The following is a 51,107-nucleotide window of genomic DNA, read 5'->3' as shown; positions in this document are numbered from 1 at the left end:
GGAGTGATGTCCCTCAGTGGAGCAGACTTTTAAAAGTTCCGATTTTGTGCTCCGTGGTTCTATCACTTGCCAGAAGCGGCCGACTGAGGCCCCCTCCCCTGCCGTCTATCCTCCCGAATATCGCCTCGGATTCACTTCTCCGCACGTCCTACCTTCCAGAAAGTGGTCGCTTTTCTGTTCAGAGAGTTGTTGCTATTCTTTTCTTCGATCTCCTGTTGAGTTTGTAGGTGTTCAGAATGGTTTGATCCCTATCCAGCTGAATTCCTGGGACCAGACGAAATCCAGGTCTCCTACTCCTCCGCCATCTTGCTCCGCCCCCAGGCTCCCCAACACTTTTTATTTCTTGTCCTTTTGATTCTAGTCATTTTGACAGGTATAAGGTGATATCTCATTGTGGTTTGGATTTGAATTTCCCTGATGATGAGTGATGCTGAACACCTTTTCATGTGTCTGTTGGCCAACTGTATGTTTTCATTGGAAAAAATGTTCACATCCTCTACCCATTTTCAACCAATTTTTTAAATGTTGAGTTGTATAACTTCTTTATATATTTTGGATATTTACCCTTTATTGGATATATATCATTTGTGAATATTTTCTCTCATTCAGTAGGTTGCCTTTTCATTTTGTTGATGTTTTTCCTTCACTGTGCAAAAGTTTTTATTTTGGTGTAGTCCTAATAGTTTATTTTGCTTTTATTTCCCTTGCCCGAGGACTCAGATCAGAAAAATGTTCCTGAGGCTGATGTCAAAGAGATTACTGCCTGTCTTTTCTTCTAGGAATTTTACATTTTCAGGTCTCACCTTTAGATCTTTAATCCATTTTGAGTTTACTTTTGTATATAGTATAAGAAAGTGGTCCAGTTTCCTTCCTTTGCATGTCCAGTTTTCCCAGGACCATTTGTTGAGGAGACTGTCTTTTCTTCATTGTATATTCTTCCCTCCTTTGTCAGAGGTTAATTGACCATATAAGTGTGAGTTTATTTCTGGGCTCTCTATTCTGCTCCATTGATCTGTGTGTCTCTTTTTTTGCCAATACCATACTGTTTTGATTACTACAGATTTGTAATATATTTTGAAATCTCGGAGTATGATGCCTCTAGCTTTGTTGTTCTTTCTCAAGATTGCTTTGGCTATTTGGGGTCTTTGTGGTTCCCTATAAATTCTAGTATTATTTGTTCTAGTTCTGTGAAAAATGTTGTTAGTATTTTCATAGATTGATTTTTATCCTTCATTCTGTTGATGTGGTGTATCACATTGATTGATTGGCAAATATTGAATCATCCTTGCATTTCTAGAATAAATTCCACTTGGTTGTGGTGAGTGATCTTTTTAATGAATTGTTGAATGCAGTTTGCTAATATTTTGTTAAGGATTTTTGCATCTTTGTTCATCAGGGATACTGGCCTATAGTTCTCTTTTCTTTTCTTTTTTTTTTTTTTGTAGTCTTTGTCTTGTTTTGGTATCAGGGTAATGCTGGTCTCATAGAATGTATCTGGAAGCTTTCCTTCCTCTTTTAGTTTTTTGAAATAGTTTGAGAAGAACAGGTATTAACTCTTCTCTAAATGTTTGGTAGAGTTCACCTGTGAATCCAACTGGTCCTGGACTTTTGGTTGTTGGGAGTTTTTTGATTGTCAGTTCAGTTCCATTACTAGTAATTGGTCTGTTTGGATTCTCTATTTCTTCCTAATTCAATTTGGGAAGATTGTGTATGTTTCTAGGAATTTATCCATTTCTTGTAGGTTGTCCAATGTGTTAACATATAATTTTTCATAGCAGTCTCTTACAATCCTTTGCATTTCTGTGGTATTTGTTCTTTTTTTTTCTTGTTTTTTTTTTAATAATAATACATTTTTTTAAGATTTTATTTATTTATTTGAGAGAGAGAGAATGAGAGACAGAGAGCATGAGAGGGAGGAGGGTCAGAGGGAGAAGCAGACTCCCCGCCGAGCAGGGAGCCCGATGCGGGACTCGATCCTGTGACTCCAGGATCATGACCTGAGCCGAAGGCAGTCGCTTAACCAACTGAGCCACCCAGGCGCCCTGTGGTATTTGTTCTTATTTCTCCTCTTTCATTTCTGATTTTGTTTCCTCTCTCTTTTTCTCTTGATGAGTCTGGCTAAGAGTTTATTAATTTTGCTTATTTTTTCAAAGAACTAGCTCTTTGTTTCCTTGGTATTTTCTATGGTTTTTTGTTTGTTTGTTTGTTTCTATTTCATCTGATCTTTATTATTTCTTTCCTTCTACTAACCTTGGGATTTATTTGTTCTTTTTCTAGTTCTATTAGGTATAAGGTTAGATTATGTACTTGAGATTTTTCTTGTTTCCTAAGGTATTCTTATATCACTATAAATTTCCCTCTTAGAACTGCTTTTGCTGTGTCCCAAGGATTTTAGACTGTTGTGTTTTCATTTTCATTTGTTTCTATCTATTTTTTTATTTCTTCTTTGATTTCTTCATTGACTCATTGGTTGTTTAGTAGCATGTCAGCAGCATCATTTTTATATTTTATATTTTATATTTTTGTTTTCTCAGTGAGAAGGAAAGGCAGACATAGAATCCAAACTCTGAGTAACAGAGCCCTATGGAACAAAGGCAAACCAAAAGGTAAAAAGAAAAAAATTTTTTTAATTTAAAAAAAGTATACATTTTCCATTTTCAGTAACTAAATGTCTAAGTTCTCATGCTTTATTCTATGCTTTTAGTAACAAACCTACTTCCGTATTGCTTTATGTAGCTGTACTGTTGAGAAATATATCAGATTTAGTCAATTTCCAAAATGTGACAGGGAGAGAAAGATGATAATACCACAAAAAGGTGATTTGGTGATGAATCTGCAACCAGACCTGGGGCCCAAGTGCCACTGCAGCGTTCCTTCTGCCAAACTGATAACTTTCAGGGCTGGAAGTAGTTGTAGCCGTGAAACACTATGTAATTCACAAGTGATGTAGCTGTCCTTCCTCATGTCCCATGACCTTGAGGTAATCGTATGGACTCGAGAGTGTCACTTTACCTCTTCTGCCTGGTTTACTCATCTATAAAGTAAGATAAATAATAATAGCTTGACTGCCCTCCAAGGCCCATCTCAGCCTCATATGGTTTTGGACCTCCTTGCTCATTTTTGCCACCGCTTTCAGCTCAAATATCTTCTTTCAGGTTTAACGTTTTGGGCAGCTATCTGACCTGTAGAATCCACCATAAAATCTCCCTTGGAACCCTGTATTACCACCTTTTATGTCTGTCTCTTTATTAAAGGAAATCTTCAGCACCTTCATTTAATCAGAATTTTTATCTGTGAGCATTGACTTTCTCATCTGTAAAATGAGGATAGTATTAGTTCCTGTTTGATAATTTGTTCTAAGGATGAAGTAAGTTAATAGAGGCAAGATCTAAGAATAGTTCTTGACACACAAGAAGCACTCAATAGATGTCTAACTTCAGTATACTTCTTACACAGTTGCTTCGGAAATCTACAAAACACAGTTTCAAATTTATTTGGAGATAATAGTAGAAGAAATATAGGATGAATCTCAGTTAAGTATCATCTTTGTAACTAAGTCTAGGCCAGGGTTCAGCAAACTATGGCCCACAGGACAAATCCAGCCCACTGACTATTTGTAAATAAAGTTTTCTTGGAACACAGCCACATCTTTTCATTTCCATATTATCTACGGATGCTTTCGTAATACAACAGCAGATCTGAATAGTCACAACAGCAATTACGTACCTTAAGTATTTACTATCTGTCAGTTTATAGGAAAAAGTTCCTGACTCCTGATTCATTCACACATTTGCCATTTTTCTTGAAGTACTAGACAGGCTTCTGAAAAGTTACATTTGAATGGTGTTTTTGTAAAACACTACTATTTGCAATGTAATGTTATAAACACAAACATTTGTGTTATTTTTTTACTTTCTCAGGGAGAAAAACAGTCATCTCCGGGTCTTTGAGAAGAGGCAGAAAAAGAGGTAAAAGGAAATAAATAATATACTTTTAATAATTAAGTCTCTAAATTCTTATTTTATACTCTGTGTTTTGAGTGATCAATCAATTTTCTTAATTGGCTTTTAGAACAAGTAACAAATGTTAGGCTATTCATTGGCCTTGGTTAATTTCAACAATAAGACAAGATGGTATAACACCCACTCCATTGATTAGCCTAGTTGATCTGAGAGACCCCAGGCCTCCTTGGGTCTGTACAGGGCTTATTTGACTACACTGATAACTTTTGAGGAAGGAAATATAAAGAAAGAATATAAAGGTTATGACTCTCATGATATTTAGCTGACCCTTCTCTTGCCCACATAGAGAGCCACAGGTTGCCCATCAAGGGGGACCCTGGGTGGTAATACAAGACCTGTGTCCTAATTCCCAAACTTCCTTCGGATGTGTGACTTTGGATTATCATTTGTGGGTTTGTTTTTTTGGCCTCATTTTCCTTCTCTGTAAATGGGTGGGTGGCAGGTGAATTAGACTGAGTGACCTTCTAGGCCCACCCCAGCTCTAACAGAATAACTCTGGAAGGACTATGGCCACCCACCCTTCCCATTCCATAGAGAAGGCCCAGCATTTGTCTTTAATGAATCCCCCTCAGTGTTGGTCAGAAGGGCAGGAGCAGATGCTCCTGCTTCTGAAGTTCATTTTAAGACTTGCAAAGCCTGCTTCAGCAGAATCAGATCCCACTACCCCCACCCAAAGGATGTGCAGAGGTCCCCTCCCTGAGTAATTTGCAGTTCTAGCATGCTCTACCTTGAGTTTCCCTTTTAGCTGCAGAGAAAGCTCACATGAAGAAGTGCAACAAGCAGAGAGCAAGGAGAGAAGAGAGACACTGTCCCTGCTAGGTGCCCCATTGCAATCTTGCTTTCTGTCCCTGAGCTGATTCCTCAAGCAGGGAGACAAAACTAAAAGTTGAGGTTTTATCTCCAGCTACATAACTTCAAAGCAATAATGTGGCGGGAGGAAATCATTGCACAATGGGGAGTTGTGGTCAACAAACTTGGAGATTCAGACACCTCCACACAAAGCTTTTAATGTAGGGCTTTGAAGAATGACATTTTCTTTGTGCTTCTAATCTGCCATAGAAGAAAGACCTAGAAGGGTAATGAGTTCATGGGGAAAAGCCCTCCCATACATTTTAAATGATAAAAGAAAGATCTCAAGATGGATGAGATCAAAACAGTGCATAGTTGTAGAGAAAGATGGAATGAAAAAAATAATTCTTCTTTGCAGGTCCAAGAATTCCCAGAGATACACGTATGAATTTTTGCCTTCCGGAACTTCCCGTGACCTGTGGAGAGGCAAAGGGGATTTTATATAAGGAGAAAATGAAACAAGGTGGATTTCATGATCTTCTATGCTTTTCAACTGGAAAATACCCATGTGAATAATATATTATTCAGGGGGTAGACGCCTGTGTCAGGGGTCTCCCAAGACCATCCCTAGGTTTGGTGATTCACTAGGAGAACTCATAGGACTCAGCATATAGTGAACTCATGGTGATGATTTATTAGATTAAAAAGGGTACAAAGCAAAATCAAGGAAGGAAAAGACACACAGGACAAAGTCCAAAGGAAACCAGGTGCCAGTGTCCAAGAGTCTCTCCCGATAGAGTCACACAGGACGCACTTAATTCTCTAGCAATGAATTGTAGCAATACATGTGAAATGCCGTCTACCAGAGAGACTGCCCCCAGCCTTGGAGTCCAGGTTTTTATCAGGGGTTAGTCACGTAGGTGTCCTCTGCCTAGCACACGCCAAAATTTCAGACTCCCCGAAGGAGAGCAGGTGTTCGGCAGAAACCATTTATATTGTTTATGTAAACAGCTTAGGACAGTGAGACACTCTTTAAAGGTCTGGGAATCGTGAGACCCCTGCCCAAATGCAAGTTCCCCAATGCCAACCAAGAGCCAACCTTGCAAGCAGACCTTTCTAAAGATAGCAGCCCCTGCTCTGACCCATTAGCTCTTTTCTGTACAGCATCCCAGATAAGCTGGAGGAAAGATGGCATTTCCACACTTATAATTAATAAACATAACAGGACATCTCTCCTTTCCCCATGGAAAATGTCCACAGGATGCCCATCCAGCACCCAATGCAAGACCAAGTACTTCAATATCAGGGTGGAATATGTACACATTTGGGAAATCTGGCAATAACCTTCACAGCCCCATTCCCCTTAACATCTGTATGGCCTTACGCTAATGGGAGGGAGCCCAGGATTTAGAATTAGAAGACCCGGATTCAAGTTCCAGTGATACCACGAATGTCTTTTCCATCTAGACCAAATCGCTAGTCTCTTATCCTGAACTTCCTCCCAGACAAAATGGGCATAATAAAAAAACTTGCCTCACCATGCTATTATGAGGGGGGGAAATGAGATGGCAGATATAAAATACTTTGCAAATCATAACTGTTAAAGTACAGTACAAAAGTTCATCTGTCATAATTGATTCCCCCCACCCAAATATAGTTCTCTAGGCACCAACATGTATCAGTGTTTGCCCTGTGACCATATTGTAGATGTATAATTTAACTTTTCCCACTTGATGACATTTCCATAATCACTTTTCCCATAGAGTAGTTATGAGTCCAAAATATGAGAAATAATTTTTTTTGAGAGAGAGAGAGAGGAGGAAGAGGCAGAGGGAGAGGGAGAGAGAGAATCCCAAGCAGGCTCCATGCCCAGTGCGGAGCCCAATGCGGGGCTTGATCTCACCACCCTGAGATCCTGACCTGAGCTGAAATCAAGAGTCAGATGCTCAACTGACTGAGCCACCCAGGCGCCCCCAAAATATGAGAAATAATTGATTACCATCAGCTGGATGACCGACATCGTACAAGAGGAAGCAGGTGCAGCTGTGGTGACAGCTCCTACATGGCCACCCGTGTGGCTTCGTCTGTCCCCCCTGAAACTCAGCCTGGCTCTCAGAGAAGGGGAGGAAAAGAATCCTGCTCATTCATCTTCGGAGCCATTCAGCTTTTTCTCTTTTGAATATAGTGAAATACTTTTTAAAAATAAACATTGGTGCTAATTATTGTCCTCGTTAAACAAAAGTCAAAGACGGGTGCACACCGGACTGGAAGTCCTGTCCTGCCCCTGCCTTCTGGGCTGCCTGGGGGGCCGCTGAGAGCCATCTCGGTTTTCCTGCTGTAGATTCTGAGCCCAAGACAGGTGGCTCAGGTGCATGGCGAAGGCCACATTCTGGGGGTTCTCTGGTTGGTGGGGGGCACTCCCTGGCAACTCCTTGTTTTGGTCTCACAGGAACCTCAGAGAAGTGTATAAAGGGTAAGGATGGAAGATGGTTTACCTTCAGGGAATTCGAAGTTGAAGGAAACTACTCACGGTCCAAGAACTGGAAGATGAGTGTGAGATGTGGTGGATTCCCCCTGAAAGACCTGATTAAGGTATCCCAATGATAAGCAGCTTACATGCAGGGTTTAGTGTCACTGTTCACCAGCTCCAAGCATTAGCAGAATTTCTCAGTGTCCAGAAAACTGTCACGATGCCCTCGCCCAGGTCACAATGCATGTGTTACTAACATTGCACTCGGAAGCATTCTGGCTGCTTTATAGTACAGCTTAGTCCTCCAAATGCATGAACTCTCATCCTTTTGAAGGTCAGACAGGAAATTGTGGCTCTGATGGGGTCATGAATAATTGCCACTGTGTAATGTGGTCACAGGAAAGTAATTTAAATGAGAGGTGGGGGTCTTGGACTTTGGAGGCTGGAGGAAGGAGTCTGGACCCTTCCTTTAATCATGGAGGGATCGTGGGAGGGTTTGGGGTTACGGACTGACTGACACAGGTGACACACTGCTTTAGAAGTATTAATCTGATCAGAGAATGCAGGATGGGCTGGAGGGTGGAGTGCTGGCAGCCATGAAGACCTCACATGACCTTCACCGCCTCTGTGCCTGATCCACCCATGCGAGGCCCGCGAGGCCCAGCTCAAACAGCACCTTCTCACCACACCTGTTGCCTGTTGCTGCTCTAACAGCTCTTTACAACCTGGGTGGCTTAAAACCATACAAATCCATGATCTTAACAGGTCTGGAGGCTAGAAGTCTGAAATCAGTTTCACTGGGCTCAAGTCAAGGTGTCAGCAGGGCTGGTTCTTCCTGGAGCCTTCCAGGGAGAATTTGTTCCTTACCTTTTTCAGCTTCTGGAAGCTGCCTGCGTTCCTTGGCTTGAGGCCCTTCCTGGCATCACTCCTGGCATCACTCCAATGTGTTCTGTCATTACATCTCCTACTCCTCACTCTGACCCTCTTGCCTCCCTGGCAAAAGGATGCTTGTCATTACATTGGCCCCACAGAGATAATCAGAATGATCTCCCCATTGCAAGCTCCTTAATTTAATTACATCTGCAGAGTCATTTTTACCACTTAAGTTAACATATTCAGAAGTCTGGGGGTTGGGATCTGACCATCTTTGGGGGCCAGTATTCAGCCTACCATAGTCACCTGTCTCTGGATCCCAAAATACTCTATGAGAGCAGGGTTTACACTTTATCATCCTTATCCATCCTATAAGGCTCATCCTACTTGTCTCCCCAGAGGCCTAGACACCTTTGTGTGCCCAGGGCCACTGATGGGGCCTGCGCCCTGTCGTCGCTCCCCAGGTTATGTGGCAGTGGGTAGCTGTAGCTAAACACACAAGTTAGAGGGGCCCCGGGGAATGGAAAGGAAGCAGTGCGTATAGAAGGCATTGTGAAGGAAAAGCTGGCAAGGCTATGAGGAAAGCAAGAGAGGATGCAGTTTTTAAAGCTTACCTTAAAGCTGCGTCTGGGTAAGAGAGAGCAGTGTGTTACAGATCTGGAGAGGGACATTATTTTCCACGAAGACACCCTGAATTTGTGTTGACAATGGGACATATCTGGAGGGCAGTTGGAAATACCAAGCTCACAGAGTAGAAACAAGGACCCATCATAGCATTCATCTCATTTCTCTTTCAGAATAAATACCTACCAGACCCGCCAAGAAGAAGAAGAAGAAAGGTAATTATCACATGACTTTCTGCCAATGTCTCGCCCCCTTGGGATGGATAATAGCCGTGTGTCACCTGGCGAAGCAAACAACCCAAATCACATTCTCTCCCTTTCTTTTGTATCCTTCCTCTCCTTCACATGCACACACGCACATTCACACTGAGTCCTTCAAGGGATCCTTCTTTAAAGGGCCGTTCATTTCCTTTATGGAGATATCACCTTTGAGAATAGAGAGACTGGAAGGCTGATATGCCAGGGGTGAGACCATGCTGACCGGGAAGATCTTCTGCTTTATGGAGAGGCCACACCAGGGAGATGGTTTTGGAGCTGCGTGTCTGCGTGAAAGCATCAGGCCTCATCAGAGGGGCTTTGCAAACCTCAGTTCCATCTATGGAGGTGAATTCTCTTTCTTTCAAAGTCGCATGTGGAGTTCATGGACCAGTGGTTTCCATGGTGCATGGAGTCCAAGGAAGGAGATGAGATAGTCGGTGTCTTCCATGGCCTCTCCGAGAGCAGGTGTGAGAGAGAACCTGTGTGGTACACAAAGGAGATGGAAGAGCTTCCATTTTCCTAACCTCCAATAGTGGTGGCCTTGATCCATCTCTGCTGCACCCAAAAGTCACAGCCTTCACAAAGCTGGTTTCTGGGGCTACCCACTCCACTGCTTTATGCTAGTGACTCAGTCACGAGGGCCTGCCTCCACTGGGTTTTCTGGAGAAAGACACGTTATTTGCTCTGTTCATGAAGAGCAAACATCTCTGCCCAGTGCTAGGGAGTCAAGGGTAACTCAGTCCGGGTTAGTCAATTGAGTTGGCCATCTCCCATCCCTTCATCACAAATGCCATCTCTCAGTTCCCTCAGGGCTTACAACTCTTAAGGTGTGACTACCTCCGTTCTCAGAGCATCTCTCCAGAAGGTCTTTTCCTTCCCCAGCCCCTAGGCTTCTGTCCCTTGTGCCATCAAATGACAGGTGGTGCTATTGGCAGTTTCCCTGCTCATAAGATTCCTGTTAAACCCGATGGTGATAGCTAAGGTGTTCCAAGAGAGTAAGATAGAAAACTCCACGCCAATCATTTACTGGCTGCTAAGAAACCTCTTCTCCTGAGTGACAGCTGTGTTCATTTGTTTGCTCACTTCTGTATCCATTCAACAAACACCTGTGGAGCAAACACTAAGCACTAAGCATATGCTTGGCCAGTGGCTGTGCACAGGAGGCCAAAGCGCCAGACCCAAGGAACTGTTTCAGCTTCGTTGTCTAACGTGGGACAATAACTACTGCGGTGGGATGGGGGGGTTCTAGGCCACTCTGAGAGGCAGGCAGTGGCGTGGCTGTCTCCCAGGTCATTGTGCTTTGGATCACACTGAGTGGCTTATCTGTGGCCTCACTGCCTGGGTGGGAGGTAGAAGCTGAGTCAGCCTTTGTTCCAGACTGAAGGAGGCCGAGTCATTCCACAGATATCCAAGGTCAGTGCATGCTTTTGGGATTCAGGAGACAGTGGAGAGGTGCTTAGCTTCAGGAAGAAGAGGGACGGGACTGGGGACCTTAGATCCATTTTGTTTTCAGGTTAGGCCCTGGGTGAGCTGCAGAAGGCAGTGGGGTTCTCGGGGACACTTGCAAGGTGTCCAGGACTCTGGGCGCTGCGGTCGCTGGGGGCCGTGGATATTCAGCCCTCGGCCTGATTCCCTCACTGCAGCTCCAACTCTATTTGTGGAATCCAGGACCAGGCTCCCTGTGTGGCTTCACAAAGGGCTGCCTTGAGTCGGACAGCCAGAGAATGGAACTTGCATTGAGCCAAACTGTCAGTGACATAAAATTTCATGCTTTTTTATTCTCCAATTAGATATACAGACCCATAAATGCAGATATAAAGCAAAGGGAAGGCTGTGGCATGAATCCTTTACACAAAGAAGTCTGCTCAAATGCGTGGGTAATGAAAAATCATATTCAATATAGTCACTCAATCTTTCTCTCTTTTCAGCAGACAATACCAGAGCCTAGCAGCAATGACTTTTTTGACCCTTACGTAAGTACTAACTCCCCAACTGTGACCCCAGAATAATCCAGGCCTTGTCCCTCCATACATGACCTGTATCATTGCTGCGTTTCTCTGAAGTGTGCTCACACTCAGTTGGAGTATGTCACTGTGTGTGACGAGGAGAGAACCGCAGACGGACATATCACCCACACCAGGGAGATGATTTTGGAATTGGTGTTTCTGCATGAAAGCTCCCTTCCCATTTGTTCAGGGAAACTTTCCTGTTTCCTTATTTCCCCTTGAGAGTGAGTATGGGAGGCAGAGCGCTAGACCACTGAGGTCTTTAGAGCCAGGACTTAAAGTGGTAATAGCCGAGGCTGGCGTGCACATGACAGGTAAGGAACACACTTGAGAGAATAGCAGCATTCTGAAGAAGGTGATAGGAAGGAAAGGAAGATCACAAACATCTACTCCAAGATAGAGGCAGAGCTAAGACGGTTTGAAGCATCTGTGAGAAGGAACAGGCTGAGCCAAGCTGGCAAGTCCAGGGGTGGACCCTGTCACCAGTCCTGCAGAGAAATGTACACAGAGCAAGTGGGTGATGCAGGGAAGTATCTGCAGGGTCCTTTATGGAGGCCCTGGAGCTCATCTCAAGGGAACCATCAGGGGGCTGAGCTGGGTAAGACAGAAACTATCAACATACAGCAAATCACAGACATTTTTACTCAAACTGCTTGGCTAGTGCTTGATTATGTGCAGAGCCTTCTGATTCCACAGGCCCTGCTTGTTACAGCTACCTGCATTAAAGTCTGCCAGCATCACAGATGGCCCCTCCCTCTAAGCCAAATCACACTTTGATTGCTTTCATTGCAACAAGATGGATGTTTTGAGCTGAATCACCTTTTTGCACAACTCCAGGGGGGGCTCTCACTATTGAATGATGGGCAGCTGTACTGATAAGGGATGCTTATGGAGAAGGGATAGAAAAGGGTTGCCATGCCCTCTGTTCTTCTAGCAAATGCATTGCCCAGCATGATCTAGATGCATCCACATGACTTCGATTCCTCTGCTGGACGTGGGAGACCCTTGTGTAGTGGAGTAGCTCTCATCTCTGGGGTCTGCACAACTTTTCTGATACCTGGAATGGACATGGAGGGTTATTCCTCACAGTTCACAACCGAGCCCTCTGCGAAGATAAAAAGCAACTCTTCTAATAAAAATGTCCTCACACCTTTTCATAACCTTTCTGTGACAGATTTTGTAGGCTGATAATGACTCTACTCACAGCTCCCAGGCTTTGCTGGGAGAAATCCCGCTAGACCTTGGGCCTCCAACCTTGGCTGCACACGGCAATCAGCTGGAGGTCCCACCCAAAGAGGTTCAGATGTTAGTGTTCTAAGGTGCAGCCTGAGGGTCAAGATTTTCCAAAGCTCCTCTGGTGGTTTTAATGCACAGCCAAAGTTGTGGGCCATGGTATAGTGTTCATCCGAATCTCCCTGCCTTCTGATTCAGGGAGTGAGGGATGGGGCCTGAGAATTTACACTTCCAACAAGATTCAGTGGATGCTGCTCCTGCTCATCCCAAAACCACTGCTTTAGAATCCAGAGGTATCCACTAAGGACTGCACCTTAAAACCATCTGGGGAATGTTTAAAACATACTGCCTATGTCCCCCCCACCCTGGTGAAGCAAACAACCAAAATCATGTGCAATTAATTGAATCTCTGAGGATGGGGCCTTGGGCTTCAGAATTTTTTAAAGGTCCCTAGGTGATTCTACTGTATAGCAGGTTGAGAACCACTGCCAGGCAAAAGGACAAATTTCTTGCTAAAAAATTAAAGAGATATATGTTGAGTTTGTGGGCTCCTAGACTATGGACCTTCCAACACGGGATTGTCATGTTTATTCATTCTTTCTCGGGGCCTGCTTACAGTGCACTTTTTATAGGATGATAGTCTAGAAACCTCCACCCAGCAATGGTCAGCATCTATGAGTGTCATCTGTTATGACAAAAAAAGAAAAATATTTACACAGCCCATGCCAGGCCCAGGTGGGGATGTGTCCAGGGATGTCCCTTCCAGGCCATTCCTTAAGTTTTCCCTTTCAATAAAGGGAGTGCATGGGCAAGATACAAGAGCCTAGAATTTCCTCTTATGTGTGACTTTTGTGTCTCTTCTTCTTACATTGAATTTATAGATGAAAAGAATTTACAAATTGAGATATGTCCCAATTCACATCAGCTCACTGGGTGTAGGGATGATATTCTGACTGTTATGATTTAGAACCTAAAAAGCAGGCTGCTGTACTTTGGCTAATAAGTAAGGCATCTGCATCCTTGTGGCTGTAGACCTCACAGAAGCACTGAGAAGGAGATAGGAGTTTTGAAAAATGGGATCAGCAGGACTGGTGATGAACTGGATATCTGAAAAAAAAAAAAAAGCAGAGGGTTAGAAAAAATCCAAGAAAGTAGAATATCATGGAACAAAGCATAAAGAGTGTTTCTAGAAGGAAGAGGTGGAATGGTGCTCCCTGTCACCTCCCCACTTCCTCATTGCCACCAAGAGTCCCGACCATCCATCACTGGGTTGGCCAACCCCCAAATCTGTGCATTATTTCATACCTAGATTGTCACAAGAGGATGTAAATCTTTCTTCCAACCCATGGTATTAAGAGGATATTTTCATTTAGGTATAGAGCTGCCACCCATTGGATGAAATGTTTCCCCACCACGTAGTCTTCCTCAATTGGCTCTCTTGCTGCTCAGGTGGTCCTAGGAGAGGGGCCGGGTGCTCATCCTTCTGGGCATTTCTCCAGCCCAGGCACACAACCTTCTTACATAGAAATTGTAGTATGTAGGGATTCACATGTTATTGCCACATAGATTATCACACACAACAGGAAAAAAATGTGATTTCTTTTACCCATCAATGGGCTCATTCCTTGACCAAGATTTATTTTGGTCTATTAATTCTATTGTTTTTAACATGTGTTTGTTACTCCATAATACTTAGATACAAACACTATCAAATGTTTAACTTCACTAAAGGAAATTAAATATGGCTAAAGGTCCTACATATTGCGATTGGTGAAAAATCAAGCATCAACCAATTTTGTGGGTCCCTCCACCTTCCTTATATACAAAAACACTAGGTCTTGAATGTCCTCAGAAAATGAGGGTATGGCCTAGGCCTTCAGTTGTGGTGGTCACTGTTACCACAATCCCTGGCCATTTGGGGACAGCACCTCCACACCTTACATGCTGAGCTAAACCATGGGACATCTCCCCACAGGCTCCCAGAGCCAAAGAGCTCTGTCCTCCCTGGCATCCACCTGGTCATCTGTGTCTATGTCTTTCCAACCCAGAGGTACTGTCATAGGCCCAGGGGCCCTCCAGGCACGGAGTCCATAGTGCGGGAACTCCTCCCCAGGCCCTTCAAATCATGGGGAACTTATGGCCAAGAAAAGAGGATGCAGTGATATGTCAGAGTGTAATCTCTTATATTAAGTTCTCGGTAAATCACTCTTCAGTGAGTCAATGTAGATGATGCAATGTAGATAACTAGATAAGACACTGTATTATATTCCTGAGCCAAGTTTTGCCAGCAAAATAATGAATTTCTCAGATTATCTTTAATTCATCCCTTTTTGTGGTTGTTGCTAGACTTGTGTCAGAATCTCTATCTTCATAAAAAAACTTCAGTGGTCTAATAGCCACTTCCTCCCAAACTTTGCCACAGACCAGAATGTCTTCTTCCAAAATCTTCACTCAATATTTTGAGAAGAGAAATTTATAAGTGTCACCTGGGTACAAAGCAAAAGTCATGTGTTCTAGAGTCCCAGTGTGTCGACCTTCTCGGGTCTCACTGATTCCAGTGATGTCTGCATTATCTCCCCTTCTAGCCGGGAAACTCAAATATATGTGAGGTGTGCCGTCGACCTGGAAAGCTGTTCTGCTGTGATACTTGTCCAAAGTCCTTTCATGAGACATGCCACATCCACCATATAGATGCTAACAGGTTAGTGAGCCTGGTCCCCTTTTGCCATTCCCTCCTGTGGCACAACTCCTCCAACCGTGCGCACTCAGCCTGCAGAATTTGTCTCTGGTTGTATGTGTCTTGATGCAGAGGGAGCAGAGTCTTAAAGTATCAGGGCCCAGAAATATGATCCAGAGTTGTTTAATGGCTCTAGCAGCAATAGATTAATGGGAAGCAAAAACTCTTCAAGTTGTTGTTAGCTGTAGAAAGAGATGTCACCCCCATATCCCCCACTTGGTTCCCAGACCCAGGCACTTTGTTGGGGTGATGACACCATGCATTAGGTGCTGGTTTAAAGCATATACCACCTGCTATGGGAACATCAAAAAGTTGACAAATTGGGGACTGTGATGAGCCTTTGATGGCCACTGATGCTACATTTCCTTTGCCTTAAAATATATCTTTGGTCAGAGATGATGGTATGAGGGATAACATGGAGATTGATAAGGCATTCTGTAAGTGATAGTGTAGGCAGAATTGCTGTGACCAGGGAGGATGGATGATTTCCATCGGTATTGTGTCCATCCCTATGAAGACAGAGCATTGCCCCTTGGTAATGGGAGAGTCTAATGTAATCCACCTGCTCCCAGGTAGTTCCCAGGGAATAGTGTCATCTTAGGGATTCTGCATAAAGCTCTGCAGTTGAGCAAGCTGCAGAGGCAGAAGACAGGCCTGCTCTATTGCTGAGCCCATGTATAGTCCCCATCCTCGCACCACGGGTACTCAGGAATGGGCCCCTTGGGCAAGCACTGGAGTAGCCAAGGAAAAAGGCAAATGACATATCTAGGAAGGATCACTGTATCCACTTGATTATCGAGAGCCCTTCAGCACAGGGAACCTGGCAGAGAAGAATGGAGAATGAATCTAAAGGCAAATGGCAGATGTCTGACACTACTCTGTTCATAGATTTCCTTTCCAAGAAATTTCTGCAGCATAGATTCTAGGCCCAGGTAATGGCAGTGCCAGAGGAGAGGATATCTATAACTCTGTGCTTACTCAACAAAGTTGAGAAACAAGAAGTGGTTTCCTTTTACTATGGTCTGATGGCTCATTGAGGCCCAAGACTCCAGTGCTAAAGGTACCAATTGGAAATTTTAACAGGCAGGGCTCATTACTGAGTCCACAGTAGCTCAGATAAGAACTCTAAGTTTTGAGATGAATGAAAGACCATCACCCACCATGGCAGCTCACTCAACAAACTGTCAGTCCTGCTACCACTATTAATGGGAGGGGTGTCTGGCAACTGTGCCCAAATGGGGCTCTAGCGCAGAGGAGTGTTCAAGAGAGAAGTTGGATACAATGTGGAAACCACCAGTCATTCCTGAACAGAGGACTTTAATAGCTGTAGAAACGGTGACTGAATCACAGAGAACCTACCTTTGCTGACCTTATGCCCAACCTCTCAGGGACCCATGGAGTTGCATCTTCTGCAGGATAAAGGCTCTTCAACAAAGTTACCCACAAAGCCAACCATGTCACCAGGTATCTGAGGTCCTAAAGAGGCGGATGGTGCCTGAGGAACAGTTGGTGAGTTGAAATATAAACCTGAAGTGTCCTCCTTTCTGTTGACTTGAGAGAAGAAGCACAGTCTTGTAGGGGCTGGAGGGATGGTGCCCACGGGTGAACTGCTGTCCCCTGCTGTGCTTTGATCACATGACCTAACCCTAGGTCTGTATTCCAAAGAATTCCAAAAATCTGTATTCCAAAGAAAATTCCCATTCTGTGTTTGTTTCATAGGCCACAGGTTTGGGAGCTGTGCATTCTGTCTGAGCATATGTACAATTCATTCTCCCCAAGCTGCTTTTCACTTAAAATCTCCTCTGTCTTTTGCAGAAATGTGAATTTGTCCTCTTGAATGTCTACTGCTATTCAAAAAGCCTCTTTTTTGCTTCAAGACCACATTATGTAAGTAATGGCAACAAAGCCCAAAACTGGCATTGTCAAATTTGTGATATGGGTCCAGTGGGGTCACTTGTCATTATCTTCATCTTGTTGATGGATATCTGAGTCAGCTTACTCAGTCCTTGGCCACTTAAGCTGCTACCACAAAGTACTATGGACAGGGCAGCTCAAACAACAGATACTTATTTCTCCCAGCTGTGGAGGCTGAAAGCCTGAGATCAGGGTGCCAGTGGGATCCTGCAGACTGCCAACTTCTTTTTGTGTCCTCACATGGTGAAAAGAGAGGGAGAGAGCTCTCTGGGGTTGTTTTTATAAGGGCACTAGTCCCATTCATGAGGCTCATCCTCACAATCTAATCCTCTCCCAAAGGCCCGACCTCCTCATACCATCACATTGGGGGTTAGGATTGCAACATAGGAATTTGGGGGGAACACAAGCGCTTGGTCTGTAACAGTGGGTAGACTTGGAACAGTGCTCACAGTCTGCCCTTCCTCACTTTGTCAACAGGGTAGCGACGCGTCTCATGGCCCAAAGAAACCCATGTGGTTAAACAAAATCAAGAAAAAGCTGAATAAGAAACTGTACCTCCGAGTGGAAGGGTTCGTGAGGGACATGTGCCTCATCTTTCAGAACCACAGGACTTTTTACAAGGTGAGTGGTTCCCTCTGCATCCCTCTTTCTTTCCGTTAAGCCACTTTGCCATTCATCCTCATATCAGGTAAATGTTACAGTTGCCCTCATCTTGTGGCAAGCCTACCACAAGTGCAAATTCTGGAGGTATTCTAAAAGCCCTGTGGTCTAAGGTGGGGAAATAGTAACAAACCAGGTCTCTTTGCAGACATTACCTTAGGACCTCAGAGTTTACGCACTTCTAGATGCTCAGTGTTCACCCACAGAGAGCAGTGGACTGCAGACCTATTTCCTTCTACGAGAAATGGAAACGCATTTTTTTTCTGGAGCTGGGTAGCTCTGTGTGTGTCCCAGAAGTCTCCGCCTTTGCCCCGGGTTCCTATCCTTACTCAGCCGGAGGCGCCAGCTGAGAGACTGGATGCGCAGGCGTAGAGTATGCGCATGCGCAGTTTGCTGGTGCTGCTGCGCACCCGCCGTCTGGCGTCTAGGACCTCAGGAATGTTGGGACAGGGGCCTCCCTTTCACACCTGAACATCTCCCTATCTCCAGTGGTTCCCTACCATTGTAGTGTTGCAAGTTATAAGTGCTGTGTTTGAAAATCAAGCAACTAGTATTTTTTAAAAATTAACAATAAATTTCTGATGAAGAGTTAGACTATAATACAGTACTATTTTTACATCTCTGTCTTCCAGGTAAAGAGAAATTATCAAGCTATCAGGGACCATAAGACTCTTGACTGTATTAATTCTCACTTAACATTTGGGATAGTCCAAAATGAAGCTCTGGATTACATGAAACATGGAGAGCCTAAGCTCAGTTGCTATGGCCATTCTCATTTTTCTCTTTGCTTTTTCAGGACAACCAGAAATTCATCAAGTTTGGACTTCAGGTAGAGGCCATATTTAAGAATAGTTTCAGAAACACTTTTGCAATTCAGGAAACAAGCGAGAATAGTTGTCAGTTGGAGCACATTCTTTCATGAAGTAGCCCTTCCCCTCACCCCAACAGTCTTCAGCAGCTACAAGATAAGAGTCTGTGGTTCCTCCCACTGACAATTCTGCCTGTTGCTGTGCAAACAACTTTTTCAATGTTTTCGTTGTTGCCATTTTAGTTCATTTATTTTTCTAAATAAAATATAAAATTATCTTGTCAAGTTCTCTTATTGAATAATTTGAAGTGAAATTTACAGTAGAAAATATCAGGTCTTTCTATAAGGGATTGTATTATGTGCTTCCATTTATTTTAATCTTTTATTAGGTCCTTAAAGTTTTCTCCTCTTTTCCCCTCTCCACACAGGACTTACCTGTTTCTTTCTTTTCTTTTCTTTTCTTTTTAATGCTCGGGCAGTTAATATTTTTTCTTGCTATTGTGAATGTGAACTTTCTCCCCAACATATTTTATTACCAATTATTGACTCTTATAGAAAGCTATTGTTATTTATATATCATGGTCACTGATTACTTTCCTGAATACTGGATAGTATCCTTTTTGACCTCATACCCAGTGGCATCAGGAAGCTTGTAATGGATGCAGAGCATAGCCAGTTTTCAACTCACAGAATCATAACTGGTTCAGCAGATGGAAGTATTCTTCACTTGGGCACAAAAATCTCCGACAATTCTTGGTTCTGTTAGCAAATGGTTCTGCCGTGGCGCCCTGGTGACCTTGCACGTCTCCACATAGACCACACAGGCAAGACTTAACTGCAGCTGATTTGATCTAAGTCTTGGCAAACTGCCCTGTGATCTTTCCAGAACACAGAGCATGGGACACTTGTGAAGCACTCTGACAAGACCTTGTCCCAGTCACCACCTTATCTTCCAGGGGTTATCATGACACAATCTCTCCTCACATTGCAAGTTCCGATGAGGTGTGAGGCCTTCTGCCTCTTTCTCTGGGCCGTAGCTGCAGGCTTTGGAACTGCTCCATTTCAGCATGAATGTGTGCTGTATCGCATGCTGCATCAAATGCCATCCACATTCCCTCTTGTTCGGTGGCACCCCATGGGACAAAGGACATGGGGAGCTGGCACCTTTGCTCTTCCTGCTTTTGCTGTTTATGTGAGTAATAAACTGTCTGATCTAAAAAGGGCACATTATTTCTTTACCAGCCAAATCAGTCAGCCTTGCCTGACAGTTTCTCAGAACCAATACATTCTGGCTATCGTACCTGACAGAGTACCACATATTGGTAGCTGGTTCAGAGCATGCGCTACACCCTTCAGGGAAATACCTCAACCTCACGAATCATTGCCTCCAGCTGGTTCCAAAGGTAAGTCTTCAACACACCTCTATGCCATTCAATAATAAAATTTTGTTGTTGAAGAGGGCGCCTGGGTGCCTCAGTTGGTTAAGCGACTGCCTTCGGCTCAGGTCATGATCCTGGAGTCCCAGGATCGAGTCCCGCATCGGGCTCCCTGCTCGGCAGGGAGTCTGCTTCTCCCTCTGACCCTCCTCCTCTCAAGCTCTCTGTCTCTCATTCTCTCTCTCAAATAAATAAATAAAATCTTTAAAAAAAAAATTTTGTTGTTGAAATGGGTAATTTTGAAGATTAATTTATGTATGTAAAGTGTTTAAAATCATGTCAGAGACACATGAATGTATCGTGGTGGCTACACAAGTAGGGATTCTGTATTCGAAATGTTAATTCAAGGAAAGGGAAGCAATTCTAGTTGTCTACCTAGCTAGTTGATGGCTACTCAAACAGAGGCCATAAAAACCAAAATTGGTATGGTTCTTAGACCTTCCCAAAGAGACCTTTGTCTATATCCCGAGGTAATGATGCTCTGAAAAAAAAAGAAAGAAAATTCTCATCGCTGACCAAGCAAAGTATTTTATTCTTGGAGAGGTCTCCTATTGTGTCATCTATTTTTAATCCTTTACCTCCTGATAAAGTTATATTTTTTATTTAGATTTACCTTTTAAATGTTGACTCCTTTTTGTTTGTTTTGTTGAATGAGGGGGAATCAGCAACGTGGCTTTATTCTTTCGCTATTATCTAGAATGGGTTCTTTTCAGCCTACTGTTTTTATTTATGGCAGAAACAGTAGTGTTCTCCAAATATCACATATATCCTCTTAACTTTTCCAGCCACGCATTAAGCGTGGCTAAATGACTGAGACACTGACCAATGAACTATAGTCAGAAGTGGTATATATCATTTGCAAGCTGATTCGCAGAAGGGCGGTGAGAATTCTGTGTAACCTCTCCTGCCACGTTGATTACAGAGGTCTTGTTTTGAGATGACAGAGCCTAGAGATTGACCCCGCCTGGCACGTGTATTCACTACCACCCCAGGAGGGCTCCCAGATCCTTGAGTAAGCAAGACGTAGACTTTGTTGTCTAAGCCATTAAAACTCGAGGGTTGTGTATTGCCTATAAGAATAGCCTAGCTAGGGCGCCTGAGTGGCTCAGTCGTTAAGCGTCTGCCTTCGGCTCAGGTCATGATCCCAGGGTCCTGGGATTGAGTCCCATGTCAGGCTCCCCATTCAGCGAGGAACCTGCTTCTCCCTCTGTCTCCTGGCTTGTGCTCTCACTCTCTCTCTGTCAAATAAATAAATAAATAAAATTAAAAAAAAAAAAAAAAAAGAATAGCCTAGCAAGAACTGGCTAATGTATATTGGAAACAAGAGAGAAACACTTGTAGGAGTGGGTTTTGGGGATGTAGGACCCGGAAGGGTAGAATATAAGACTGGAGAATGGAGACTCCATTGATATGGAAGTCCTCTCCTCTGATCAGGGTGTAGAAGGCACTGGCAAGGGCATCTGGGGCTGGTCCTGTCTATGCCTGAACTGGCTCCTTGAAGCTTGGACAAAAGGATGGCATTTAGCAAATGAGGTGGAGATGCCCCCAAAGCCTTGGCATAGTACCAAAGAAGGGGTCAGAAGACTCAGAGAGGTAGGAATGTTCACATGGGTATATCACATGAAGACATGCCTGAAGACATGCCATATGGCTTGTCATCTAGATGAGCCCAGAGGACATTCCCTTTACAAAACCAGTGAGAAGAACATTCTCTGGGAGTGCTGGTATTTTTGATGACCTCACTTTTGCGTGTCCTCTGTAAACCGGAGTGGACACTGATCCACACCCAATCTCCCCATACCCCTCCTTGTAGTCATGGCCTGGAAGACCACAGAGATCATTCTTGCAAGCAAGAAACAACTTCTCTTGGGACACCTGGGTGGCTCAGTCTGTTAAATGTCTGACTCTTGATCTCAGGGTCTCAGGGTTGTGAGTTCAAGCCCTGACTTGGGCTTTCCTGCTGAGTGTAGAGCCTACTTAAAAAAAAAGGAAGGGCGCCTGGGTGGCTCAGTTGGTTAAGCGACTGCCTTCGGCTCAGGTCATGATCCTGGAGTCCCTGGATCGAGTCCCGCATCGGGCTCCCTGCTCGGCAGGGAGTCTACTTCTCCCTCTGACCCTCCCCCCTCTCATGTGCTCTCTCTCATTCTCTCTCTAATAAATAAATAAAATCTTTAAAAAAAAAAAGGAAGAAAGAAAGAAAAAGAAACTTCTCTTTTAGCAATTATGAATGTTCTGGTTGTATCTCATATAACAGACAGCCCTCTTTAATAAAAAAGATGAATCTGGACTCTTTAAAATTTATTATCCTATTTTTGAATCATCCAGCAAACAACTGGATTTAATGTTTTGTAGAAATGTTGTTAAAGATTCATTTGCATACCAAGAATTCTGATTTGCACATATCTCTCTTCTAACATGTATGCCCAGAGTAAAAGTGGTTCCAATATCCATGGGGTCTATGAGACATGAGAGGAGAACAGTAATTTGTACATTGAAAAGTGCTAAATCTTGACATTTCACACAACTCACAGTCAGGATTGAGACATGTTGATTATCATTTCTCTCTACCTTTCTAAAGAAAAGAAAGAGCTATAGGATTGAGTTCTAGAAATCAAGGATGATAATTCTAGTTGTTCTTTTAATTCGCTATTTGGCATTATGGAAAGAGAAGGAGCGGAGAACCTTAAATGTGTGTTCTTTGGTTTCCTCACATATAAAACAGAGCTATCAACATTTGTTTTGCCTTACACCTCATGATTGTGATGAAGTTAAAATAAGATTCTTTTTGCAAAGTCCTTTGATAAACCACTACATACTCAATGGCATTGAGAAAGGAGAAATTAGCTCAGTCTGAGATAGCAAAAATCTGCCCTGCCATTCATGAGGCTGGAATAACAGAAACGGAGAAAGCCAGCTGCAAGTTTAATGGGAAACATTCTCCTAAGAACTTGCCGCAGCTGTAAAATGTCCTAACAACCCTTCTTTGAATGACTAGTGCTTCCTCACTCAGTGAGGAACTTTGTTGTCAAAATCCGCACACTATCGGAAACTTGCTGCGTGAAATGATATTAGCAAGGATAAAACATCTCACCCTTGCTTGGACGGTCTAAGTTCTTTTGGTAAAGAGATGGAATCTTGATTTCCAATCCAGGGGGCACAGCTTCCAATATGGGATTTCCAAAGACAACATTCCACGTTTTCATAACTTTGTGATTTTCCAGCAATAGGACCCTGGGTCCACTTCACAATCCAGACCTGATCTTCACACAACTCCAGCTTGGTTTGAACCTATCAAATAACTGCATCCTATAAACTATACTTCAACTCCACCCTTTCCCAAACTGTATAATAACTCTATGTCTTCATTTGGTGCAATGTCCATGGTTCTCTTGTGTATGTTCCTCTCCCTTGTTGTAATGAGTCTATAAATCTGTTGGAATACAGGCTTGTTTGTCCCTGGGAATCTTAAACTGACTGAATCAGGATAACTTGCTAGAGGACGTCCATCAGAATCTAAATCTGACTTTGCCAGTGGTTGTCTGACTCCTTTTTTTTTTTTTCTCTTTGAGGGTAATTAGAAAGCAGGACTTTGGAGCTTTTCAGGATTTTTGACGAAATGATAACAATATTATTACCCAGGAGAGGAGTAATTAGCATTCTGTGCTCCATAAAAGATAAAGAGATGGAACAGAATAGGTGGGAAACACCATATAAATTCAAGACTTCAGTATTAAATAGCCATGAATAGCTAATCAAAAAGCTCTCATTTTATGAACATATTTCTACAACATCAAAATATGAGCACATCTATTCAGAAATCAACAGTGCTTATACTATTCAATATGAATTTATAATGATTCCTTATGTCTTTGCACACATAGTAAGAAAAGAAAATGCAGAGAATGGGATTTTAATATCACTGATTCATTTTCATGTGTTTGGTGCTCAGAATAAAATGCATCAGGAAAAAGTAGCTCTGGGTTCAGATTCCTAAAATCCTCAAACCCAAGACTTGTACACCATATCTGACACAATTTTTGGTGGTGAGCTAGAAGCTTCCTGGTTCTCTTTTCCGTTTGTTTTCAAATAGTTGTCACTGATGTTCTCTGAATAAATGAATGAATTTCCTTGTTAATTGCAGTGTGTGTGATCCACCAACATAGAATTCAAGGAAGAGAGGTTTATAAAGTTGGCCAGGAAAGGCATGCTGGCTGAAATAAGTTTCCTAAATTAGAGCCCAAACTTGTTAATAAGGCAATAAATCCATAATCTTTGGCATTATCTTTTCTACCAAACAAATCATATGCATCTCTACTGGACAAAAATCTGTAAGTTAACATGTAATCGGGACACGTAACCCTTTGCTTTATTGCCTTATTGCCAAGTGTGGATAATTTTTCTTCATCGCCTTATTGACCTTAATCTGCCACTCGGGGAGAATATTACAATACATTTGATTAACAACTTACAACTTAGAGAGGCTTGGACAATTAATAGGCTGGTAAGGTTAGAGGTAAACTGCGGAACTAATACACTGTTATAACTTTCTAGACTGGTAGAGAAGTTAACTGCAAAGGTGGTATTCCTTTATTCTTCTATAGAAAGTTAACCAGTTGTATATCTAATTTAGCAATCTTAGTTGGACATTCCTTTTTCCCAACTATATGATTCTCTGTTCCTTAAAGCTCCAGAGTCCCTTTGAATCCTACTGATAATTTCAGGTGGTAACCTTGAGGCTCCTGGTCTCCTCTGCAGCCCTCCCTTCCACGCACAGCTGCTCTCTCTACAGAGCAATCAGACCACTAGTGTGCAGCCAAGAAGCCAATAGAGAAGGAAATTCCTTAGGAAAACTATGAAAGACCAGGGAAGGTCATGAAACTCCCGGCACTCCAGTCTGTTCTTTGAATTCAACACAGCCCCTTGGTTAACACTGTTTTTAGCTGCCATGACCAGGAGCTGAGAAAATTGGGCAGTTGGGCCGTTTTGCTATATCTTGCTTTAGCTTTCCTAACACCTCTCTTTTCTACTTCTTATCCTTCCAACTAATCCCTACCCACTTCCTCTGCCTCTATTGCTTGCCCAGGGCAACACTGGAAGATGGATCCCAGAGAGTATGTGGATCAGAGCCCTCTCCCCTCCTCCCTGCTTGCCCCAGTCTCACTCAACCCCCTTGCCAGCCCAGAACCTGTTGGCATTTTTTCCATGAATAATAAATAGACTTCTAGTGCTCAAGACATTACACGTTGGTTAAATGGTGGGAACTCCCTAAAAAAATAAATTCAGTTTTATTACTTACAAAAAATATAGCAAACAATTAAAATGAATCTTTTGTTGGGAAAAAATGTGCATTTTGACGTTAAGTTATCTTATTTGTTATTACACCTAGTGCATATTTTCAAATCAGTTTTGTTCATAAAATCCATGGAAGAGAAACAGAACTGCTTGATAAAAGTTATAAATCCTGTAACAACTAACACTGGCAGATGTGTCTGATTGGTTTTCTTCCCCTTCTTCCTTCTGAAGGAAACACATCTGCTGAATTGAGATGTGAGCATCCAAGACAATGGTCGTGGCTCTGCCTTTAATTCTCCATATGATTTGGGAAAAGACTCTTAAACAGTTATGGGCTAGAGTTTTCTCATCTATAACAAGGATAAAAGTAATAGTTATTCTGCCTACTCCTTACTGATGTTTTCAAATTATGAGATAATATTTGCCAAATTATTTTTGGAAAAGTTTGTATATAAGCTAATGGCATGATGGAGAACACCTGTCAAAAAGACTTATTTGGACTTTTTGGGTCTTTCCAAGTTTCCAATAACAATATATGTATCAAAGCAATCAAAAATTACTTACCTTTTTTGGTGATCTACAGATGATAGAGGTTAGTTAAGGCAGAAATCAATACCTACATTGAAGACATCAGTATGAATAGGTGTGTGGGCTTTTTTCTGACACCAACTGTGTGGTGCCTTTTCCAATGATAAATAGGTCATTCCAACACCAAACAATTCTCCAGCTCTTCAATATCAACTCAGTGTTGAACAATTCAATTCAGTCCTGAACTAACTGCCCAGAGTTAGCCCAGACCACACGGGGCAAAGTCTCAGTCCCACACGACTGACCCCACTTCAGACACCAGCTACAAATGGGGTCTCCAAGCTACCCATGTTTCTGCCCAGCCAATTATAAACTTGGGGGTGCCCATGATGGCCCCTTAGGTCCAATAATTTGCTAGAATGACTCACAGAACTCAGGAAAGTGCTCTACTTATGATTACAGTTTTATTATAAAGAATACAACTCAAGAACAGCCAAATGGAAGAGATGGATAGGGCGAGGTATGGAGGTGGGGTGTGCCAGGATTTCCACACCTTCTCCAGCATGCAACCCTCCCAGCACATCAATGTATTTACAAAGTCAGGGGCTGCCAACCCCATTGTTCAGAGGTTTTTACCAAGGTTTCATTGTGTAAGCATGATTGGTTAAATCATGGGCCATTGGTGATTGAACTTAATCTCCCACCTCTTTTTTTCTCCACAGAGGTCGAGTTCTAACCCTCTAATTGTCATAGGGACACTCTTACCACTGGGGAAATTCCAAGGGTTTGGGGAGCTCTGTGCCAGGAACTAGGGACAAAGACAAATACCTATTTTTTTTTATTATACCACAATAGGCATGATCATGTGGAAGGAAAAACAAACAAACAACAGAAATAATGCTAGTTTGTTTCTACTCTAACCTTTATATATCAACACACATATTTAGTGACTAGGACCTTGTCTCCCACATTTCCCAAAATGGCACATGAGGTAAATACAGAGAATGTGTTCACAGCGTTGACAGGATCATTGGCTGTAGAGCGCACTCAAAGTACAACACGTCAGGAAGCGGGGGCTCTGAATTCGGACACATGATGGTCTGCAGCCCAAAGCTGGCCATCCTCACCCTTCTCCTCCAGCCCTCGTCCTTGTGCTGAGCTCAGAGCTGCTGGGGGCTCTTCCTCCTCACTGGATTCACTGCTGACTACTGCACAGAGAAACAAAACCCCTTAGGGATCTCAATGTGGGGCCAAGGAACCAGCAGGGAACCCCATCATAAGGAGACACCAGCAAAGCCCTGGCTGCTGGGTCAGCTGTAGGCAGGAATGTCCCTGCTCCAGATGGTCTTCTCACGGAATCCGGGGGCCTGCAGGTTAATGGTGCTCCCGTCACTCTCCCTGGATGCTTTGTAAGGATAGGTGACCCCAGTGGCCAGCTCTGATCGTCTTGCTCTCCATTTTCTGACCACTCCTTCTCTTCTTCCCCTTGCAGATGCCTCTTCCCATTTCCCTGCCTCTGTTTCTCTTTCTTGTGGCTCATACCTCCTCCTTCTGCTCTCAGCTCAGCACATTCTCTTTAGCACTCTCCATTTCTGCCTCCTCTAGCCTGACGCATCTTTGTCCCTTCATCTCCTCTTGCCATCTTGCTCTACACATCTCTTTAGTGCCCCCTTGCAGTACCTTTCCACTTCACCCCCAACTCTCTTCTGCTAGGCAAGAGCTCCTTCACTGAGCACCAGGGTCTCCCTCTCCTGCATGCATCCCGTCCTCCCTAGGCCGCCTCCTGACACCTTTGCTGAGACACACACACGGTGTCACCACATCAGACTCCTTCCACCAGCCTTCCTGATTATTTCAGGTGCTTGGACGTATGCTGTCCCTGCTGGCTGGCCTTCTTGGTTAACTTTGAGGTGACAAGATGCAATTGTCTTCTGTATATCCACCAGCCCCCCAGCACAAGATTGTACTAGAAGTTTGTACCTGGAAGAGCTCTGCCCCTGGAATATGTAATGATCCAGAAAGAACCCTCAGCTGTCTCCTCTCTCCCCACTCCACCTGAGAGGGTCCCCCCCACCTCCCTGCTGCCTCTCGCCTGCTCGCCTCCTGCCTCTCTCTGTGTCAGGACCTCGATGTCCTCTTTCCATCTCTCCAGGGTTTTCCTCTTTACCCTGAAATCTACCTTTTTGTTTTTCCTCTTTTCTCTTAACCTGCTACTCTCATTCACTCACTGGAAATTATCTTGGCTGAATTTTGTGTTTATTCTTGTGTCCTTTTCAAAGGTGGCTTAGTACATGTCTACATAAATACACTTCTTAGAACTGTTTTCATAGAACCGTCCATACAAATACATCAGTAATGTAATGTTTGCCAACATATGGGTCCAGCATTCAGGGTTCTAAAAATTTACTGTTAGCAGGGATGACCCCCTGCGGCAGAAGCTTCTGTGCGGTGACCTCCCCTTGATGCTAAATATCCCACCATGTCTCCTCTCTCCCACACTGACCTCCAGCAACATTCCATTCACTCCCACTGAACACTTTGTCTTCAGGGTTTTGTTTTGTCCTTCCCCTACTTCCTCTTTTATCAGCATTTGCTTTGTCCCCTGTTTCTCTCTCCATATTATCTTTGTCACTATCCCTGGTGTAAATTGTCCTCCTCTGTCTCTGTTTCTCTCAGGCTTGCCTGGACCCTCTGCCTGCCTCTAGGCTTCCAGTCCTTGTCTTGCACGTTGTCCTCATCTCAAAGGTTGCATCCCTCCATCACTCCGAGTCTCTCACTGGGCTTTGACCCATCCTCAGGGCCTCTTCCCCACCTCTACCTCTAGTGTCTTCTCCAGTGATCCCACTTACTGGCAAATCTGACCATCACGCACATTATTTCCATGTTCCTGTGACAACTTCTGGCAAGTAGGATAAAGCTATCTCCCTGCGAAACCTCTCTATGGGAGAATTTTGGATCTCATGTCCATTTAGGTAAAACTGTGCTTGCTCCTATAACTCCCATTGGACTGCCCAATCCATCCATCTGTCTATCCTTGTCCTCCAGTAAAGACTTCAGCTCCCCTTTCTCTCTTGCTTCCAGGTCAGGGATAGGGTGAAGCAGGTAAGAGGCCTAAGGAGCCTAATTTAAGGAGGCACCTACTCTTGGGTTCTCTTTAAATTTCATCCCCTAGGCCCTTCGGGACTCACCCCACATGCGGGCCTCCCTCACACCTTGGAAAGGAGCCAGAGGCTGGGCTCGGGTGTATGGCCTCTCCTCCCTTCACATAATGAGTTATCCAGGGAACTGGTCATTTAAAACCTGGGATTCAGTCATAGTTACCTTGTCCTTCGTCCAGCAGGCCACACACCTTCTCTGACTTCATTCTTAAAACTTCGGATTCATCGGGCACTAAAGAGAGAGAAAAGGAAAGGAGAGACCAGAGCCAGTGACTACTAAGGAGTAGTTCGTAGACACTGAGCTCTGACATTGGAGACAAAGGTTAGCTGCTCCTTGTGCAGAAATACTCCTCCTGCTCCAAGACTCCACCCAAAATGCAACCAAGCCCTGTTCTGCCTCTTTCCATCACCTTAGACCTCATTCCCTTTCTCTCTCCTGCCATTTTCCACCAGGATCCAACCTCCAGGCATTGCTGCTTCTATCCTAGGAAAATATTTCTGCATCCCGGATTCCATTGTCTTCCACGTCCTTGTGTTTCCATCTTTCTTCCCTCCAGCCACCCTCTCTGCTCAGGGTCTGCTGCCTCCACCTTCCTGCCCAGCTCTCTTCCTCTACATCTTCCCACCTTCCACATCAGGCTCCGTTCCTGTTCTCTCCGACTTTCTGATTTCCTCCACTCAACACACAGAAATGAAAAGATACACCTTTTAGTTATACCAGTGGCTCCTGGCCGTGGGAGGAGGGGGCGGGGAGTGAAATGGGGTTGCCTTTTGAGGTGATTGATACGTTTTGAAAGCAGATAGAGGTGATAGTTGCACCACATTGTGAATGCACCAAATGCCACTAAATTGTTTAAAGTGGTTAATTTTATGTTATGTGAATTTTACCTCCATTAAGACACACACAAACAGGTTCTGGGTTCAGAATGCCTGGGTTCACCCTTGCTCATCTGACCCCAGGCCAACTACACACACACTGTCTCCAGATTTCAGTTTCCTTACCTGCAAAATAAGCATAAAAGCAACGGCAGCTTGAGCACTAAACCTACAACTGCCCCCACAAATGTTCAACCAGTGAGATGTTAATAACGCAGCTATTTCTATTGTGTCTTTCAACCCTTTCTTCCCTTTCATTTCCCTCCTTCTCTCTCTCTCAAAGTACCCACATCCTCCCCTCCATCTCTCTACCACTTCCTCTTTTCTCTCTGTGTGTGACTGGTTTTCTCCTTGAATGTCTGGGCTCTTGAACAACATCCCCCACATTGAAATCAGTCCCTTCCGCCATTATCAAGGGTCTCCTCTTTGATATTGACCACAGGCCCAGAGTTCTTAGCCCTTAGCTGCTTCACACTGAAGGTCACCTCTGGAAACTCATAATTCACACTTAGGTTCTTACTCCAGCCTCCAGGTTATTGGGCAGAAAGTCTCTCTTTGCCACCTTTTGTCTTGGATTCAAACAGAGTCATGTCATTTTGGAATCAATACAAAGTCACACACATCCACCTGCCCCATGTCCTCCTGGATTCCCTCTCGAGCATCACAGTTGAACTTCCTGAGTTCTGACCTCTTTGTAACCAGGAAGCAAAGTTTGTTTTCTATCATAATTACCTTGTTCACAGCTTGGCCCAGTGTTGAGTGTCTTTTGTGTCTCTTCGCTATCACTTTTCTGGGGAAAATACTTGTCTTCAATTACTGAACAGAGAAAAAAATTAATTAGTGGTTGCAAGCAAACAATCAGGGACACCACCTCATAGTTAAACCTCTGGACCGCCCAAGAATCCAGGTACTTAGTAGGGACTTCGGGACCCTGGGTCAGTTCATCTCAGTGGCTCCTAACTTGCTGTCATTTGTTCCTTTCCCTGGGACATCAAAGAGAAAAACACGGGCAAGCAAATCTTATAGGCGATGAGCCTGTCGGGTTTAAGGATTATGGAGCAGTGGGAAAGTTATAAACAGTAATTAATCACCCAACAAGATGGCCAGAGAGGAGTGAAAGCTTATCTCAATATAAATTCTGTTAAATGGAATGTCTCTGTGAACCGTACAAAGGGACAGAGGGAATTCTTCGGGACAAGAGCTAGGCTCACAGAGAGATCCATGGGTATGAAAGAGAAAGCCCATCTGCTCTAAAGATGCTGCTAGACCAGAGGAGGGTTGGGGCAGGGAGGGTGAGCGCTTCCCAAAGAGACAAAGCAGAGGACACCTGGAGGAACAAGACAGACCTCCCAGGGGCCAGATCCCAGGAACAAAGGAGGGACACTCTGCAGCTCTGAGCAGGGAGCACAGATAGCTGTGCTGGAGGACCTCACCCAGTCAGGGGAGGGAGGGACACCAGCCCAGCGCCCCTTCCTGTAGGTGACCCAGCACACATGGGAGGAAGGAAATAAACCATGAAGCCTGGAGGGGGGAGGAGGGTGGTATCTGCGGGGAGTCCAGGGAGGAGGGGACACCACGGAGGTAGGGAACCTGCTGCTCCAGGGCCCATGGAGGGAGTTCTTCCTGGGGCTGGGCCCGCAGGGGTGAGTTGCATGGGACAGTGGGAGCCAGGTGTGCTTTGTCATCCCAGGACCTGGCCTCAGACTGTGGCAAAACCAGGTGGAAGATACAAGGAGAAAAAAGGGAAAGGTGAAGGGGGCCTGTGTGCATGTATATGGTCCCATGGGGGCTCAGGGGGCTCTGAGCATGCGATGAAGGTAGGGACTGAGCAGCAGGAGAGGGTGCACACCCCAGGCCACAGCCCCCAGATTCTTGGCTTTGGGTCACTGACGCACAGCTCCCATGAACAACAGTGTCTGGGAGGCGACAGCTGCCATCTCCCCAGGGGCAGGTGGGCGGCAGTGAGTGTAGGTGCAGGTCACCCCAGCTCGGGGAGCCCCAGAACCTAACACAGGTGATGTGGACACTGAACCTGGAAGGGGGGGTTCGCTGCAGTCCATGGAGAGAATCAGAGCCCCTGAGGTGTGGGCAGGACAGGTAACCGCCATTCCCTCTGTTCCCATGGCCCGGGACATCCTGGTTACAAATATATTGACCTAAGGTATGTAAATTTATCTCAATGAAGCTTTTAAAAATCATTGACTTGAAATTTGTGCCCAGATATTTGATTCTTTCTATTCCTTTCTCTAACCCAGGTATTAGTATAGAAATTATATTGCTCAGGGAAGCCTGTGTGGCACAGTGGGTGGAGTGTCTCACTCCGGGTTTCCGCTCAGGTCGTGATCTCGGGGTGGTGGGATCGAGCCCGGCAGCGGGCTCCTCGCTCAGCACAGAGTCTGCTTGAGTTTCTCTCTCCCTCTCCCTCTACTCCTCCCGCCTGCACACTCTCTCTTTCTCTCTCTAAAATAAATAAATCTTTAAAAAAAAAGAAATTATATTGTTCTTATTTTAATCAATGTACTATTTTCACAAATTAATACACTCCCTACTTTATTTTCGCTTCTTTTGACTTTTTCCCTTGCTTAAGAATTGGTGTGGGGCGCCTGGGTGGCTCAGTTGGTTAAGCGACTGCCTTCAGCTCAGGTCATGATCCCAGAGTCCTGGGATCGAGTCCCGCATCGGGCTCCCTGCTCTGCGGGGAGCCTGCTTCTCCCTCTCCCACTCCCCCTGCTTGTGTTCCCTCTCTCGCTGTGTCTCTCTCTGTCAAATAAATAAAATCTTAAAAAAAAAAAAAAAGAATTGGTGTGACTTCCCTGTTTTTATGAAAATAAAATTCCAGTTCCTCAGTTTAGGGTGTCAGAAATGCACAATTTGTCTGTGACCATCACATCAGAAGCAGCCTTCCTTACTCCCATGCCTTTCCACACGCTGGCCCTCCTTCTAGGCTGGGGGGCGGCGGGTGATGGTGGGGGCTCTTGTGACTTCTCGATTTTTTGTTTGGAGAACTAACTTTTTGTCAGACTGTCTCAGATAAGGTTTTCTGTGGGAATCGGTGACAATCTGGTCATCTTAGAAAAATGTCACAACCTGTCCAGGAACACTTCCTCTTTATCAGGTCCCTGTGACACAGAATAAATCACACATTTCCAGGAGAAGAAAAAGGGCTGTAATTAAACCTACATGAGGCCCTAGCAGGGTAATCATCTGACTGATGATTTTGATGATGAGGCCAGAGAACATGTTGGTTTTTATTAACAGTGACTCATTCACACTGACAAGCACAGGTCCTGGGACAGGGTAAACATTTCATGAATAGTTGTTAAACCAGGAAATGAGTGAATGAATAAATGAGAAGTAGACCTGGACCCCAAAAGGGAGGGAAGGGTATTGATTACCATTTTCGAAGACTCTATGAACATAAATTAAATCAGGATACTCCTTCAGATGAACCCTGCTGAACAGGACTTGTAGGAGTGACCTATCAAAAGTCTTCTCAAGGTAGCAGAGAATATTATATACCACTTTCTCTACCGGCACCAAGTTTCTATGGGCTTCTTCAGAATCCTTTAAAAAAAAAAAAAAAGTGCAATGGGAAAAGAATATAAAATAATAGTTTCAAAGTTAAAATAGTTTCAAAGTTAATCACTAGGAAGTGACTGCCTAGAACATTCATTCCACTTTCCCAGTGTAGATAGACTTACAGAACAAATTGATTGATAATAGCACAAAATCCCTGGGGATTTCATTTGACATAGTGGATTTTATAATGTAATACTGCCCCAATTCTCTTAATTATTTTAATTTTATTTAATTTTGTTATATTGTATAAATTGCTATAGGTTTTGCATAAATAGCTATCAGTTTCAATTCAGCCATATCACTGTTCCCATCCACCTCACTGCAACATGTCCCACAGAAGACAGGGGCTTCAATTAGGACAGAAGCATCGTTAGCAATGACTGCCTGTCCTGTCACCCTCAACCTTATAGGAGGATTAGCTCACTTAAAAAGGTCTTTCCATGAAGAGTATGGAAAGGCCACCAGCCAGTTAGCGATACACTAAATTTTGAATCCAGGTTGCCACACTTAATTAGTGTGAGCCTGGGTTATCATGGGAAGATATGATAAACTTCACGTACTTTATAGATTTTTTCCGTGATAAAGGAGCGGTCTCTGAGGCTTTCAAGGAAAGGAAATGGCTTTGTTATCGCGTTTGCTATCTCCACCTTATTTTGCTTGAAGTGATTCAAAAGAGCCTCATGGGAAATCTTCTTGTTCTGGACTATTGAAAACATCCTAAGGAAAAAAATACGACAAGAGAATGAACATCAAGATTGAAAGATGCCCTGGGCGCCTGGATGGCTCAGTTGGTTAAGCAACTGCCTTCGGCTCAGGTCATGATCCTGGAGTCCCTGGATCGAGTCCCACATCGGGCTCCCTGCTCGGCAGGGAGCCTGCTTCTGCCTCTGACCCTCCCCCCTCTCATGTGCTCTCTCTCTCTCATTCTCTCTGTCTCAAATAAATAAATAAATAAAATCTTAAAAAAAAAATTGAAAGATTGAAAGATGCCCTTCCCACCTAACAAAACCAAACAAACAAAAACAAAAACAAAAACCAAGCAAACAGAAAAGTCTAGGCCCAGATGCTTCCTTTGTGAGTTCTTTAAAACATACATTTAAGGAAGGCTATTGCCGATCTTACACAGATTCTGTCAGTGAAAGAGAAAACAGGAACACAGGCCAACTTGCTAGAGTAGGACAGCATAATCTTGATACAAAAAACCTGAGAAAGACACTACAAAAATGAAAGCACAGGTCACTATCTCTCATGGACACAGATGGAAAAATATGTTCCTGCAGAACATTAGCAAATCAAATCCAGCAATAGATAAAAAGGGTAATACACTATGACTAAGCAGGACTTAATGTGGGCATGGAAGAATTCTTTAACATTTAAAACTCAAGGAATGTGTTATCACCACACTGACAAACTAAAGAAAACCATATAATACTTTCACTAGATCCAGAAAAAGCACTTGATAAAATTCAACATCTTTTCATTTTTTTAACTCTCAGAAAGCTAAAAGAAGAAAGTAACTTTCTTAATCTAATAAAGGGTATACACCATAAAAAAATCCAAAAAGCTAAAAAGCAACAACTACGTCTAACATCATACTGAAAGGTGAAATATTAAGTACTTTCTCACTCAATTTGAGAATAAGATAAAATGTGCACTGTCACCATTTCTATTTAACATTTACTGGAAATTTTAGCCAATGCAATAAGGTGAGAAAATCAATTTTTAAAATAAACCTAATAGGGAAGAAATAGAACCACTATTATTTGCAGCTGATTGTGTACTTAGAAAATCTAAAAGAATTTATAGACAAATTTTGGAATTAATTAGTAATTGAACAAGGTAATTAGACTCAATCGATATGCAAAAATAAATCGTATTTCTATATACTTGCAGCAAACAAGTTGAAACACAAGTAGAAAACAGTATCATTTCTAAAAGCATTGAAAACCATCAATAATAAAGACAAAACCAACAAAAGATGTGCAAGAACACTACACTGAAAATCACAAAACATTTGCTGAGAGAATTTAAAGAAAGCCAAAATAGGGGCACCTGGGTGGTTCAGTCAGTTAAGCGGCTGCCTTTGGCTCAGGTCATGATCCCGGGGTCCTGGGATCGAGCCCCGCATCGGGCTCCCTGCTCAGCAGGAAGCCTGCTTCTCCCTCTCCCACTCCCCCTGCTTGTCTTCCCTCTCTTGCTGTGTCTCTCTCTGTCAAATAAATAAATAAAATCTTTAAAAAAAAAAAAAAAAGAAAGCCAAAATAAATGCAAAAGTATACCATGTTTATGGATTTGAAGACTAAATAGTGTTAAAATGTAAATTCTCCCCAATTAACCTACAGATCCAAAATAATTTCAATAAAATGCAAGTAGAGGCAGACAATAGGCTTCCTCGCTCCAATGCTCTGGACACTGCCACCATCAACACCAGCACCACCAATGCAAGATAAGAAATGTCTTTGGATGCTTCTCTGTATGAGCATGTCCTAGAACCAGGGGAGGTCTCAGAATGATCGACCCCAAGGTTTACATCCACTGAAAGTCCTCTCATGGTGACAACCCGGCAACATGGCTCCATGGCTGGTCTTCAAAGGGATGAGATGGAATTGAGATTGATGTTATCCCCCATTGCTGAGCTCCCCATCATGGCCGTGCATAGCTTGGCCTTCACCTACAACCAGACAGGCCTGAGGGGTGTCTTTAGAAGTTTTATGGGTGGTCTCCAACCCCAGGGAGAACATACGGTTCTGGAGCTTCCTGACCCTCAGGGACAGGGTGTCCCGAACCATGGCGAGAATTGGTGCTACCCACAGAGCGAGGGCTGGTGCTGCTGCTTGGCTGGGGACTCCACCTCCTGTAGTAACTGAGCAGCAGGTCGGCGCACGCTCGGGGTGGTGGGGGGACAGGGCTAACTCCTCCCCCAACCACCACCCTGGAGGTGGCCTTTTTAACTGTTTTCTGATCCCCTTCTCATATTTGAACTCTAAGTGTCACTACTGAGGGACACTACTGAGGTGTCATACTAGTTTTTTCTTGTTTTTGGTAAGAGAATGAATTCATTGTACCTCTGGGGCTGTTACTGGTTAGCTGCCCCAACAAAACCTGGTTGGGCCCGCTCTGCTCCTGACCCCAGCTCACTCTGTGGTGGCCTGTTCCAGAGAAGGAGCCTTCCTCTCATCCACTGGTTATAGGGAAGGAATCAAGAGGAACGCTGGTCATAACCTCCCTGTCTGTGATGTTCACGTCAAAGAGAAAATCTGCTGAAATAGATTTCTGAGGAGTAGAGAGAGCTCAATAAAATGTTGTTTCAAGTAAGCTTGTTGTGGAAATTGACAAACTGATTTTACAATATAAATGGAAATGCCAAAGGCCAAGCTTAGCCAAGATAATCTTGAAAAAGAATAAAAACGTTTAACTTGCTCTAAAGCTACAGTAATTAAGACAATGCAATATGGGCACAAAGATTTTTTCCATTTACACTCTGCCATCATTCAACAAAGTATTTAAAGTTTCTTTATTTTTGTAAACAATCTTTTTTTTTAAGATTTTATTTATTTATTTATTTATTTATTTATTTATTTATTTGAGAGAGAGAGAGCTCAAGTGGGGTGAGGGGCAGAGGGAGAAGCAGACTCCCTGCTGAGCAGGGAGCCCGATTCAGGGCTCAAACCCAGGACCCTGGGATCAAAACCTGAGCCGAAGGCTGATGCTTAACCGACTAAGCCACCCAGGTGCCGTAAAGTGTCTTTAAAATACCTAAAATGTATAAGTAGAAGTTAAAATGTAAATTGGAATGAAAATAAAAAGAGAGGGGGGACGGCATAAAACTAGGATCTGAGAGATTTGGTGGGACCATGGCTCTGAAACAGTGGTCTGTAGATCCCACATTGAGAAACACACATCTCTTTGGTCTTCAGGCTATTCAAGCTGGGAATGGGTGGACAGTCAGTATTAACTGTCTCCACTTCTATTTGCCTTTATCTTCTCTGGAACTCCAGCCAGATTCAAAGAGCGAAGGTGAAGCTTTTCTCAAGCCCCATCTTCCCTCCTCCATGATTAAGAGCAAGGTTTTGGCCTAGTAGTCAAGACGTGAAGGGTAGAAAAGATAAAAGATGCTCTGCTCTCAGGAACAGCATCAGACCACATGTAGAAGACAAGGAAGAACCTTAGAAGCAGGCTGAGCTTCGGAAGATCCAGCTGGAACTTGAAGGAAGTGTGTAATACTGGAGGCCTTTTCATGACGTGGGACATATCTGCTCCCATAGGGACAGCTCAGATTATCCCAAGCCTGGACCAATCAGCAGCAGAGGAAGATTGGGGCCAGCAGAGATGTTGGTCCTTACTGGACCACTGAGGTAACCATCTTTGTCAGCTTCACCAAGAGCAGCATTAGTGCAGGGTTCCCTATTGGGGGATGAGTCTGAGCTGAGACAAAGGTTTTATTACCCAGAACAGGAGGTAGAATTCAAGGTAGGGGGCCTGCAGAATTCAAGGTAGGGGCCAGCAGCAAGAGCAGTGGCCACTTAGCTACAGAACAGAGTCTGGTCTTCCTCTGAGGGGTGAGAATTGGAAACAAAGGGCAGGAAGGGAAATTTGGGTGGGGACATTCATTCCCAGTTCCCAGTGTCTCCTTCCAAGAGAAGGACATCAGTCAGCCTGACACTTCTGGTTCTTTGTTGCACCCTCCTCCCTCCCATGAGAGGTAAGCTCTTAGATGTTTCTGGAGAAGAAGCACAGCCTATAAGGTGTGGTCTCTTCCTGCCTGTCTCTGTGGAGACAGCCCGGGGGGCAGAGAGGAGGCCTCTAAGCTGGTGCTCCAGGTGTAGGCGTTGTGAGAGCAGGCCCTGCCTGTCAGTGGTGAAGTCCCTGATCATGGTGCCCAGTTTGAGGAAACTCATTGCTGTGACACATCTCCCAATCTAGGTTTGATTCATAACAAAGCTGATGTTATGATCTCCAACTACCTGACTTCTCTCTCTCTTAAGGGGCTTTTGAAATGTAGCATGTAAAAGACATTATTATCGGATCCCCTTAAATCCCCCATAGAAACCAAGGGAAATACATAGCAATAGCCTTTGCTTGGAGATGTGCCTGTTATAAATGAAACTGCCTCCCTGGACAGGTCCAACACTGACTCACCATTGTGTGCCAGAACACGAGGTTCAAAGGGCAAGTAGAAATCCAGAGGTTTTAAATATCCAGCATGGATTCTGCGTGGAAAAGGGGAGTCCCAATAAACCTTGGGAACAGGGGTTACTGTCACTGGCAAGAAAACAAATGCCACTTTCTGAAAAAAAGAAGCCGTTCAGACATGTAGATTTCCCCCAGGTTATGGGCAACATAGCGCCACAATCGACCTTCAAGTGGGAACTATCCCCAGTTAAAATTAAGTTCTGCAATGGGCTCTCAACACTGACTGGTGGCTTTTCTTCCCTCTATAGTTTGACCTGTCTCTTCCCCACAACCCAGATTAGAAGTCTTTGCTAGAGTCTGTGGCCATAGGAGTCCTGGGATCAGGGAATCGTCACAGATTATACATTACTAGCTTGGCTACAAATCAGCTTGTGTTGGGTTGGTTTTTCTTTTTTTTCTTTTGTGGGTTGGAACCAGATTTGTGATATTATTATTATTATTATTAATTATATTCTTACATTTATATAATTTATATTCTTATTCTTATTATTCTGGTAACCCTCTTGTCTCTTGGAATTAAGAGATGTGGGACACATAAGAGGTCAGAGGGTTGGATGCACCTAGGTTGGTAGTGCTAAGAGGAGTGCAGGCTGCTACGGCCAGAGCAGTGAGAATCTGGACTGCACCCAGTCCTCTGCAGCTAAGTCTGAGCACAACAAGGACATCAGCCAGAGGGAACTTTGGGGCTATAATTTCTGTGGGAGACTAGCCTGAAAACCAGGGGAGATTTCACTGTGGTTCTTTAATTTTACTATGAGACTTAATAATGGGAGGGGATGTCAGGAAAGATAGCAAAATAGGAAATGCCAGAAACCTGTGTCTCCACTCAGACAGCAACTGTACTAGCAGAAACCGTCTGAAGTCACCACGTCGGCACTCGAGAGTGTATTTGAACGCTTGCGGCTCCCAGGAGAAAGCCTGACCAGGAAAGTCTGGCTAAATTTGGCCAATCTCTGCCGTTAGCACTACAGTAGCTATGCATCCCCCAGCCCTAAGCCCAGTAGCAGGCAGCTGTGCCCACATCTCTAGAGTGGTTTGTTGCAGCCATGGTGGCCAATAAGGAATTGGTCCTCCAAATATTAGGGTTCTGTATCCTGATTGCTGATGAGAGCTTTTCATTGCTGAGGTGTAGGCACAGAAGCAGGCTGTCATTGGTGCACTCCCAGCAGCTGAGGTGGTTCCCTGGAGACTTACAGGAGTTGCACCTGGTTTTCGGTTTGATTGGGTTTTTTCCCCCCTTTCTTCCGTTTTGGAAGCCAGACTTTTATGATTCAGACCTTCAAAAGCAATCGTACACAGGGAATTTAGAAAGCCCTGCGGGGAGCCGGTTGGTCAGTTAAGTGTCCACCGTTGCTCAGGTCATGATTGCAGGGTCCTGGGGTGGAGTCCTGCATCGGGCTCCCTGCTCAGCGGGGGTCTGCCTCTCCTTCTCCCTCTGTGTTCATACTCTCTCTCTCAAGTAAATAAATAAAATCTTAAAAAAAAAAGAAAGGAGGAAAGAAAGAAAGAAAGAAAGAAAGAAAGAAAGAAAGAAAGAAAGAAAGAAAAGAACAGAAAGCCACTGCACATCCATCCAGGGACAGATGCAGGCTCAGAAAAGACCTGAAAAGACCCTAAGCTTTCTCTTCAGGCTGATCCACACCCAGAGTTATACGGCAACAATTTAAAAAATATATATATATATTAAGGAAGCAATTCCATCTACATATCATCCAAAAGAAGTAAATACTTCAAAATAAATCTAACTAAGGAAGTGAAAGACTCCCATGGTATGCTAAAAACTACCAAACATTGCTGAAAGAAATTAAAGAAGTCCTAAATAAATGGAAAGAAATCCCATGTTCATGGATTGGAAGACTTTTTTTTTAAGATTTTATTTATTTATTTGACCGAAAAAGAGAGAGAGAGAGCACAAGCAGGGGGAGTGGCAGGCAGAGGGAGAATAAGACTCCCTGCTGAACAGGGCCCGATGTGGGACTCCATCCCAGGACCCTGGGATCATGACCTGAACCAAAGACAGACACTTAACCAACTGAGCCAGGCACCCATGGATTGGAAGACTTAAACTTTTATGATGTCAAAACTACCCAAAGCAATCTTTCAGTTCAACACAATCCCTTAAAAAAAAAAATTCTAAAAGCCTTTTCACAAAAATGGAAAAGCTGATTCTCAAATTTATATGGAATTGCAATTGACCCTGAATAGCCAAAACAATCTTGAAAAAGAATTAATTTGGAAGACTCACACATTCCAACTTTGAAATGCAGTACAAAGCTATGGTAACTGAAACATTATGGCACTGGCCTAAGGACACACATATGGATCAGTAAAATAAAATAGACCAGAAATAAACCCTCATACATATGGTCAGTTGATTTTCAACAAGGGCACCATGACCATTCCATAAGGAAAGGATAGTCTTTTCAACAACAGATGCTGGGAAAACAGGACATCCACATGCAAAAATCCCCATATATGTTAAAATTAACTCAAAATAGATGAAAGACCCAACACTAAGGCAAAACTACAAAACTCTTAGAAGAAAACACTGGGTGAAGTCTTCATAACACTGGATTTGGCAATTGTTTCATGGATATGACACCAAAAGCACAGACAAGAAGAGGAAATAGATAAATTAGACTTCATCAAAATTAAGACCTTTTGTGCACCAAAATATATTATCAAGAAAATGAAAAGACAAACCCACAGCTAACATCATACTCAATAGTAAAAAGCTAAAAGCTTTTCCTCTAAGATCAGGAACAAGACAAGGATGACCACTCTCACCACTTTTATTCCACATAGTACAGGAAGTCCTAGCCACAACAATCAGACGAGAAAAAGAAATAAAAGGCATTCAAACTGGTACAGAAGCAGTAAAACTGTCATTATTTGCAGATGACGTGACACTTTATATAGAAAACCTAGGGACTCTATCAAAAACTATTAGAACTAATAAATTCAGTACAGTTGCAGGATACAAAATTACTATACAGAAATCTGTTGTGTTTCTATTCACTATAACAAACACAAAGAGGGAAACCATCAACAAAATGAAAAGGCAACTTACTACATGGGAGAAGGTACTTGCAAATGATATATCCAATAAGAGGTTAATATCCAAAATACATAAAGAGCTCATACAACTCAACACCAAAAAAAAATCCAATTTAAAAACGGGCAGAGCACCTGAATAGACATTTTTCCAAAGAAGACATACAGACGGTCAATAGACACATGAAAAGATGCTCATCAGGGAAATGCAAATAAAAACTACAAAGAGATATCACCTCACACCTGTTAGAATGGTCAATATCAAAAAGACAAGAAATAAGAGTTGGAGAGGATGTGGAGAAAAAGAAAAGCTCATGCACTGTTGGTGGGAATATAAACTGGTGCAGCCACTATGGAAAAACAATATAGAGGTTTCTCAAACAATTAAAAATAGAAATACCATATGATCCAGCAATTCCACTTCTGGATATTTACCTGAAGAAAACAAAAGCACTAGTTCAAGAAGATATATGCGCCCTTGTGCTCATTGCAGCATTATTTACAGCCGCCAAGATATGGAAGCAACCTAAGTGTCCATCAATAAATGAATGGATAAAGATGTGGTGTATATATATATATATATGTGTGTGTGTGTACACACACACACACACACACACACACACACACAATGGAATATTACTCAGCCATAAAAAAGAAGGAAATCTTTGCCATTCTCAGCAACATGGATGGGCCTAGAGGGTATTACACTGAGTAAAATAAGTCAGAGAAAGACAAGTACCATATGATTTCACTTATATGTGGAACCTAAAAAAAAAATAAAGCTGTTTTCCACAGCGGCTGGACCACCTTACAAAAACAAATGAACAAGCAAAACAAAACAGAAACAGACTCATAAATACAGGAAACAAACTGGTGGTCGCCAGAGGGGAAGTGGAGGGGGGGATGAGCAAAATAGGGGAAGGGGATTAAGAAGTAAAAACTTCCTGTTATAAAATAACTAAGTCATGAGGATTAAAAGTACAGCATAGAGAATATAGACAATAATATTATAATAACTTTGTAAAGTGACAGATGGGAGCTACACTTAACCATGGTGAGCATTCATAATCTATAAAAATGTCAAATCACTATGTTGTACACCTGAAACTAATATAGTATTGTACGTCAACTATAATTAAAAAAATAAATGCTTTTTAAATAATGAAAAATTAAAAAAAAAGAAAATGAAAAGACAACCATAGAATGGGAAAAAATATTTTCAAGTCATGTATCTGGGAAGGGGTTCATATTCAGAGTATATAAAGAACTTCTGAAGCTTAACAACAACAAAACACCACAAATACCTCAATGCAACATGAGCAAACAAGTAAATATGTCTCCAAGGAAAATATATAAATGATCAATAAGCCCATGAAAAGATGCTCAACATCATTAATCCTTATGAAAACGTAAATCAAAACCACATTGAGATACCACTTCATCCCTACTAGGATGGCTGTAATAAACATTTTTAAAAGAAAGAAAACCCACACACAGAGACAATAACAAGTATTGGTGAGGATGCGGAGAGATTGGAACCCTGGAGCATTGCTGATGGAAATGTAAAGTGGTCCAGACACTGTGGAAAACAGCTTAGAGGCTCAAAGAATTGAAGGTAGAAAACCACGTGACCTAGCGATTCCACTCCTAAAGTGAGGCTCCTCGGAGCCAAGAAATGGGCAGGGGTATCAGAAGTTGCAGATACTAGTTCATTCTTTTGACCCAGTTAGTAAATAACCACTGCTCCGAGCCCCTTCAAGGGCCCTCCTCCACCACCTGCTGCCCCAGCCCGCCCACCTCTCCCTAACTCCCTGCCCACCAAAACCTCCTAAATCAAAGACCTGTTGCCAATGGGTCCTTCAGGAACCTGTTCCGCCTTCTGGGGCGATTGTTCTCATCAGGAGGTACAGAGCACAAGGAAAGCAAAGAAACCACTGGGGAGGTTTTATTCTAATTTTAGCGTGTGAAACTTCCTTTTAAATTTGCATTCCAGCTCCCCACCCCTTTCTTTCTGTACCCTTTTCCGCTCTCCAAATTCTCTAGAAAAATCTACACTGCCCTCTCGTGGCAGAATCTTGCTATTGCAAGTCCCCTTAAGCACTATCTTGTACTCTTTGCTCTGAATTCATCCTGTTGTCCATCCTGGAAAAATAGAACTCTCTTCTCAACCCTCTAACCAAATAGTTCAATATCAAGGTTAGAAGTGCCATTATGTCCTTCTAGGTAAGAATGAAATAACATAAGGAATTGGTGCATGAGATGGTTTTCCTGACCTAGACAGAAAAGTCTTTGTTCAAATTGTGAGGGAGCCCTGAGTCTTTGACTCTTTCCCACCCCCTTTCTGAGCCGTCCATTTTCCTAGGATCTTGGCATCTTCATTGAGTTTAGGGTTCCCCAAGGACAAGGTATCCCTGACCTCTGGATATCCCCCTTAGGCTGAAATGCTCTGAAGTGAGCCCCCTTCAGAAGACTCGTGCAGTGAGTGAGGGGGTATCTGAAGTGTCAGAGCAGTGAGATGGCTTCTGGAAACTCCTCTGGACAGCCTCCACCATGGCACAGAGCCTGTTGGCTTCCACTGGCTTGCCCTACGGATTCTCCACTCTGACTGCTTCCCAAAAGTAGACTCTCACTGGTTACTTGAACAGAGAAGAAAGGGCTGAGTATTAAGGTGAGTATAACCACAGAAGACAGTTGTTTTCTAAGGGGAGACGTGAAGTAGATGGTATTAAGTAGACACCATCAGGGGGGCTTCATTCCTGTAGCGTCCCAGGTATTTTCTAGCAAAGGTTAATGCAGAGCACCTGACCATTGCTCTGGAGATCCTGTGTGGTAGAGAAGTGGCTCCACACCAGAGCTGTCATAACAAGGGCCCTCTTCACCAGGTGGGAGCTCTCTCTGTGAAATATGTAGTAGATGGAAGAACCAAACACTTCGTATATTCGTGAGGGGTCCCCTACAGAGAACAGGGTGGGTCTTCTCAGACTGATAACCATAACTAAGATGGCATGATAGCTCTGGACCCAGGAAATGATGTTTACATAGAGCATCTGCCAGGGACAAGCAAGTATCTGGAGCAGGTATAACAGTGTCTGGCGCTAACCTATTTCCCCTGCCATATGAAGAGGAAATCAGTCTCCATAAATAAAAGAACTCCATGTCCCAAATCCTGAAAGTTAAAATCCTGAGTAACTAAGAAATCTTCCGTCTGTTTCTCCCCAGCACAAATATTAAAAACGCTTTATAAATCCCAAATGTTTTACTAGACAAATACTGTCACTTCTTTCAAATGTTTGTTATTGGTACTCTTCCCATATGGCCTTTTGGAAGAGTGTTAACTTGAACCACAGTGTTCCACTGACCTGCCCCGTGCTAAGGGCCACTAGGTCTTACCTTCCGCACCTGCATGGTATGAAGCTTTTCCCGAACAGTTAACTTCAGAGCAATCCGTGGAGGGGTGAATAGGTTGCATTCATGTTAGTATTTTCAAAAAATAAAAAAGTAAAAAACAACTTTATACAAATATAAACTGAACATGTACCAGTGGTTTTATTTAATTCATTAATTAATGAGGGACCCAGAAAGATATTAAAACTGGTTCAAAGGAGATTTGGAAGAAGTGAGATTTATGTCAGTCAAGTCAAAGGAATGCTGAAATGAATTTGTTAATATGTACAAAACTGGTTACTATCCTACTGGGCAAGAAATTATCTGAGGTCATCTTTTCTACCAGATGGGAAGCAACTGTACCTCTCCCAGACAAAATTCATTTTGCATTACTATGGTCAAGACTCATTTACAAAACTTTCCGATAAGAATCGTGTATGTTATTATCAGTTTTCTGCCAGTTAACCTCTACCTCTTACAGTTACAAAATACCTGGGGCAATACAAGTTCAATCAAAGTTGCAAAACCAGCACTGCACAAAAAGAATAACCAGCGATCCCGTCATTTTTCTTGACAATGTAGGAAATAGGATGTGTACATTTGATGTGGTAAGGAACTGGGGCATGATGGTCGCCAGCCTCTGGCTGTGAGCATTTCCCTCCTCCTTTGTTCGGATAAATGCCAAACTCGTTTATAAATTCTGAGCCCACGGGTGGTTTTCCCCTACGACATTGTCTTTGTATCAGGTATGTTTATGCCAGTTCTGGGGCCACTGGGGTCCCACTGAGCCAGGCTGGCATCCCAGAGGGCTCAGTATGGGATAGCATAGAACAGCACATGCAGCTGGCCTTTCTAGAGACACATGAGCATGGGCCTGGAGCAAACTTGTTCTATAAAGGACCAGATAGTAAATATTTTAGGCTTGACAGACTCAGAAGCTATCTGCACCAACTACTCAGTCACTGTAGCAAAAAAGCATCATAGACAGCACATAACAAATCATGTGGCTGTGTTTGGGCGCCTGGGTGACTCAGTCTTTGGAGCGTCCAACTCTTGATTTCAGCTCAGGTCATGTTCTCAGAGTCCTGGGATCGAGTCCTGCATTGGGCTCTGCGTTCAGCGGGGAGTCTGCTTGAGGATTCTCTCTCTCCCTCTCCCTCTGCTCCTCCCTCCACTAACACTCTCTCTCTCTCTCTTTAAAATAAAAATAAATAAATCTTTTTAAAAACATCTTGTGGCTATGTTTCAGTAAAACTTTCAAAAGAGGCAGTGGGCTGGATTTGGCACATGGGCCATCGTTGGTCAATCCCTGGTGTATTAGTCTGCTCAGGCTGTCATAACAAAATACCATCAACTAGGTGGCTTAGTCAACAGGTATTTATTTTCTCACAGTCTTGGAGGCTGGATGTCCATGATCAAGTTGGCAGTAAATTTGGTTTCTGGTGAGAGCTCTCTTCCTGGCTTATAGATGGCCACCTTCTTACTGTGTCCTTACATGGCCTTTCCTGTGTACAGGCATGGAGAGAGAGAGAGAGAGATCTCTAGTGTCTCTTCCTATTCTTTTTTTTTTTATAAAGATTTTATTTGAGAGAGAGAATGAGAGACAGAGAGCACGAGAGGGAAGAGGGTCAGAGGGAGAAGCAGACCCCCCGCTGAGCAGGGAGCCCGATGCGGGACTCGATCCCGGGACTCCAGGATCATGACCTGAGCAGAAGGCAGCCGCTTAACCAACTGAGCCACCCAGGCGCCCCTCTTCCTATTCTTAAAAGGCCACCAGCCCTATCAAGTTTAGGCCCCACCTTTATGACTTCATTTAACCTTTATTGCCTCCTTTGGGCCCTGTCTCCAAATACAGTCACATTGGGGATTAGGGCTTCAAAATATCAATTCAGTCCATAACCCTGGTATAGAGAATATAAGAGCCTTCATTCATTCATTCAATAAATATTAGTTGTGTTCACAAGTAAGCCATCCCCAGACAGATCCAATCCCTGCCTTTGCCAAATTCTGGTGTGGCAGAGGAAGCACAGTTTAAACAAGGAATTTTAATAAAATGCAAAGACAGAGTTAGCAGGCCAAACATAGCCCAATGAGAAAATGACATTTAAGGTGGAACACAAATGTCCATTAAGATGCTGAGTTTGAAGTGCTGGTGATATATCCAAGCAGAGACATCAGATCTACCCAGCAGGGTGGGTAGATATACTGAGTTGAGAAATCAGAAAGCAGGTCTAGGCTGCAGACATTTGGAAGTCACTGAAGCCATGGGAGCGGTTGAGGTTGCCTAGAAGAGCAAGTGGCACAGGACGAGCAGTGTAAGTGTCTGTCTACACCAGTGGTTCTCAAACTGAGCAAGCGTCAGAGTTACCTAGAGGGATTCTTCTTTTTTTTTTTTTTTTTAAGATTTTGTTTATTTATTTGACAGAGAGAGACAGCAAGAGAGGGAACACAAGCAGGGGGAGTGGCAGAGGGAGAAGCAGGCTTCCTGCCGAGCAGGGAGCCCGATGCGGGGCTCGATCCCAGGACTCTGGGATCATGACCTGAGCCGAAGGCAGACGCTTAACGGCTGAGCCACCCAGGCGCCCCACCTAGAGGGATTCTTAAAACACAGATTGCTAGGTCCCACCCACAGAGGTTCTGGCTCAGTAGGCCAGGGGTGGGGCCAAAAATTTGCATCTCTACCAAGTTCTCAAAAAAGAAGGTATGTCTGGAATATAGTTTGATTTTAGAAAAAGAGCTTTCAATTATAAACTGAACATAACCAGGAAAGATAGCTCCTTGCACCTTTCAGAGAAATTAAAACATCTAAGAAAAGTCCAAGATCTGACACTTTGGCTATTGAGTCAAGAAATAAACCTAGACTAAAAATAATCACCACCACAATCACCACCACAATCACCACCACCACCACTGACACCACCAACACCAACACCAGCACCACCACCACCATCACCACCAACAACAACACCACCATCACTATCACCACCACCAGTAACAACAACAACACTAACACCAACACTGGCAACACCACCACCACCACCACCATCATCACCACCAACAGCACTGACACCACCACCAACCACTACAACAACCACACCAACACAAACAACCACAATAACAGCATTGCTACAGCCACCACCACCACCACCACCATCAACAACACAAACAATAACAGCACCATCACCACCACCACCACCAGCAACAACACAAACAATAACAGCACCATCACCACCACCACCACCAGCAACAACAACACCATCACTATCACCACCACCAATAACAACAACAACACTAACACCAACACTGGCAACACCACCACCACCATCATCATCATCACCAACACCAACACCACCATCACTATCACCACCACCAGTAACAACAACAACACTAACACCAACACCAGCACCACCACCACCACCAGCAACAACACAAACAATAACAGCACCATCACCACCACCACCACCATTATTACCACCACCATCATCATCATTGTGGTGAATCCCAAGTCCATTTCTCTAGTATTAGTCATCTTGGACCACCCATTGCAGTATAAAAAATACTTTCCATATTGCTGGGTATCTCTTTGGCCTCCATGTAAATAATTTTCTTAAAGATATATTTATTTATTTTAGAGAGAGAGAGAGCAAGTGGGTGAGGGGCAGAGGGAGAGGAGGAGAGAGTCTTATGCAGACTCCACACTGAGCATAAAGCCCAACGCAGGGCTCAGTCTCACAACCCTGAGATCATGACCTGAGCCGAAACCAAGAGTCAGACACCTAATTGACCGTGCCACTCAGGGGCCCCTCCATGTAAATAATTTTTAAAGAAGCAATCTCAATAGACTCTGATCAATGAGATAGAAGTTGTTATAGCACAAGAGGTCTAAAGGTAGATATCTTCCATCCCTTGAGCAGGACTTAGCCCTTGGGTTAATTTTATCACGACTAAGGGGAGTGTGGCTCTTGTCATTGGTGCTCCAGCCCTGAGAACAATTTGGCTCCAAAGGGCCCTGGAAGAGAAGATCTCAAAATTTCATGGAAAGGTTACCAGCAAGGACTTTGACATCAGCCGTCCCTGGATTTGATTTCTAGATCTGTCATTTACTTTCAGAGACCTATGGCACATTACTTTCTGTGTTTGTTTCCTTATATTAAAATAGGAATTATTCTAGGGTTTTCTGAGAATTAAGTTTAAAAATATGTGAAAAGAGAGAATTCTTGGCCTGTGTAAGTACTCAATAAATAGTATTTTTTGTCACTATTTTTATTTCCATTGTTGTTTGGAGAAGCAATGAAAAGTTGAAGAATGTTTAATCAGCTCATAAAGTTGTCAAAGGGTTTTAATAGCTTGCTATAAAGTGATAAAACAAATTCTGCTAACCTTAGGCAAGAGTTTAAGAGAGTCACACAGGAAATTGAATGGCCTTCATATTTTTGTATAATGAAAACTCATCACAAGAAAGGAACACACTTATAAATTCCTTCCCACCACAGCCCAGGCAAACAATTAACAAAACAGGAAAATGCAAAGGCAGCTAGCAAAGAATGCTAAAGAGAGGCAGAGAACGATGCACAGAGGAAAAAAACAATCATTCCCAAATTTATAAATAATGGGCAACAGGTCATTTTGCAGAGAGCACTGGAGTGAAACACTCTTCATCACAGTTGGAAAACAGTTTGATTTCATTTGGAGCTGCTGCAGGTACAGAAGCTAAAGAGCTCCTTCCAATGAGTAATGGAGTCTCCAGTACCAAGAAGTAGCTGCAAGGAGCAGAACAGGGCAGGATGGTATCTGCATTTAACACACAATCAGAATTAGCTAAACCAAGACAGGACCAAAGAGAAATCCTGGTGAGACCAGAGAAGTGACATTTCAGAGCCCTGCTCAAGTGAGTTTTCATTCAAAAAGAGGAATTAAAAGTTCATCTTCGGGCTTTTCCATATCCATAATTCTTGTGTTGTCTTTCTGAAGTCTTCAGTTGGAGAACCTTCTGGGTAATACTGAAGACAGTCTTGTTGACCATAAACACCAGCAGGCACTGCAGTCAAAGCTGTAGAACCATTTCAATATGATTCCCCAGGGACAGCTTTTACAATTGTCTCTCTTCCCATTTAGACTGTTTCTTGTTAGAAAAGACTATTTTTTTACAGTGAAGAAGAAAATAACTTCACTGAAGTCATTTTTGCCTTCTGAGACATGTAAGGTTGTTGGGGAGGGGTGAGGAGGTGGGAATCAAATTTCACCCCACCCATTATAAAAAGATTTGTAGGGTTTTCCTTGCTGCAACACGATGCTCCAAGAGGCTAGAAGATGCTCCAAGATGCCAAATAGAGAGACGTCCTTTGGGGCAAGGGAACACATTAATGAGTTTGGGGCTATGGAAAGATGGTGTCCAAGCTTAAGTTGGGTGGACCCAAAAAGAGATGGATTGGAGGAAAACACTTAGTTTCTAAAGAAGCAGCTGGTAGGAAAAGAAAGCAATATGGTACTAACCATGCAAGCTGGAGCCCTGGGCAGAGAGACAAATAGGAAGATGCTCCCAGGGTCAGGACCTGACAGAACTCCCCTCCACTGCCTCAAACCCTCAGTAAAAGTTTGGTATGAGTAGCATCATGGAAGGTTTTCAGCAAGGCAATGTGGGAAACCTACAGAATGCCTAGGGAAGAAAAAGAGCAGAGACAAAGGATTAAAAGGCAACAAGAAAAATAGAAACCTTCCAGGAATATCCAGAGGCTTACTTTTCATGGAATAATGGCTCAAGTGAATGATAATTCACTTATTCTTTCATTCGACTGATACTGATTGAGCACTGCCCTTGTGCCAAGTATGATGCAGCTGGCTTGTACCAGTTTATGAGAGTCAACTGTGCTCTTTTCTTCCTGGCTCCTCGTTCACTGATGTCACGGTGGTAGCTTGAAATTGGCCATGGTAGGAATGTTTACACATAGGAATTAGCAAATGCTGTAATTCAGGGTCTTGTTGTTTTGGAGGGTTTGGATTTTTTTTCTCCAGAGAGTTGGTCTACCTGTATACACTGGCCAACCACTATTTTTTGGAATACAGCAGCAAACTAAACAGTCAAGGTCATAGCCCTTGCAGAGCATATGTTTCAAAGAGGAGGAGATCAAAGAATTAATTGATTGGTTGATCGATTAGTCGATTGATTAACAAGCTATTTTCAGATGGTGAATAAGGCTACAAGGACAATCAAACA

At 43.4% G+C, this 51,107-nt stretch overlaps 2 protein-coding genes across 5 annotated transcripts; one reads left to right on the top strand and one right to left on the bottom strand.

Moving 5' to 3' along the window:
• Positions 1-9,004: 9,004 nt before the first annotated feature.
• On the top strand, positions 9,005-18,674 carry LOC145720438 (nuclear body protein SP140-like protein). The gene is made up of 7 exons (XM_081813439.1): positions 9,005-9,380; positions 10,964-11,008; positions 14,860-14,975; positions 16,400-16,520; positions 16,827-16,898; positions 17,403-17,546; positions 18,382-18,674. Exons 1-7 carry the CDS (start codon positions 9,300-9,302, stop codon positions 18,505-18,507), a joined length of 705 nt encoding a protein of 234 aa, XP_081669565.1. The 5' UTR covers positions 9,005-9,299; the 3' UTR covers positions 18,508-18,674.
• A 7,417-nt stretch (positions 18,675-26,091) lies between these two features.
• LOC115936582 (nuclear body protein SP140-like protein) lies at positions 26,092-43,465 on the bottom strand. Of its 4 annotated transcripts, XM_081813443.1 has the most exons (7): positions 35,315-35,449; positions 34,385-34,477; positions 33,823-33,979; positions 33,079-33,247; positions 30,416-30,499; positions 28,971-29,039; positions 26,092-26,857 (listed from the first exon to the last, which is right to left on the bottom strand). In XM_081813443.1, the coding sequence occupies exons 3-7, from the start codon at positions 33,976-33,978 to the stop codon at positions 26,712-26,714; spliced, it is 624 nt and encodes a 207-aa protein (XP_081669569.1). In that variant the 5' UTR covers position 33,979; positions 34,385-34,477; positions 35,315-35,449; the 3' UTR covers positions 26,092-26,711. The 4 variants fall into 4 exon arrangements, with proteins under 4 accessions (XP_081669569.1, XP_081669567.1, XP_081669568.1 ...); XM_081813441.1 differs by lacking the exons at positions 34,385-34,477; positions 35,315-35,449 and adding an exon at positions 43,351-43,465; XM_081813442.1 differs by lacking the exon at positions 34,385-34,477 and having other exon boundaries at positions 35,315-35,458.
• Between the last annotated feature and the right edge of the window lie 7,642 nt (positions 43,466-51,107).

Source organism: Leptonychotes weddellii, chromosome 3 (genome assembly GCF_054177405.1).
Source record: "Leptonychotes weddellii isolate Sample4059 chromosome 3, ASM5417740v2, whole genome shotgun sequence".
NCBI lineage: Eukaryota > Metazoa > Chordata > Mammalia > Carnivora > Phocidae > Leptonychotes > Leptonychotes weddellii.
This window is presented reverse-complemented; position numbering and strand designations above follow the sequence as displayed.

Excerpts from the sequence above, each read along its gene's own strand:
- LOC145720438 (XM_081813439.1), top strand. The coding sequence starts at position 9,300 with ATGGTTTTGGAGCTGCGTGTCTGCGTGAAAGCATCAGGCCTCATCAGA. Across the intron at positions 16,521-16,826 it reads TGGTGCCTGAGGAACAGTTG|AAATGTGAATTTGTCCTCTT; the intron begins GTGAGTTGAAAT and ends TGTCTTTTGCAG. Across the intron at positions 17,547-18,381 it reads ACCACAGGACTTTTTACAAG|GACAACCAGAAATTCATCAA; the intron begins GTGAGTGGTTCC and ends TTGCTTTTTCAG.
- LOC115936582 (XM_081813440.1), bottom strand. Across the intron at positions 33,248-33,822 it reads TCACGGAAAAAATCTATAAA|GATTCTGAAGAAGCCCATAG; the intron begins GTACGTGAAGTT and ends TTTTTTTTAAAG. Across the intron at positions 26,858-28,970 it reads CCTGCTGGACGAAGGACAAG|TAGTCAGCAGTGAATCCAGT; the intron begins GTAACTATGACT and ends TTCTCTGTGCAG.